The sequence below is a fragment of the Staurois parvus genome, unplaced genomic scaffold (assembly GCF_062004578.1).
Source record: "Staurois parvus isolate SC_StPar_1 unplaced genomic scaffold, SC_StPar_1.0 ptg000145l, whole genome shotgun sequence".
In the NCBI taxonomy this organism is placed as follows: domain Eukaryota; kingdom Metazoa; phylum Chordata; class Amphibia; order Anura; family Ranidae; genus Staurois; species Staurois parvus.
Window position 1 is genome coordinate 9,299,285 of NW_028317941.1, and position 72,089 is coordinate 9,371,373.

Genomic DNA, 72,089 nt, shown 5'->3' on the forward strand with positions numbered 1-72,089 from the left:
TTCTGGGACTGACCACATTGCTGAAGGAATTGCAGAAGTGTCTATACTCTGTATGTATCTTAAGGTGTGTATTTTAGGAAGGATCTTCTGCTAACTCTGCCAGAAAGAACCTGCACTCCATGCAGAAAATACACATATGCCCATGTAAGAGCTGATTCGCACATGTGCGGTGCGGATTAAAGCGCAGGTTTCACAGCTAATTGACACAGTAGTTGTTCAGCAGTTCAGGTCAGGTTTACATAAGGTTAAGGACAGGATTATCCTGTTCACACATATGGGGTTTAGAGACTGTTCCCATAGAAGTCAACAGCCTATTATCTGCACCTGAACCTGAAGGCACTGCTCAGAAATCGTACATCACTCTTTTTCAAACTGCACTGAATCTGCGCCGCCAGTGCACTGAACATAATTGAAAAGGCACCATACGTAGAAATGTTATTTCACATGCCATGCGGATTGGATGCGATTCAAACAGCATCCAATCCACATATATGTGAATCAGCACTCAAGCTTTAATATTGAAGAGGTAATTTGTGCTGGGGGGGATGTTTGCAATAGTCCTATGTGTTAATCACCCACCCGAGTCCTATACTCTGATTTGTTGCAGTTCACTATCACTCCTCCCCTGCTAAATGACAGTTATTCACTCTTGGAGGGGAACTTTTTTAACCACTTTAGGATTAACCCCCCTAAATGACCAGGACTCTTTTTGCTACAATACAACCAACCAATACAACCGCAATTCATTTTTTTCAGTAATGCCCTTGTTGAGGGTTAGGCCCAAAAAAAATGTAAATTTGAAAACCGTAATGAGTTTCCATGCGACTGGTCTGGCAAGGTTTGAATTTGGGTTGGCAACGATAAATTGTTGTGCATATAAATTGCTTTGATCCACAATCAACGCATACAGATATTCCGTGAAAAACAGCTCCAAAAATCAAGGAGGTATGTGAAAGACCAAGATGTACTAAACCGATGGTACTCACCAGTTCACCAAATGGTAGCGTGGCACTAGTACTGGCACTCTGCTGCGTAAGAGAGTCATCAAAATTTACCGGCAAGTGCTAACAGAGATCAGGCCTGATTCTGCGAACACTGTGGTTTTGTGTGCAATGTATCAAGTGACAGTGTCAGGGATCCCCTCGATCCCTGCCGCGATGGTCCCGGCGCAGGCGCACTGCTCCGCCCTGTACAGGGGCACTAGGTCTGGGCCGGCCGCGGCGTTCGAGTTCACGCATGCGCAGTAGAAGCCGCGGCCGCCCGCTGGGCACCAATGGCAGCGCAGGGCGGGATATTTAAAGGTCCCTGAGCTGTCATTTCGTTGCCTTCTGGTCTTACCTGCTTCCTGTGATTCTGTACCTGTGCCTTGTAAGTTTATTGACCCGGATTGTTCTTGACCTGCTGATTTCTCCTGCCCAGACCCTTGCTTGCCTGACCTCTCTCCCTGGATGCCCCTCATTAGATCTGACCTCCTGTTGCTGACCTGGCGTGTGACCCGACGATTCTCTGCCTGCTCCCTTGTACCTTACCGTCCTCTACGTTACCAACTTGGCCTGTCTGACTTCGCACTTGCTCAGCCATCCATCCATCCCATCGGGGTCACCCGACCTCCTCACATCTGGCTCTCCCTGGTTGGAGCCCCTGGCGAACACCCCTACCACTGACAGGTGTGCTCAGTAGTGGCGACCTGGTCTCGGGGTACTACAAGTCCATCCCCATCATCAGGGGCCCTGGTGAACAAGTACCCTGGGGCTTAGACTCCGCGCTCTGGGCACGCCTGACCAGTGGAGTGCTAGTGGTGCCGCTCGGCGGTCCCTCACAGACAGGGACCTACTGACACTGCACTTGCTGGGGGAGAAGGGGGGGGTACGCGTAGGGGTTAAACGCAGGTGCTGGCAGGTGCCGGGGCTGATCCCACTAAACTGCCTATAGTGCTGATCTGATCAAAGATATTGATCTGTTCAAACACTATTCTAGCAATGGAGGTTTATTGTATATGAGCGTGCTCCTGGCAATCAAGGGGTTAAATGTGATGACTGGTGTACTGACGGGCAATCTTACCCTATTTGGGAGGGGCGTGAAATCCATGGGAGCGCAAATCATGTATATATAATATATGTGATTTTGCGCACCCATGCCGCCCTGTAGCAGTATTTCTGTTATAGGGTGGTCAGGAAGCGGTTACAGAAGAGGTTTGTGTTACGGCACTGCGTCATTTTAACTGACAATTGCGCGGTCATGCAACACTGCACCCAAATTAAATTTACGTCCTTTTTTTCCCACAAATTGAGCTTTCTTTCGGTGGTATTTGATCGCCTATGCGTTTTTTATTTTTTGCGCTATAAAAAAAGGGCTGACAATTTTGAGAAAAAAAAACAATATTTTGGACTTTTTGCTATAAAACATGACCAGTAAAAAAATGTAAAAATCAAATTTTGTCATAAATATCGGCCAAAATGCATTCTGTGACATGTCTTTGCTAAAAAAAACCCAATACGTGTAAATTAATTGATTTACGTAAAAGTTATAGTGTTTACAGATGGCGGGAAAGATACTGGGATTTTTAAGCACTTGCCGCCCAGCCACTGTAGAAATACGGCGGCAGGGCGGCACTGGCAGGCAAAACCACGTTTTAAAACGTGTGCTTTGTAAACAAATAGGGGGCGCGCCGCCGCCCTATCTGTCCCGCCGATCACCGCCGCGGATGTCAGTCGCCGGGTCACAGCTGGTCGTTAGCGGCTGTTTCCCAGCGATCGGCGGTAAACAGTGACAGAGAGCACAGCTGCAGTAGCTGTGCTGTCTGTCACTTCCTTGTCAGCTCGAGGACGAGCTGATCGAGACAGAAGAGTTTCTCTCTCTCGATCAGCAGTGTCCTGTGCAGCACACACCCCTGCCCCCTAGTAAAACACTCCCCCTCACTCAGATAATCCTTCCGTGGAAAATAAAGTTAACCCCTTCCTCCCCAGTGCCATTAGTACAGTGTCAGTGTTTTTCTTTTTGCACTGATCACTGTATTAGTGTTTTTGGGGATGTCAGTGACCCCAAGTCAGTACCCCCCAATGTCAGAATGTCCACCGCAGTCCCGCAGTCCCGCCATAAGTCGTTGGTCGCTGCCATAAGTCACTGATCGCCGCCATAATTCACTGATCGCCGCCATTATTAGTATAAAAAAAACCCTAAAAATCCCAGTATCTTTCCCGCCATTTGTAAACGCTATAACTTTCACGTAAACCAATTAATTTACACGTATTGTTTTTTTTTTTAGCAAAGACATGTCGCAGAATGCATTTTGGCAGAAATTTATAACTAAATTTGATTTTTGCATTTTTTTTTTACTGGACATGTTTTATAGCAAAAAGTCCAAAATATTGTTTTTTTCCTCAAAATTGTCAGCCTTTTTTTTTATAGCGCAAAAAATAAAAACCGCACTGGTGATCAAATACCACCAAAAGAAAGCTCAATTTGTAGGGAAAAAAAAGGATGTAAATTTAATTTATGTACCGTATTGCATGACCGCGCAATTGTCCGTTAGTTGCAGTATTTATACCATAGTTTGTAGACGCTATAACTTCCATACAAAGCAATCAATATACACTCATTGGGATTTTTTTTTACCAAAAACATGTAGCAGAATACATTTTGGCCTAAATTTATAACCAACTTTGAGTTTACTATATATTTTTTATAGCTGAAAGTAAAAAATATTGTTTTTCTTCAAAATTTTTGGCCTTTTTTTGTTTATAGCGTGAAAAATAAAAAGCGCACAGATGATCAAATACCACCAAAAGAAAGCTCTATTTATGTGAAAAAAAGGACGTAAATTTCGTTTGGGTGCAGCATTGCATGACCGCGCAGTTATCAGTTGAATTAGTGCAGCGCCGAGTAGCAAAAAGAGGCCTGGTCATTAAGGGGGGTAAATCCTCTGGAGCTCAAGTGGTTAATTTTTTTATACTAATAATGGCGGCGATCAGCGACTTATGGCGGCAATCAGTGACTTATGGTGGCGATCAGCGACTTATGGCAGGACTGCGGGACTGAGGCAGACATTCTGACACTGGGGGGGAACTGACTTGGGGTCACCGACATCCCCAGAGACACCAATACAGTGATCAGTGCAAAAAAAAAACCACTGACACTGTACTAATGTCACTGGGGAGGAAGGGGTTAACTTTTTTATTCACTGAAAGGGTTAACTGTGTGAGGGGAGTGTTTTACTAGGGGGCGGGGGTGTGTACTGCACGGGAACACGCTGATCCGGAGAAATAAACTCTTCTCTCCGGATCAGCATGTCAGGAGCTCACAGGGAACTCACAGAAAGCAGAGGTGCAGTGTAAACACTGCAGCAGTGCTCTCTGTCAGTGATTGCCGCTAATCGCCGGGACACGGCCGGTAATGACCAGCCGTGACCCGGCGACTGACACCCACGGCCCCGCTCGGCAGTGAAGGTAGGGCGGGGGCGCGCCTCCCGCGCGCCCCCTACCTGTTTTGCAAAAGCACGTTTTTAAACGTGATTTTGCGCAGTCGTGCCGCCCTGCCACCGTATTTCTACAGTGGCTGGTCGGCAAGTTAATAAAAGAATTCTTCACAGGGTCTTTGTTTTCATTCACTTCATATTTTTTTTTGTGAATCAGTAATCCATTACTTTAGGAAGGAGGGCCATATATTTGGGGATGTCCTTATATGTACTGCTCCTTCAAGAAAAAAAGTCAGTGTGGGGTTCCCCTAAATATTCATAAAATGTCCTTGTCCAGACACGCAGCTTGGCCGGTCAGGAGAAAGAGACGGGGGCAGCGAGTGTGCACCCCCCTTCTGAAATGTACCAGGCCCTCAACATTAGGGGAATACCTTGCAAAAGGGCATGCAAAGCTTCCCCACCTTGCAAGGCACCTGTTGCCCATATTGATGGGAACAAAAGCCTCATCCCCACATGCTGTCCCACAAAAGGGATACGGGGGTCTGTGGGTGGGGAATATATTAGAATCTGGAAGCCCTCTTTAGAATAAGGGGGCCATATATATCTCCCCTGCCCCCCCCCCCTTCCCCACCATGCAAATTAGAGAACATAGTATCCCTTGTTACAAGAAAAAAATGTAAATAGTAAATAGGAAAAAAATAAAGAAAACAAATCTCACAATGTAAATCCAAAGTCAGTCATGTCATCCAGTGGTGTACTGTAGATCCAGCATCGATTATGGTGAGCATTCCCCCTCCCCCCCACACGCTGTGCCCAACAAAGTTAACCAGCTGCTACTCCTGATGCAAATAACAGTTCAACACTAAAGGTTCAAGCGGGCAAAATGGCTAAATCTGGTCACTTGATTCACCCGCTCATCAAACCATAGATTTTTATCTAAGCCCAAAGCTCATCCTTACATCCATCAGCATGCTTCTTGCATAGCATCACATTTGATTGTTTTGTTGCACTGCTCCTCCTTCCGCCAGTCTGAGCTCTGCCGTACAAGGACTGCAAGAGGCTGATACCAAATCCATATACTTACGCAACTTGTTTTAAAGTCAAATTTAGATACTTTCACCACTTGAATTTTAAAATAATACATTTTTAGATATAATAATGGATACAGAACTGCAATAACTTGTGTTTTTATGTCACTTCACAGCAGTGTTCCCTTTGGAAGACTGAAACACAGCACAAGGAGCCAGCCAGATTGTGCTCCAACAAGGTGCATACTGACTGAAGGAGAGAGCAAAGTGCAAGACAGATGATCTCATTAGTGTGCTGTTTTTCTTTCACTGTTCAGTCATAGACTGGAGGTGGGGACATAACCTCGGTTAGATGACTGCAATACAGAAAGATCAGGTCTCCTGTCCTGGTAGGCAAGGGCTTTGCTATATGGCAAGGATGTGTAAATGCCAGAACTGGATGGACAAAAATACAAACCCTTTAGCCAGTAAAACAGTTATCATATATGCATTTCACTGCACATTTAGAGGTTTACCTAGCATTCAGCTGTAAACACTAGCCATGTCTACTACAACACACCAGAAGCATACAAAGTGCTGTCAAGAGGGACACATAGTGTGTGTGTGTTTCTGTGTGTATGTAGCACCCTCCTAGATAGCTAGGGGGAGCTCTAGCTTCATTTGTTAGTTAGAAACTGAGTAGCAGTCTGGGTGTGATAGCCAGGTGGGTCAAATTTAGGTCAAAGCTGGGAGGCTCTGCAGACCAGCTGTCTAGGATTTCACCCTGCTCTAGAACTATGGAGAAAGATCTAGAAGCAGTGGGTGGAGGTGAGGAGTGGCTGGTCTGTACTCTTAGAGGCTCCTGGCCAATCCCCATCAGGAGGCTTGGCAAGGGGCCAGGACATCCTTTAGGAGTAACTGAGCCTGCTCAGCAGCAGGAGAGTTGGAGAAGAGTTTGGGAGGAAGATGTGAGGATGTGAAGCAGGAGAGTAGGAGCCTGGGAGGGGGCCCAGATAGGAGAGGGGCTCAAGCAAGAGGACCTTGGAAGGAGGAAAGCTTGGGACTTCAGTGACCCCTTGAGAGAGGACCACCCGTGAGGCAGAGAAGGAGCAGCCCAGCTAGAAGGCCTGGTAGCAGCCACCGACCCACTAGCAACACAGGAGACAGACTAAGTGAGTAAACTTGCACCCCCTGGGCCAGATAGGGGAAGGAGGACTCTGGTTGGAAACCAGATTAGCAACCACCCAGGTCTGTCTTATTCTAACTTGGCAGGCACTGGATCCCCTGCTCAGGGATTTCCCTCAGATAGCTTGATGAAAGGAGGATTCATCTGGGGTCTGGGGTCATACAACCGGAGATGCTGGCTAGCTCTCCAAAAGAGACTGCTGTAAAAATGTGTATATAGTTCCAGAAAGTTGTCCGTGGTTTCACAGTTCCATTGGGATTCCCATACACCCCCTGCCCTATCCAAGTTCAAGTCCCCTAATAAAACTTCAAAAAACAAGCTCAAGGAGTGGTTACTGTCTCTTATGCATGTCTGAGTGAAGGAAATGTGTGTTGCCTGGCTGTGCAGGGCTATAGGGGGACCTAAGTCTTTAGCCACTCCTAAGGGGGTTAGTGCTACACACAAACACACACACACACATATATTTTCGAGGTTTTTGTATTCCTGGAAGGGGCTCTGTAGTTAGGAGATTCCATAGTGTCTTGGGCGGGACGGAATCTCCAACCCAGTGTCCCGGGTTTTGGAACAGCAGGGTGTGTGCCCAGATGCACACAGGCCTTATAATGGAAGTTTAGGAATAACTCAGGGCTCCACCAAAGAGAGACAGAAGGTCTCCTACAAGAGTCAGAGAGGCTGCATGTATCATCAGGAGTATGATTGTCTGCAAGAGATGGTTAATGGCCTGAGGACTAGGCCAGAGGAGCTGTGTGTCTGAGAAGCTCTAAGCTGTGTGCCTGGAATAGCTGGTGGTCAGAGGGACAAGTACCTATAGCAGCAGTGCTGCTGATGAGTAGCCAGGTGGGCTAGCATTTTCATTTGGATTGTGTATATTTGCTGGAGAAGAACCCCTGCGCAGGAAACATTGTATTGTGGACTTTCCTTTTTTTCCTTTTAATAAAAGTGGGCTACCAAGCCCTGAAAAATTATTCCTAACTGGCGTGAACTTACTTGCAAAAGCATCTACCACTGAGCTAAACTTCCCCAAATATTACAATATATATACATACTGTATATCACAAAGTGTATACTAACTGCATGTGTTAAAGTTTCCCTTTACATTCACATCTTAGAATAAGGCCCAACTTGCCTTTCATCTTTGCAAAGTCCTTATAAAACTGCTCTCTTTATCCATTGTCTGTTTTATTTCATCTACTTTCATTTAAATTCCATTTTACCAGAAAGCGAGACCTTTGTACTAACTTCAATGAGGTATTATTTTACTTTGATTATGGAGCACCAGTATTGCAAGCACTATAGACTTAGTAAAAGGTAAAAATATTGCGTACCAATCTATGTAATGTCAAAGCCAATGTTCATAAAAGAAGAATACAAAAACATGTTTAAGGCTCTTAAAAAACAAAAAGACTATATTATGAGATTTTAACTTGAATTGCTCAACAGGTGGATTCTTTATTAAATTATTTTCTCATTTTGTGCCTTTTCTCTACTCTTTTGTTGACTGAGAAAATACATTTCACAAAAAATAGAAAGTTAACTTCAAAGCAGTGTACACTCATGGGCTCATGTGAAATACAAAAGGTGTAGCATCATGAAAGAAAACTTCTTTTATACAGTATGCATATAGGTAGCGCTACCCCCAAAGGAGTTGCTAGTATATTTGGGTCCTCTGCTCTTCAATTAGCCCAAAATGGAGCCCAACTCCTGCTGGCACTTCCTTGGCCGAGGGTTCTGCAGACCGTCACACAAGAAAATACACACACTGTGATAAAATACATTTCCAGATTGTAATGGTAGCAATAAAGAAAAATGGTAAGGCAATTTAATAGTTCAAAGAGGTTAAACAGTAGGAAAAAATGTATCAACACAAGAACAATACAGTACAAACAAAATACCGTTTAAAATGTCGTCACCTGTCCTGCAGTACTGAGGATATAAATTATAGCCCTCCAACTTGGAGATCGCTCCACCAAGTGCAACATATAAAGAAACAAGGAATTGGGATGGCTAACTCACTTGTAGGTCCTCAGCCAGGAGAGTCTAGGTTTAAGCCTGGAGAAATCTGTAAAGCCTACTGTACACCATTACTTCTACAAAAATAGTGCCTCAATATGAACAATCTGAAAAGTTGATTCTTTTTTCTGCCGACTTAGTTGGAGCCTTTAAGTTGGTGTGCAGTGAAAGGTGCAGTCCCTTTAAGATATGGAATAACAGGATGATTCCCTTTGAGAGGCAAAGTGGTTGGCACAGTTCACTTTAAAATGTAAAGTTGTTGGGAAGAGTCACTTTAAGATTTTGAATTGTGGGCAAGAGTCACTTTAGAAGTTGAGTTGTAGAAAATAGTCTCTTTAAGGGGGGAATAATAGGCGTGTTTCCCTTTAAAAGATGTATTTGAACTTAAGTGGCAAAAGCACCCTCTTTAAATTCTTTAAATGGCTTGAACAGAAATGGATATGGCTGCAAAGGCAAGGGAACAAAGCGTTAACCCAGTTCAGTAACCCGCTTGCAGTGACCATGGTGGCAAACAAAAATTTAAAGTTTAAAGCAATAAAGGAGTGGTGGTGTATTTGTCTCTGATAATGGGCAAATGTTGAAGAATGCTAAAAGCCCAGCTGGCAACAAGGGCTCAACCTGAGCAATAGTAAGCCATGTGTGGGTCAGTGACCCTTTCACCAGCCCTTCTGTGAAAACCAAGGAGAGCAAGAGTTGTTCTGCAATGAGGCCTCCTTTTACTGAAGATGCAGCGGTGGTGCATGCAGCTCACACTCCTGAAGTTGTCAGGTCATCTCAGGACAGCACTCTGCATTCAATGTTTGGCTAGGCAGTTTCTTCCTCAGCTTCTCAAGATACTCTGCACTTTCCTGACCAACCCAATCCGGTCCAGTACTGCAGTTTGGTACAAGCTCTCACATGCTCCTTTCACTGGCAAAGTCTTTCTCCAACTCCTCTCCATCTTCCCAGGCTTTTCTTTTTATTTGCTCCCACCCACGGATGATAGCTCCTGGTCTCCATAGTTTAGTTTCAGCTTTACTGTGAAAAAATATCTGCTTTCAGCATACAACTCCCTGCAGTCTCTTAGCACAAGTATTAAGGCTACAATGAACAGAAGTGCTAAACACTTCCATCTCGTGGTTAAATATAAATCTAGACTTCCGGTTCCGACGCCGTGTGAGGATGGAGTGATCTGTCGCTGCTCCCTGCCCCGCTGCCCTCTGCACATTGAAACCACGCCAGAGCTCCAGTTGCCCAGGCAGATTGTGTCCCTCCTGCCCTAGGGGATCCCGGCGGGATCCTGACTCAGGGACGGAGGTGACATCCAAGATGGCCGCCACTATACAGCAAGCACAGCATGTGGATGTTCCCTTTCCGCCATCTTTACAACGGGCGGAAGACAGTAATTTGGTACACTCCAGGATTGCTCAGGCAGTGGTGAATATACTCACTCCGCTGATCTCAGAGGCGGTTGACAAAACAAGGCATGGAACAGCTGAGGCAGGAGCTTCACAGTCAAAGTCATCTGGAGGAAGCAGAGAGACTGTAAGGGACCACCAGGCGGTACTACTAGCACTCCACTGGCCAGGCGTCCCCAGCGCACGGTATCTAAGCCCCAGGGTACGTGTTCACCAGAGCCCCTGATGGTGGGGATGGACTTGAAGTACCCCGAGACCAGGTCGTGGCTACTGAGCACGTCTGTCAGTGGTAGCGGTATTCGCCAGGGGCTCCCGCAGGGAAGAGCCTGATGTGAGGAGGTCGGGTGATCCCGTCGGGATGGATGGATGGATGGCTGAGCAAGTGCGGGGTCAAACGGGCCGGGTCGGTAACAGTGGGGACGGAGCAGTACAAGGCAGCGGGCAGAGAGTAGTCGGGTCACACGCCAGGTCAGCAACGGAAGGTCAGATCCAAACGGGGGCATTCAGGAGAGAGGTCAGGCAAAGCAAGGGTCTGGGCAGGAGAAGGCAACAAGGTCAGGTACAATCCGGGTCAATAACTTACTTAGAACAGGTTCGCAGATACAGGATACAAGGAAAGACCAGAAGGCACTGAATGACAGCTCAGGGCCGTTTAAATATCCCGCCCTGCGCTGCCATTGGTGCCACGCGCGCGCCCGCGGTCCCTACTGCGCATGCGCGAACTCCCTCGCCGCGGATGGCCAGGTCTCAGTGCCCGCATTCTGACACGGGGCAGTGCACTGCGCCTGCGCCGAGCCCGTCGCAGCGGGGATTCCTGACAGAGACATATTTTATCTGTAGAGAAGCAGCTGCTCCAGGTAAACACGGCCAATACTACACGGGGGGAGGGTACACCAATCTATTCTTGACAAAATAGAGGATTTAGAGAACAGATCTCGTAGGAATAACCTACATATTATGGGCCTGCCAGAAACCTATAAGCAATCCTCTTAATGGAGTTCTGCAGTCACCACATCCCTGAAGTTTTGGGCCTTTGCTATCCATGCATTGTGGAAAGAGCCCAATCGTGTGGGCTCACCGCAAGAGCTAGAACAACAGCTGAGGCCCAGACCGGCTATTGTCAGATACCTCAACTATGTGGATATAGTATAGGATTAACAACTTATTCTGAAAGTTTATCGCAAAGGTGGGAACTTTTCCATGTATAACCAGAAATTGCTATTATTCACTGTCGAAACTACGCAAGTATTTTACCCCAACCTGTTCACTTCTCTACCAGTATAATCTGCGATTCTCCCTGGCCTATCCTGTGGTGCTGCATCTACGTTCTCCTGAGGGTGACCAGCTGTCGTTCAATTCTTCTGAGGCAGCTAAACAATACACGGAATCTATGCTGGCTGGTGAACTGTCCTCCACTCATCTTATGGACAATACTATTGCGGATGCGCCCACTGTGGGAACATATACCACCACACACCAAAGCAGTTCACTGGAGCATCCTTCCAAATACGGGAGCTATGCTGCTGGTCCTAAGAAGATGGGTGATACCTGACGTGGTTTGACTGTGTCATTTAATCTCATGGAGGGTTTGCTCTCCCCCAGCCTATAATGTGCCTTATGCTACATTTTTCTCATGTTCACCCTGTTGTATGCGTTCATCCTGAAAGTTTCCTTCCTCTGTTTTACTATACTTTTCTCATCTAAGCACCCTATTGGGTCCATAATACGATATGATATACAATAATATTATGTTGCATTGGTATTGGGTTGTAGCACTGTCTTCTTTATTGTTACAGTACATTACCAGCTCTTAAGTTTAGAATCTCTAGCTTTAATACCGTGGAGCGGAGCGACCGTTCCGCATACTATGATCATCGGCGCTCTGCAAGTTTCGCTATCGTGAGTCTCTCATCAACACAGGGATCTGGAAACTAGACATTCTGACTGTGGTGTATTTCTCACATGGAAAAAAGTGAAGTCTATAGAAATTTTCTATTTTTGAGTTGTTGTTTCATTTTTTTATTTGTTTTTGTTTACTTTTTTTTACGTCTGCTCATTGTGATATCTTATCTGGTTCCAAGTTGTTCACTATACCATTTCAGATACATACCCTGAGAAAGGGGCCAGGGCTGCGACCCTCACTTCTTTACTTGGTGTATCTGTCTTTCTCCGGGGGCTTGTTGCCCACGGATATTGCACTCAGGTGAGTCTCCTCCTCCCTGCCCCCCATCCTCTTGCCTGGGAACGATACATCTGAATACCACATGATTCATCTGCCTGGTAACATGCGGGTTATATCTTGGAACGTTAAGCAACTTCATTCTCTGGGCAAACAGATGAAAATCCCACGACATTTAAAGAGTTGGAAGGCAGACATTTCCCTTTTACAAGAGACACACCTGTTAGAATCTGATCTTCACTGTCTCAAGAAATTATGGGTGGGGGAGGTTGTTGGCTCCTCGACTATGGGTCGCAGGGCAGGTGTGGCCATTTTCTTACATAAACGTTTGTCCTACTCTGTTCGCTTGATAGATAGTGACCAAGTGGGACATAAACTCACCATTCACCTGTCTATAACTTCCAATCATATAGCTATTACAAATATCTATGCTGTTAACTCTCCACATATTCCATTTTTCCAGGATCTTGCCTAGTGGGTAATGCATTCCCCTGAACCTCTCCATCTATTGGGTGGGGATTTTAATAGTTGCATTCTGCTGAGGATAAAACCTTGCGTCCCGCGGGACCCAACCCAATTTCCAGTTGCCCTTGAACTACCTCCTCGCATTTAGTGGATACTATCTCTCATTTACACATGGCAGATTTTTGGCACCTCTTTCATCTCACTGATAGGGAATTCACCTACTATTTACCACTGCATGACATAATGTCCTGTATTGACTAATCTGTTAATTTTCCCTTCACCCTGCTGTCTGACACTCCGAGATTTTAGAAATAGCTATCTCGGATCACAGTCCTATTGTAGTCACCCTTGATGATTTCCAACCCAGTGGTACTCCACCCCCCTGACGGTTCCCTTGTGGATAATGAGGATTTCAGCCATGCTCTCCTCAACGCTTGGAATGATTATGCCCTCACCAATGCGAAGCATGTCACTGACCCCAATTTATTTTGGAAAACAGCTAAGGCGGTCATGCGGTGTAAAATTATATCCTATGTTTCTCAGTATAAGAAGCATTCCTTGGATCAGTGCTACCAGTCTAGCACCACCCTTCAAACTGCCCAATTAGAGCTATGTCAAACTAGATCCCCGGAGGCGAGACGGAAATGGTAGGAGGCCAAGAGATGCTTTGAGTTGTGGGTGGATCAGAGGGAATGGATTAAGAGTTCTTATTGCTCCTTGCTAATCCACAAATATGGAAACAAACCTGGAAATCCTTTAGCCAATCTTTGTCACGGACCCAAGAAATATCCTCTTTATTAACGCATTTTTACCAATAGTTGTATTAGGAGGAACAGGTAGATATGGACAGAGCGGAGATGCTCTTGCAATCTATCCATCTGTCCCATCTCTCTCAGGGCCAATTAGATGCAATGAATGCCCCTATCTCCTCAGAAGAGATTTTGACCACTATTTCAAGTCTTTTCAACGGTAAGGCCCCTGGTCCAGATGGCTATTCGTCTGAACTGTATAAACTGTCCCGAGACTATGTACATCAAAATTTATTGCAAGTATACAACAATATATGGCAGGGGGGCCCCTACCTCCCTATGGGATCCACATTTATAAAGTTACTGGCCAAAAAAGGCAAAGACCCCACTCTCCCTGGATCGTACCTTCCTATTTCGCTTATCAACGTTGATGCTAAGATCTTATCCAAAATTATCGCCACACGCTTGGCAGGTATCCTCCCTGGCCTCTTACATCTGGCCCAAGCAGGGTTTGTCACGGATATATCAGCTGTCCTACATATCCAAAAAGTTATCATGGCTCTAGAACAGGCTAAGCTTCATCCTGATCAAGATATGGCCATCCTCTCCCTCAATGTGAAAAAAGCATTCAATAATATCAATCTTAAATGGCTATTCTTGGTGTTGAGGAAGTTTAGGTTTCTGGGCCTGATTGCAAATCTATTTCACTCCATGTATTCATCTCCCACAGCTCATTTGATTACTCAGAGTGTGGTTTCGGCCCCCATTCATTTAAAAAGGAAACACGTCAAGGCTGCCCCCTCTCCCCTCTGTTGCTTAATTTGGCCATTGAACTTCTTTCCAGGATACTCAATTCTCATCCTCTTCTATTGGGAATTAAAATTGGTAATGCCGCTGTGAAGGCTGCTTTGTTTGCAGATGACATCCTTATCTTTTCCTCGTCAGTATCCTCTGATCTTCCTGTTATTCAGGGTCTTTTCACTACCTGCCAGCTCTGCTCTGGTCTGCGCATTAACTTCACCAAAAGTGAAATTCTCGCACTTAATCTGTCTCGCTCACAGTCCTGGATGACATCTTCTTTGCTTCAGGTAGCTCCCCACCACATCACCTACTTGGGCTTCAAGATAGGGCAGGACCCAGCATCATTGTATCGTCACAACTTTCCCCCAATCTTTGAGAAAATCGCCCAAGAATTGGAGACTTGGACCTCCCTTCCCCTTTCACTCTTCAGGTAGATGTCATCTTTTTAAAATGGTGTCCTTTGCAAGACTTTTATATCCGCTGCAAACACTAACTTTATTGATTAAGAATAAAGATATTCAAATGCTGCACAAATCACTGCAAACATTTCTGTGGCATTCCAAATGCTCCCGCATTGCCCTCCGCAAACTATATCTGCCAAAATGTGACAGGAAATGGATCTACCCAATATTCGTCTATATAATCTGGCTTGTCTTCTTAGAAAAGGGCTTGATTGGCTGACACGTAAATCTATGTACTCCAATTACACGCTGGAAGTGGCTCTGACCTACCCCTTTAATTTGTCTGTGGTTCTACATGTGCCCCTTAAAACATTACCCTCTCAGTTAAAACTTAATTCTCTCATCCGAGATACAGTGATAGTGTGGCGGGAAATCCGCAAGTTGACTGTTGTTTCTCCTACCATTTCCAACCATCTTCCCATACTTGGAAATCCACAGTTCCCTCCAGGTATGGCCCATGAAGCCTTCGTTTCCTGGGCTTCCAAGGGTCTCCAGGATGCCGCCTCTTTATGGGATCCTAGATCTGGCACTCTTCGTTCCTTCATGGAGATCTCCCAACGGTTTTGCCTCCCTTCCCGCCATCTGTTTTACTATCAGCAATTGTCCAAATTTCCTTAGATCACAGCTTAAGGGAAGTAGGGTGGACCTCGCTCGCAATCAGTACTCTATCTAATCCTTGTATCCACAGCCTTTATGAAACAACTCATCAACGGTCTGTGACTATTTATGTAAAGGCTGGTCCAAGGACATCCCGAAGTTGAACGATTCTACTACAATTCTGGGGGGTTACAACACGGTACGTAAACTTATTCTAATGAACAGTGGAGAGAGAATCAATTTAAAATTATCCATAGCACATTCATACCAGCTTTGATGGACACCTCATCTCCGTCCTCAGCTGTTCTTGGTGTGGGGTCCCTAGGCCCACCCTCTTCCATAGGTTTTGGTTGTGTACACCTATTCAGACTTATTGGACCTGCATAATAAAATATATCTTCAGAATCACCAAATGAACGTTCCACATGACCCACTATTTTGTATATTTAGTGTCACTGTACCCATGGCCAGTTCTGCACACAGCACGGCTCAGACTAGGTCTTTATCCCCATGGATTCACTTGTGTCAATTATCTGCCAGGAGAGTGTTACTGAGGGCCTGGATTTCCCTGCACAGCCCAACTCTAGTGTCTGTTAAGAAAGACCTGAAATTGCTTCTTTACCTGGAAAAATTGGATACTCTGGTTCAGAATTTCGGTCCCACCAAACAATTTTTGACACGATGGAGGGCATTTATAGAACATTATTTTTCACAGCAGGAAATAAGACACCTTATGACCACTTTTCAGTTTACTGCTTGGAATGCTAAATCTGATCTGGCGAACAGTTTAAGTCAGCAGAAAATTTCTGACTCCATTCCTGTTGTGGGGAACGACACGCTCATACCGAGGGGATACTCACTACACCCATTTGATAAACAGGGAGAGAGAACGGGGTTTCAGACTTCCCTTCTCCCCCAAGAGCTGTATCAAGTCTCCTTGAGCTGGTTATACACGAACCTAAATGAATCGGTTATATCCTTGAGACTGTTGAGTTTACTTCTATTATGCTGAGCCTGCAATGTGCTAATTTGGGATTGATTTGAGGTTTCCTTTATATGATCTATATCAAGTCAGGATGGTGAACCCGTCTCTTTGAAAGTATGGTATGATGTGCAACTTTCTGTGAGAACTTGCTGATTTGTTTTTGTTTTTTTTGGGGACCTAAGACTGATTCTCCATTGATGTTCCATCTATCAGTATGTAAAACATGATTGTTGTATTGTACCTGACTTCTGCAGAGAATATGTTATGATTGTCTGCTTGTTTTCTGTCAGGATTTGTATTTTTCTTGACCTGTGAAAATGTGAAAATATGAATAAAGATAACTTAAAATATATATATATATCTGCATTCACAGTAACAATGCACAGTGCTACATACGTATGTCTTCTCTTTTAAATCCATTCTCCTGTCCATTGACACACTGATTTCTTACATTAATAAGCCTAAAGCTAGTCTACGTAGTGTCAGCAATTGAATGTTTGAGTTTACCTATCACATACAGCACAGTCTTCTGTAATGGATATAGATATAAATAGTAGATATAAATGAAAAGCTCATTTATTGAAATATAGAGGATGTTGGGGATGCTCTTTTGCAGTGTTTATAACTGAGTAGTTGCTACCCTGATTCTGAGTAGTGATGAGGATGGGGTTTGCTGTTACCATGAATTTAAGGCGAATCCTATGTGTTTAATATTCATGGTCCAAGCAAATGAATGTACAGATTTTTGCAAATTTGAGAGAATTGTTTTACCCATAATGCACTGCATTGCCTTTAAACTTTGCCCGGCAGGCGTAGGAGGGCAAATAACGGGGCTTTTTTAGAAGCCAGCTGTTCACATAAAAGAGGGGCACAGAGCAGCCATAGTGTCAGTGTATTGGAAGTTGCTGTAGGATCAGTTAGGGTCACTGTACTTTATATCGGATTGCTTTCTTTTTGGGCAATCAGCCTCCCCTTTAATTTTATTTTGAGGTTGATTTGAGCTCAGCAGTTACTATTAGCTGCTGTCCTGTGTGTAGCAAATATTTTTTGCTGCAAGGCTTCTTGTTAAAAAAAATGGGGCTTTGTTTTGTGGGGTAGTAGGTGGGGTTTTCACTAATTCTGGGGGTATATTGCTGATTATTTCAAGATGATAGAGTCTTTATTTTAGGTTTAACTGCTTTTTTTGCAGCAAACAATGGACTTTTGTTTCTGGAACCATTGTTTTGGGGTTTTCAATCATTTGGGGGTATGCTGTTCTTTATTGCATGTTGATAGGGACTTTTTTAGGTTAAACTTAAAAAAAAAAACAAAAAACTGGGCATTTGTTTCAGTGGAAATATTTTGGGGCTTTAATTTCTTTTGGGCTTTTTTTTTCATTGAAAGTGCCTTTTTGAAAGTTTGGAATGATCGTTGCACATTAACTTCATACTGACCATAAATTCTTGGAGGTGCCTGTTGTTCACAGCATGCTTGAAAAGTATTATTTGAAAGTAAAATACAAAGTGCATGAACAGAGTGTGCCAAAACCACTTCACATGATATAACTCACAATGCTCCCATCTATACCCATCAATAAATAAAAATGTAGGCATAGATCGATGAGGCTTATCTTGGCACTCTCTCATCCTAATATGCTGCTGGTGAATTTTACACTGCTGTATCATCTACAGTCTCTTAGTTTTGAGAGTTTGAGAAATTGGCCAGCAGCAGCCTATCATCAGAGATCTACAGGACGATTTCTATCTGCTAGTCAAAGCAGGCCAATTACTAATTAATGAAAAGTCATGTGTCGCTGCTAAATACTTCCTGTGAATTTTTTTTTTCAAACTCAAAATTAATTAGTTCAAGCTAATTGTAAAAGAAGAAAATACATTCCACAGCCAATAGATGCCAGTGAAGACTGTCACTGACTGTCTTTAAAAATCATACTCTTCTGTCATACCATGCACAGTGGAAAGACATCCCCCAAGCTTGTTGGGTAAAACATTTGTGTATTTTCAGTGTTGCCTTGTGAGCCACATGAAACACCCTCTAACCAATTTACGGTATTTAGAAATATTCTCTGAATTGGTATATGTCAGTTTCAGTGAACAAAAACAAACAAGGGCGCACTCCCATCGTGCATTAATGTGGTACACCACATATTTATTGAAAAATAGTAGAAATATACTCACAAACCAAAAAGGTTAAAAACAGAACAGGTAATCTGTAAGGGCAGTCCAATGGATTCAAACACCTATATAGGATAGGCTAACTGTCAAGGTCCTACCTTTCCTCAGACCTTGTGCTGCTCCATGTGCTGGCATCCATCTTAGGTGTCTGCAAAGCATTATGGGATCCTTTATGCTTTCAGCCCTCTGCGGCTCCTCCCCCAGGAGGTGGCGGCTTATCACATATAAGTCTGCTGTTTGTGGCTGTCCATTGCATTCGTGTCCTGTCTGTTGCACAACAGCAAGCACCTGTTTAGCTACTAATTGCTTTCCTGGATACCGACTCGGCTTTGGCTTAGACTCCTCCTGGCTTCTGATCCCGGATCTGGCGACCATTCTTCCTGGCTCCTGATCCTGGCTCTGGGGACGATTCTTCCTGGCTCCTGATCCCGCTCTGGCGACGATTCTTCCTGGCTCCTGATCCCGGCTCTGGGGACGATTCTTTCTGGCTCCTGATCCCGGCTCTGGCGACGATTCTTTCTGGCTCCTGATCCCGGCTCTGGCGACGATTCTTCCTGGCTCCTGATCCCGTCTCTGGTGACGATTCTTCCTGGCTCTTGACCCCGGCTTTGGCTACGATTTCCGCTGTTGGACTTGCATAGACTCTTGTCTTATTTTTATATTAATAAACCTACCTTTAATTGCACCTCCTTGTGTGTCTGGCTCCTCGCTCCCTGTTACTAACGCATTTCAGGAGACTAACCCCCTTCCTCGGAGCCCTGAGGAAAATAAATATACCACGTTAATATACCACAAAAATAAATGTACCACGTTAATGCACGATGGGAGTGCAGCCTTGTTTGTTTTTGTTCACCATTACCTAGATTTCCCGATCTATGAAGGGCTGCACCTCAACGTTTTGGCATTCATAATTTTATTTAGTCTGCATGAAGATTTGAGCACTGGTTTCATTTAGTTTTTTTGGATGCATATGTCAGTTTTTGTCCAAAAATGGCAAGAAATTAAAAACACACCCAGCCCCCTATAGACTTTAATAGGATTTGCTGCTAAGTTCGGGTTCACTAATTTTCATATAGGATTTTCTGAACCCTTAGAAAAAGACTGGACAGATTTGCCCATCCTTCACCTTGAGTTGTTCAACTTCCAGTCAAAATTAAGTGCCAAGGATGACTTTTATTTCCAGTCAAACCGATAAATCTTTGAGAAAAAAAGGTTTTATTTACATTAGTATTAATGGTTCCTTTTCAGACACCTGGCAAGAATTTTGATGATTTTGAATTTACTGTATTTCTGCATTTTATATCTCTTTAATGGTTGTAGTCACCTTAGTGCAATATACCATACATCTTCTATTTTCAGGATACTCATGCTAGTAACAGAATTGAGTATTTTTATTTTTATTTACAAGGTTTTTTTTTTTAGGAAGAAATAGGGAAAATACACATTCCTGTAAAAATATCCAACCTAACTGTAATTTGCGCAAACCCAGATATTTAACCCTTGTGACTAACCTGCTGAACTCTATGAAACATGAAAAAACTATGAAAGGCTGACAGCTTCTGCGCCTGGACAGTGCAATGAGCAGTGCAAAATGTTAGGGCAGTGTACACCTGGGGATGACTGTCCAGAACTTTAGAAGTCTGTGTTTCAGGCATAGGTCCCCGGGCCCATCTACTAATAGTGCTCAGGGCATCATCGAGGACTTTCCAGCTTCAGCAGCTGGCAGCATCCTATAGAGTTTAACAGGTTGCTGGTGGCAGGGCTAAATGGTGCATGTGTGCCTTACACTGGATCTTCAGTCTCTGGAGCTAAATGTTCAGTGTGTGTGGGGCATAAAGGACACTACACACACCACCAGTGTAAAAGGGGACTGGCGTCCAGCGTATGGGATCACATTTCTACTGACCACCAATGTGAGGGAACATTACATTTTTCAGTGTGAGTTTTTTTTCCTGGCCATCATTCTTATTTGTTTTACTTTATTATTAAATAATATGCAAACCCAACATTTCATATTCCTGATATGTGCTTGCTGTACCATGTACTTGTATGAAAAGCATCCTGTTCTCTTTGTATTGCTTCCTTTGTGTAAAATCCCTGGTGTTCCTACTAGTCCCGATTAAAAACTAACCTACATTAGGCATTGTCATCAGTTTTCTGGCTATGCTGGGAGCTAATCCAATGATCAGATTTGTGCTGACATGCTGAGATGGGAAAAGGGGTGGGCGGGAGGGGAAGCTGCCCTGGGCGCAATGGTTTACTGTAGGGAGAGGCACTTTCCTTCTGTTACAAGACTGACAAGAGTAGTGATAGGGGCAGTGTTTTTGACAAATGAGTGACTACTGGGCATAGAATCACCTAAGCTTGCACACCATGAATAGGGAAGGGGGGCACAGCTTGGCATCTTTGCCGTGGGCGCTGGATAACCTTGTCCGGGCACTGCTGACACACTCCCCCCATCCCCATCCCTTGCACAGCCATTCACTAGGAATATCAGTGTGCTGCTATTCCTCCTCCAGCTCCCTGAACTCCTTATGCAGCTGAAAATGAATGTGATCATTTCTAATAAAAAGGGGAAAATGTGTTTTTAATGTTTTTTTATATGTATACACAAAGGTTTTGCCTTTCATTTCTATCTTAATCTGTATTGGCTGTTTTTGAAGGTGAGGGTTTACATATACTTTAACACTGAAAATAATGTTGTCATATAAAACAACTCTGGGTGTCAAATATGCTGAATATGCCCAATCCTTCTTATTTAATTTATTGTTAAACTTATAATTTACTGTTCGCGTTAATGTCCCGAGAGCTATAGATATTAATCATAGGCAGTGGCTCCCCGAGACTTAAACATTATTTCAAGAGTTCCATAATGCAAAAAAAGAGTTGAAAAAAACTGCCGTAGGCCCCTTTCAGATGGGGCGGACCCATCAGCAGATCCACTTGCTCAGTGGGGAATCTCTCCGCTGATCCCCGCTGAGCAAGGTCCGTGTCCGCTCCGCTGCTGCAGAATGGACACAAACAGTTTGCTGTTTTCTATGAGGCAGTCAGATGACTATCATCTGATCCAATCTGTTGGACGGATGGTGAGCGGACTTTATGGACTTTGTATATTTTATCTGAAGGCCAGCGTGTGTCAGCGGAAACATGTACACTGACACTCGCCACTTCATAGAGAGCTATGGATGGTCCGATTGGGAAAAAAATGACAGGTGGAACCAATCAGACCATCAATGTGAAAGGGGCCTTACAGAAAAGACATGCATGAATGCAGCCACCCATCCCCACTTTGAAAATGCCAGACCATTAGTAAGTCAGCATTAGCACCTGAGGGTGTATGGAAAAGCTCCACCCAAATTGAAATATTTGTCTATCTAAGCTGTATTAAGATTAAAAAAAATAATTTATTTTTGTGGTATTAGCTGCTCCTTCACAATGACAGTAAAATCAAAAAGACTGCAGCTGAATTGCCTGTAGCACTTTAAAGGGGTTCAGTTCTGAACAGCTGTTAGAGGGATCTCTAATTCAAAGGTCTTGTTAGTGTTTTCTTGGAGATACAATAAATACACAAAGCTATAAAGCATGTTTTCTACTTTCTCCTTAGCTCCAACCCCCTCTCTCGTAGTCTCTGCCTCTAAATCTTGACAAGGCACAACCTGTTAAGGTATTCCTTGGACACACCTCAGTAAGATCTAAGCAAGTCAGCTCACTGTGACTCTGCAGCTGAATTAGATCCAGGTCTGTCAGGACTTTTTCCACTGACATACAGGTAGGACTCCTTTAACTAACAATTTATGTTATAGAACTGTGTAACCTTAAGCCTAGAATGAGGATTTCACCAACGGGAAACCCTTGCTTTAGTAGTCCTGCTCTTTGCTGTGTAACAGGTACAACGTATAACTTGCTCTCAGTTACTTTGCTGCTCCTTGTTCAGTTCCTTATCCTTTCACCTGATCTCAGCACTTTTAGTATTCACAACACTTGTTTTTAAATTGAATTTGTAATCCATAGCACTCTTACTTATACAAATAGAGCTTGTCATATTTGAAATCAACTACACTATTTTTTTGTGTCTGCCAAGAGCTGGTTCCAGACAATTTATGTAACAGTGAATTGAAATGTAGACAAAAACAAATTTGTATGAAATTTGATGGATCTATATAAAATATAGAATATATGTGTATATAGTATATTTTCCTTAAAGGAAAATAAGAGATTTGTAAGTAACATATAGAAAACAAAGGACAACAGGAGTGTAGAAGTGCAGCAAACAAAGCAAAAGAGAGCAGAAACATAATACATGACTATAGATGGTACATCTAGACTATAGACAGAACCAGAGCCTTCCCATTGTCTCCTTCATTGTCCTTCACAAAGAGTTTTTGCAGTGGTCATTTTTTCCCAGGCTGATTCTTATTAAGATGGAAACAATTTATGTGTACAAATGTGGTCAACTGAAAGGTTTTGTAATAGTGTGTTGTGCTTTGGGAGAGCTGTACTTACCTATTCATGTTTGGCTGAATATTAAAATGTAGTTCTGAATGCACTTTCTCTACCATCAAGGTAGATTATGGAAGTGTTGGCACATCAAAAATAACTATTCCTGTGTCTAAAAGACTTTAGGATCTCTTAACTAACTATGTAAAGAGGAAGGACATTACATTTCTGTGAATTAACGAAACAGTGTAATGCTTAAAAACAAATTTATAGACATTGGAATTCCCCACAAAATTATATTTTGTGCAGAACAATGCAGACTAGCCTGCTTAGCGTATTACCCACACACCACATAGGATGTATATACCACAAGGCAAACAAGGCATTTGCCTAGGGTAGCAATTGTCAGGGGGGCAGCACTGCCCCTCGGAAGAAAGGACACACGCAGCATGGGGACCTGGTGGGTTCCGAGAGAGACGGCAGGCTTCATGACGTTGTATGCACAGTCAGACTTTTGTTCCCAGAGATGTCCGGAGCAGTGAAGGTGAGTGTCTTCCTCTCTCCGCAGGCAATGGTGGCTGGTGTATGGGGGGGCAGTGGTAGTGGAAGGCTCTCTTGGGTGGGGGGCAGGGGTGTTGGTCAAAATTAGGCTCTCTGTGCGGGGGGGGGGCTCTGCTTTTTGTGTTGCCTAGGGCAGCACAAAAGCTAAATACACCACTGCATAGGATAAACAGAAACAGTAATGTTAAAATGATGCTTTAGGTTTAACACTTGAAACTATCATACAAACCACAAAACAAGGGATATATATATATATATATATATATATATATATATATATATAAAATAAAATATCTTTTTTTGTCAGGCAAATATAAAATAGCCTGCTTGGACTTGTTTTCTGCTTTTGAGTCAATAGGTGGAGCTTTAGGATCCTTTTCAAGTAATTATTTAGGCTTCTATGCAAATATGGAATCACAGGGGGATTTTCATTACAATGTGTGCTTGTTTATTGGAAATCATCTTTGGGAGAGTTGGAAGCAAATAATGAAATAGAATAGTATTCTGATTATATTTCCCGTTCTGTAGTGTTGCTGTTATCCCAAGTTCTTATGGTGAATATTTGTGCATGATAAACTTCCTGCAAGGCATGCGATCGAGAGAGAGAGCGTTTTAAACCTCCATATCATGTTGCACTGTGTTACTGTAAAGAGTCTATCCCTTTTGACAGAGAATTCAGTTTTGTTTTGTTTTTTTGGGGGGGGGGGTTGTAATTGTAGGAGCAAAAAACCCAATCTAACAGACAAGAGGAAGCTTTATGGGTCCATTCAAAACTTTGTGTGCACATATAAATGCATTTTCATGTACTGCGACACATTTTGTTAAAGAAGCTTATTTATTTTGAATGGTTTTTTAATACATCTCAATGTGTGGAAAAAAATACACATCCGAGTATTAAGTGAAAATTAACTGCTTTAATGTCTACCGTATATATTGGGAATTCCATGTAGAAGGAACATGCCTGTAAAAACACGGGTTTTAGTACACATTGCTGAAATCATTTTTGTGAGTCAAACAGAGGCCAAGGAGGCGCTCATATTATATTTAATAGTGAAGACTTTAAAATGCAGTTATAATTTTCGTAGGCTCATGAGCTCCTGAAATTAGCCAACACTTGGCCTACAGCTGGCCTGCATTCCAACCCAAACCAAATGTGATGCAAGTTACAATTTGGATTAACAGCAATGTTGTAGACACAGATTTTAATATGACCTTCTTGCTAATTATAACAGTGCATAAAAGATATATTTTACAGTACATCTATTGATTTCAGTTGCTTAATGTTAGACTGTTACCAGCTACCAAAGACCAACACAATGCTGGTTTCTAATAACCATTTATTGGGACAGAAAACTTGTATTATTATCTAAGCTATGAGCATACTGCCAGAAATATTGCTGGCATTTTGACCAGCATTTCCCCTGAAACTGGTATGCTTATAAAATATATTATAAGATATGTGTACACCTGTGTTATTATTCTATTTAAAAAAATACATACGTAAAGAAAGGACAGTTTCCTAAGAGTTTTTAGATATAGTCCTGTGCTAATTAATTAAATATACCTATCAAACAATATAATTAAATTTGAATAAAAATGTAAGGCCAACATACATATTTGTAGTATATAAAAAAGCATAACTACCGTACTACTAAAATAAACATTTTTTTGTATACAGAAATTTAGACAACCAACAGCATAGGTTTGTGAAAAAAGTCACCTAAACATGCCAGACAAGATACTTTAAACATTCCATCTTAGATATTTGAGAATGACTTACATAAACATGTTGCTTTTAAAATTACAATGATCCATATACATTTTTGACTGGGCCAGACTCTGCCTTTTAAATATGTATTTTGCACATTGCACAATTTAGTGGCTATTACAGCTATGCAAGATATCCAGTGGTATCATAAAATTGTGCTCTTCTTATATGCATCCCATAATTACACTACATGGGCAAGAGTTTGTGTACACAAATCTAAATTATTAAGTACAGATGAGACCAGTGAGGGTACTGGTAATGCTACAGCATAAAAGGACACCTTAGACAACTGCGCACTTACAACCTTGTAGTAACAGTCTGGGAAAGGCCTTTTCAGTTCCAGAAAGTCTGTGCCACTGTGTACAAATTCAGCTCCATAAAATCATGATTCAGCCCTTTATGGCAAAACGCATTGGAGCAGGTGGATGACAGGCAGGATGTTATGCCATGGACATGTGTTCCTTAAATTTTTTTTTTTTACATTTTGGCACGTCATTGTTGTATGACCTACTCATTCCTCCATAAAGATGTGGTTTAATCAGTTTTGTGTTGCAGAACTGGGCTGGCCAGCATACAACATTGACCTCAACTCTACCAAACACCTTTGAGACAAACTTGAACACTGATTGTCAGCTAGGTTATCTTGTGCAACATTTGTACTTTCTTAGGTGTGTATTGAGGTGTGTTTGAAAAAAGCTCATCTCATTTGAAAGCCTGTTTGAAACATTTAATGGTTAAAAGCATCAAATACATCGAAACGTGTTTTGGGGGAAAACAGCCTCCCCCAACTTCAGGGAAAATGTGCAAAGAAATCAATAAAAAGTAAACACACTGTAATTTTCTCTAGTATAAGACATAGCAATATGCAGTATGTCCATAAAATATACCTAACACCACTGGGTCCCTAAAATGGCAGGCAATCCAAATAATCTAAGGCCCAAGCATGATTCAATAACCTTATAAAATATAATATAATAAATAAAGTCTATCTATTGTAAAAACACAGAGGCCCTAGAACTATCTAAAGTTAAGTTATTTGAATTGGAAAAAAAGGAGGGGCGGAACTGACCTTGAACAGTAAACGCCAATGAAATCAGAAGAGGATGCTCCTGGGGACCTGTGTTAAGGCTTGATGAAGACTGTGGTAATAAAAGTTTGAATTGGAAAATTAAGATAAAGATAAATAAAATAAAAAAACAAAAGAAAACAAAAATTGCAGAATTAATTTGGGATTAGAAAAGGATAAATCAGCGAGGGGGTAGGTTGTTCATTGTAGCTAAAGAAAAAGCAGGTGAAAAGCAGAAATATAAACAACCACATCAAGTCAATGAGGAAACTCACAGACATAGGATAGTTGTGAAACTTGGTCTATTGCAGTTAGAACATGAACACGTGCCTATGGTCTCTTCAACTCTCCTTGTCTAACTGACTGACTTACCAAGCAGTCATCTTTGATCTACCAACATTAGTCAGGTGTTAGGCAATAATTACTGATCCGGATAATGCAGTTCATCTTACTATCTCATATCTGGGGCTTGCTAAAGTAGTACTAAAGGCTCTTTTTTTATTTCATAAACCTGTATGAATAAATTCAGCGCATAATAATATGTTTCCAAAAATGTCCTGAAACACCTTTATTTTCATATAATATCTGCAGCCTCAGGTTCTTGTATGCAACTTCTCTGAAGTTCCAGTCAGGTAGTGTGTACTTATTACTTCATTCATAGCCATCTGATCCCCCCCCCTTGGGACTGCATGTCTTATAATTCAAAGTGCAATTGTACATGCACAGAGATTACAAACTGTGTTCAATCAATTACACTTAGAAGGCATATCTTATGTGTCTAGGGTAGCTCCATACAACCTTGCAAGTCAAGGAGCCACCCAGAAAACAGGGCCAAACCTGTAGGTACCAGCTGATTCAGGAGGCAAATAAATGTTAGCACTTTGAGAAGCAAAATAATGTAAATGATCACATCAGCAGTATAAGTAGCAAAAAAAAGAGCTTTAATTTCAGGTGTACACCACTAGTAAAGTAATTTGGCCGAACCCCAGTGATCCATACAGCCCTTCCAGATAATAGGTATATTTTCTTTACAATACATTTGGTTCTGTGATGTTTTAACACAAGAGAACAAAGACGTAAGAAGAACCTAAGCTAACTTATTTACTTCTGAGTGGGAATGAAGGCTTCATTTTAGTCATAGATTTATGGCAAGACAGGACAAAATAGATGGTGCTTAAATTAGCATGGACATATGCAGAGGCTTCTAAACTGAAGTGATTCTAAAGGTTGTAATAATAATAAAAAAAAAACATGCTATGCTTGTGCAATGGTTGTGAATGGTTCAGAAAAGCCCCAATCCTCTTCTTTTTGGGTCCCCCGTCAACAGTCCTGGCTCCTCTTCCCTGCCAAGTGTCCCCAATATGAAGCTTCTTGCTATGGGAACCATTGAGCAGGCTCTCTTTTGAGCCATGCTCCTTTGAATGGACATTCACAGATTGTGGCTTGCCCCTCCCCGCTCTCTCATTGGCTCACTGACTGTAATTGACAGCAGCAGGAGCCAGTGGCTCCCATTGCTGTGTGGGCCAATGAGGAGAGAGAGACCTGGTAAAGCTGCAGCTCTCAAGCACATCACTGGATCGAGATGGGACTCAGGTAAGTATAATGTGGGGCTGAGGGGGGAGCTGCACCCAGAAGGTTTTTTACCTTAATGCATCGAATTCATTAAGGTAAAAACCTTCTGACTCTAGAACTCCTTTAAGCCTGAAAAAGAGGATATAGTGTGTATATATATATATATATATATATATATATATATATATATATATATATATAAAATTTACAATGTATAAATGAAAGCCCGAACTGAGGTCAAGCTGTCTCTAAACAGTATTCTTTACGCTATCACTTCACTGTTGCTACAAAATTTTATGATGATCTAAAAAAGTTGTGCTCATATGTTACATATCCCCATCTGTGGATGGAGATATGTAATATATCCACATCCACAGATGTCAACAGATGTCAACACACTAATTTCATTGAAAGTGTGTTTTTTTAAAATGGTGCTGAAATATTTTTGTTTCATTCCTTCTGTCAACCAGTTTCATGGGTTCAGTAAATTGTATATTAAAAGAAACCATATTATTATAAAAAGAGCTTTTGATGGTTAACCAGCACAAAACAATGATCCTGTTGAAGTTTGAATTCCAGCATTTATTTTACATTTAGAATCTCCAAACTTGCCTTTGGTCTCTCAATATCCCAAAGCGCCAAAATGGATTTCATTATCTGAGCTTTGGTGCATCAGATTGTGAGAGAATCATTAGCCTTAAGATAAACCGTTGGCAAAAAAAAAAAAGAAAAAGAAATATATATATATATATATATATACTGTATATACACTATATTGCCAAAAATATTGGGACGCCTGTATTTACACGCACATGAACTTTAATGCCATCCCAGTCTTAGTCTGCAGGGTTCAATATTGAGTTAGTCCACCCTTGGCAGCTAAAATAGCTTCAACTCTTCTGGGAAGCTGTCCACAAGATTTAGGAATGAGTCTATGGGAATGTTTGACCATTCTTCCAGAAGCGTATTTGTGAGGTCAGGCACTGTAGTCGGACGAAAAGGCCTGGCTCGCAGTCTCTGCTCTAATTCATCCCAAAGATGTTCTATGGAGTTGAGGTAATTCCAGTCACATTCCTACACCCCAAACTTGCTCATACATGTCTTTATGGACCTTGCTTTGTGCACCTGTGCTCAATCATGTTGGAACAGGAAGGGGCCATCCCCAAACTGTTTCCACAAAGTTGGGAACATGAAATTGTCAAAAATGTCTTGGTATGCTAATGCCTTAAGAGTTCCTCTCACTGCAACTAAGGGGCCAAGCCCAACCCCTGAACAACAACCCCACACTATAACCCCCTTCCACCAAACTTTACACTTGGCACAATGCAGTCAGGCAAGTACCCTTCTCCTGGCAACCACCAAACCTAGACACGGCCATCAGATTTCCAGATAGAGAAGCGCAATTAGTCACTCCAGCGAACACGTCTCCACTGCTCTAGGGTCCAATGGGTGCGTGGTTTACACCACTGCATCCGATGCTTTGCATTGCACTTGGTGATGTAAGTCTTGGTCAAAGCTGCTTAGCCATGGAAATCCATTCAATGAAGCTCTTTATGCACTGTTGTTGTGCTAATCTGAAGGCCAAGTGAAGTTTGGAGGTCTTTAACTATTCTGCAGACAGTTGGCGACTTCTGTGCACTGTACGCTTCAGCATGCGCTGACCCTGCCCTGTCATTTTACGTGGTCTACCACTTCATGGCTGAGTTGCTGTTGTTCCCAGTTGCTTCCACTTTGTTATAATATCACTAATAGTTGACTTTTGAATATTTAGTAGCAAGGAAATTTCATGAATTGACTTATTGCAAAGCTGGCACCCTATCACGGTATCATACTTGAATTCACTGAGCTCCTAAGAGTGACCCATTCTTTCACACGTTTGTAGAAGCAGTCTTCATGCCTAGGTGCTTGATTTTATACACCTGTGGCCACGGAGGTCATTGGAACACCTGAATCCAGTGATTTGGAGGGGTGCCACAATACTTTTGGCAAGATAGTGTGTGTATATATATATATATATATATATATATATATATCAAGGCTAAATGCTGCAGCAAAACGTAGCTTCAAGAATAAATTGTGTTAGGCTGTTGCTGCCAACACTTTCACTTCAGAAATGCAGTGAACTTCCTGCGGTCTATCAACTTCCTAGCAGTGAAGAATAGACCTATTGCCCAACCCTCATGCCACAAGTTGATACCAAGCTGCCTAGAAGCAGGCCCAGACATTGTCATATAGGGGTGGAGGCATGCCAAATTATAGTATATGCAAATAGCAGCTTTCAGTAACTGCTATTTGTATATTGTTATGGATAGAACTCTCATAGAAGACATGTACTTACTGCAATTTCCTTTTTTCATTTTAGTTATGCCACAGACTTATCTTGAACAATTTCAATTCTAGTTTGTAGATCATTCATTATTTCTCTGAGTAAAGTTTCTATAATATTACCAATAGTATTGTTTATTGTTGCTTATAACTAACACCGGTGAAAACACTTTTTTTTTAATTGTCTTGTCTTGTTCTAGACTGGGTATTGGAAAATGAACACATGCTAGGATTACAGTTAGGCTGGTGATACATGGCTTGGTGTATGGCAGTCCCAGCTTAACGGAAGCCAATTGATTGTTTGGGCAATGTCCGTCAAAGGAACATGTTGGAAAATTGTTGTCAATCAGTATCTGCAGCTGTCAGAATACAATGTTCTGGCAGAGGGAATTCCTTCATCCACCTTGTTTGTGTGGATGGAAGAATTTGTTTTCTTTCTTTTATTTAGCCCCCGGCTAAAAAAAAACAAAAAAAAACTGTATGGCCAACTTTAGTTCTTTTGTAAATTAATATTTGAAGCAAGAATGAACTATTCCTATAGTAAGATGGTGGAGGTCACATTTACATTTGAAGAATTTGCATTTAAGCAGGCTAGGCTGTTGACATTAAGTATAGGCTCCTGTATCAGCATACACTATATAGCAATTCATTCTCAACAATGATAGTTAAGTGCTGCATAGGCATAATTACACCAACATATGCATAGTGTCTCATTTACAATGATTCTTCACAAAGTCCATACACTGTGTGTAACTGTGCAATCTGTATCTGTATCTGTGCTGTGATCTTCTTAAAAGTGCTGAAAAACACACACACTGTGCTCTCCACCAGTGATACGCCTCACTCACCGACTTGTGTGGATTCTTAGATTAGACTCGAATGCGCTTAGTGGGAAAAATCCCAGTATGGCTGGTGCTTGTATTCCTCCTTGGTGTGGATATGCCCCTTATTGCAGAGATGATCGTGTATAGCGGTCATAAATTTAGGCACTCATGGGTAATAAAAAGAGTGGCCACATAGCATAATTCTGTTTATTTAAAACATTTCCAGATAAAAAAATATATATTGCGCTCACAGCAGAAACATTGATTTCGTCCAAACTATCTCAGCCAGCTCAGCTTCCCCATCTCTCCTCCTCAGAGCTCCTGCTCTGTGTTTACATAGGAGATTAAAAGGCTGCCAAGCCAATGCTGGGAGTAGGGAGCAAGGTGAACTGAACTACTGAGATAGCAGTTAGACCCCATTCAGATGGGGTGGACTCCATCCTGATCAGCAGGGGATTCACTCACAGATCCCCTGCTAATTGGAGCAGAGCGGGTGGATGACACATCTGTCTCAGCTCAGTTTATGCAGAGCAGACATGGACAGAGCCCACTTTGCTCCTGGCCACCTATGGGTGACCAGGAGTAAATGGACTCTACTGTAAATGGACTCTACTGTTCATTTACACTTGACTACCCTCTGATCCAGTCCTCCTAAAGGGAAGAGAAATGATCCCTTTCTTTTTTTTTCATTTAGATCAAACCCAGAGGTAGGATGGTGTAAAAGTACACAAGTCCATTTATACCAGCCTGCCCATAGGGGTAAATGAACCATCCAATCTGGTCCACCTGAAAAACTGACAGGCCAATCTGATCAGACACAACGTGTGAAAAGGGCCTTAAGCAAATAAAGTAGTAGCTTCCCAAAGATCTTCTATAGAGCTATATCCCTAGCATCTTCATCCTCAGGAGGTGACGCCATAGAAGTCTATAAGAAGCTGCTGCACATGCACAGCCAAGACTCAGAATAAGTTTGGGTCTGAATGTAAACAAACCATGCCCACCAGGTCAAGGTCAAGTATGCATCTGGGGAGTGAGCTGTAGGCTAATTTATGTTAGGAAAGAGAGGAGGAAAATGCACTTTGTTTTAGAATGAAACTTTAGCAGAAAAGCTTTTATTACCAAAGAAACGTTTTATGACTCTTCTGCAGAAAATGTTTCTTACCTGCCTCCTAACATGTTTCCTTAAATTGTATACTTAGCTGTGCTTGCGTGTACTCAGTTTAAAATATCCAAGGCCCACTTCACCACCTGTCCCCTGGATCCTGTCCCCTCACGACTGTTGCAGCCTCCATCCTGCTCTATCCTAAACTCTCTAACCCACATATACAACCTCTCACTCTCCATGGGCACCTTTCCCTCCTCACTCAAACATGCACTGGTTACCCCCATCCTCAAAAAACCCTCGCTGGACCCCACCTGTTTGATTAAATTAAGAACCATCTCCCTGCTCCTGTTTGCCTCCAAGCCTCTCAGGTGCCTTGTTCACAACCGTATGAACTGCTACCTCACCAACAACAACCTTCTTGATCCCCAACAGTCTGGCTTCCACCCACAACATTCCACAGAAACTGCCCTACTAAAACTCACTAATGACCTTCTAACTGCTAAAACCAACGGCCATTACTCCATACTCATACTCCTTGACCTTTCTGCTGCCTTTGACACAGTCGACCACCCGCTCCTCCTCAGTAAACTCCACTCCATCGGCCTCCGTGACTCTGCTCTCTCCTGGTTCTCCTCTTACCTTTCTCAGCGCACTTTCAGTGTCACATACAACTCCTCCTCCTCCGCTCCGATTCCTCTTTCTGTTGGGGTACCCCAAGGTTCTGTCCTTGGGCCCCTCCTTTTCTCTCTTTATACCTCCTCCCTGGGCCAACTGATAACCTCCCATGGCTTCCAATACCACCTCTATGCTGATGACACCCAGATCTATCTCTCCACTCCCCAGCTCACCCCCTCAACCTACTCATGTATCACAAATATACTAAGCGACATATCAGCATGGATGTCACATCACTACCTTAAACTCAATATTTCAAAAACTGAGCTTGTAATATTTCCTCCTCCCCGATCCCCCACTCATGACTTTACCATTAAGATCAACAGCACAACCATTGGTCTTTCCCCTCATGTCAGGGTGCTAGGCGTAATCCTAGACTCTGACCTCTCCTTTGGGCCAGACATCCACTCACTGGCTAAATCCTGCCGCCTCAACCTCTGGAACATTTTCAAAATCCGCCCCTTCCTGACCAATGACACCACAAAACAACTTATCCACGCCTTGGTTATATCCCTCCTCGATTACTGCAACTCCCTCCTCACTGGTCTACCGTTACACAGGCTATCCCCCTTCAGTCTATTATGAATGCTGCTGCTAGACTCATACACCTTACCAACCGATCAGCGACTGCTGCCCCTCTCTGCCAATCCCTTCACTGGCTTCCACTAACCCAACGTATAAAATTCAAAATACTAACCACAGCTTACAAAGCCATCCACAACACTGCCCCTAGCTACATCACCAACCTCATCCACAGATACCGCCCAAATTACCCACTCCGCTCCTCCCATGATATCCTCCTCTCTAGCTCCCTCATCACCTTCTCCCACGCTCGCCTCCAAGACTTCTCCAGAGCCTCTCCCATCCTCTGGAACTCCCTACCACAGCATGTCCGGTCAGCCCCCACCCTGTCTGCCTTTAGGTGATCTTTGAAAACTCACTTTTACAGGGAAGCCTACCCCACCTCCACCTAAGAACTGTACTTGAAACACCTCCGCCAGATCATCCCCCGCAGTTATCACCTTTTGTATCACCTCCTCCTTCCTTTCGATTGTAAGCTCCATGAGCAGGGCCCTCCTATTCCTTCTGTACTGAAATGTATTGTAATTGTACTGTCTCCCTTATATTGTAAAGCGCTGTGCAAACTGTTGGCGCTATATAAATCCTGTATAATAATAATAATAATCAGCATACATAGGTTATGAGATGAGTCCACTTCCATACACATGCGCACAACTCACATCCTCCTGTGCTAGCCAATCAAAATGAATTCCAAACTCGGAAGAAGACCAGGTCAGCAATAATGAGGCAGTTCTTGGATGTCACATTGTTTGATGGGAGGAGCGTTAGCTCCACTTTATAGTGCACTGAACCCTTAAGGACATCAATGCTTCTGTTGTGATCTTTGGGAATAAGTTTCTCCACTGTGTCTGCAGCTATATAGCTCAGTGAGGGCTTGTTTAAAGCTCAGTTGCAGTTTATTAAGTAAATATATTAAAATCCATAGACCTGGCCAGGGGTTCACTTTAATCCCTATTCACACGGTACATTTTAGGTGTGGTGTGTTGTATGCACATTGCTTGTTTTACATGGCTTACCATCCAACTCTAGAAACTACATCAAAGGTGCAGCAAGCAGCACTTTTTTTCTCAACAACCCCAGAAAATATGCAGATGCAAATAGGGCTTTTAAAGTCTTTGAAAATCTGCATTTTTTTTTGTTTAGCATCATTTATTCTAAGGATTTTTTTTCCCTTTGTAGTACAAGCTTATGTTTTAAGGAAAGTTGTTTGACGAGTTGGACGAGTGAAACTGCACACCCAGATTTCTGTCTGTGTTTCACATTTTTGCCTCTCAATGAGCAACCATTTAACAGCTCCACTCCTTCCCAAATGAAATGTTTCTGCACTTCACTGAGAATAGTGAGTAAGGATATTGCAATGTTAACAATGTCATTCTCCTGCAATGCAAGTAATCTGCTGCTTCATGAACCTTAACCATAGTAACTGGCATGCTGTAAACATATGTTCAAATATATGTGCTAATAGGGAAAAAGCAGATATGGACATATTGATCTCTATTCTAATATACTATACAAAATCAAATACTTTGGACAACACATCATACCTAGGGATGAATTTAGGGTTTGAACCGGATGTGGGTTTGAGGCAAACCCAGTCTGTTCTCAATTTGCAGACCAGCAGAACAAATGCACCCACCAGAATTGTGAATTTACATAGAAGTTATAGTTCAGCTTCTATGAATGGAGGGGGGGGGGTGTAGAAAGGGTGGGCATAGTTGGCACTCTTGATGAGTGCCTTTCACAGGTCCAGTACTGTATTAACCTCCATTGCACCAGAAAAATATAGTGGCAGGGTATGGAAGGGGCAGGGAACTTTGAATTTCCACTACTAAACAACAGTATAAGACACACGTCATATTAGGGCTCGGTTCACACTACTGCCATGTGATTTTGAGGCAATTTACAGTGTGATCATGTGGTGCAACTTTTATGTGACATTGATGTGACTTTGCATATTCTGTGGGGTCAAGTCACAGTATAAATCACATCAAAGTAATACAGGAACCTTTTCCAAAATTGCACCATTTTGATCGAATTGATTAGAATGGGCACCATTGAAAACAATGAGATTTCCCTTGTTATGCAATTCTGTGCAGCTCAAGTCACATCAGAAATTGCACTAGAGTGAACCTGGCCTAAATGTACTATTTTTACGAACCCTGAGGCTTTAAAGCCTAACATTCATGTAAACATTTCAGGCTTGAATGCAAATAGTGCAATAGAAAGGGTGATAAGCAAAGTGCAGTAACCCGTTACACCGAATGGGATTTAATTCCAAAGGAGTAGGATGATGTGATATGAATAATGATTGCTTTCTCTGGCTTCCTGCATTGTGCACACTGTATCAACTACGTTGCTATGCATAAATGCGTGAAAAGATTGTCTTGGAGATAAAAAGGCAAAAAACATCCATGGAGACATTTATTTCCTTACTCCAAAGTACATTTGCTCTTCTCACATGGCCAGTTATGGCTCAGCAAATTATAGATTCATAAACTTTAAAGGTAAACAAAAGTTATCAGACAAATTGATAATTTATTGTCTGACCTCATTTGCTTTATTTACACTGGCTGGGGTTCATTTTCAAATGCAGGAATAAAGTACAGATAAGTTCAAAATATACTTGCTTTGTCGCACCTAGTTCAGAGATAAAACACAACTGTTTGCCACATGAAGATAAACATTGTGCATGTAGCGTAAATGGTTTATTGCATGTACTATTAACACCCAGATTATTAGTAAAGACTTATAAAGTTGAACTTAAAGCTGAACTCCAGGTTAGCAGCTAAATACACAGAGGAAATACATATATAGCTGGTATATGTGCCAAAATACTTTCTGTCCATCCAGTCCTGAGATTCACACAGCTCTGGCACAAAGCACAGCCCTGCCTAGTGGGTCAAGAAACATGATTTTTCTTTGCGGCAGTTAAAGTGGACCTTCAGCCAGTAAAACAATGTATTTCCACCTGGCTCCTCTCTTTCCCTCTCCCACAAAAAATATAAATTCTGACCTTTTTGTGCTGTAGTGCAGAACTTCCTTCCAGCTCATCTAGGTGACGCAGTGCCCCCTGCTGCCTCCTGGAATGTCAACATCACACATTGCAAGAGGTAGTTCTACTGATGATTGCATTTGCGTTAAGGATAATCTGCACATGCACAGTGTGCCACAGGGCTTTGTGACCCAGCAGAGACTCGTGGCACATCTACACACATGCGGGGGGGGGTTTGTGCTCATGTGTGTAGACTCCGCAGGTATCCAGATTTCAGATACCAGCTGTATGTGTGCTCAGGTAGGAATTCCACACATAAGCAAATGTGCCCACGTACAGCACAACTGCACATTCACATGACCAGGGGCAGACTGACAACTCATGGGGCCCCCGGGCAATAGGGGATCATGGGGCCCCTGTGTCCTTGCCCAAACTCAAAAAAGCCTAAGAAAAAGGTACCAGGGGCATCTCATCAGGCCCTCTACTGACCCTGGGCCCTCGGGCAGTGCCCGAGTTTCCAAATGGTCAGTCCGCCCCTGCACATGACATTCAAAGATGACCAAACGCACCAGTGGGAGTGAGACAGAAATAACAAGGATTGAAGTTCCTCTTTAAGTAAAAGAGTAACTCCACTTTTGTTGAGATGTTGATTACAAAAAAAAAATCATTCCCCTCTGGGTGATCTATGTACATTGCAGGGATTTTAACAAACAATGTTGCAGATTCCTACCTTTTGTTATATTGAAGAGATAGCTGTTTGTTTGTCTGTGTCCATGTGCAACGTGAATGTGAATGAGAGTGACTTTATAATTAACAATCAGATGCTGTGCTTGCAGTGTTCTAATGAGGAAAGTGACAAGGTCTTGAATCCCTTTAGATGTGATTTCCCTTTGGGAGTATCTCACCAAAAATAAATATTTTGTTGCAGGGGATGCTCAAAATATGACTTGTACTTTAGTGCAGACTTCAGAGAAAATTGGTGAGCCAATCACACAAGCAGGAAAGCACACTCCTGGGTGGAAGGAGCTCCATATGCCACCTGTGTACAGAATATCTCCAAGTAGCCATATTACATTGCATTTTACAGAAAACTACATATTGAAAAGGAAAGGTCATTTTTAATAACATTCAATTACAGTATAGCTTGTTTAGCAGCTTTTTTATTTGCTATTTTTTTCCCAAGAAAGTGGAGTTACCTACCTACAAGTCTTCTCCCTCTCCTCCTAGCCTGAAACTGGAGAATTTAAAAAGAAGCAGCAGACTAACAAGCTCATTGCTCTCCTCCTACCGACACGTTTCTTGTTGCACTGAGCACTGCAGCACACTGGATTCGCCCCTTTTGCTGATTTTCCCTATCCCAGGGACTAAAACCAGGTCAAATTTAGGTACTTACACTGCTTGCATTTAAAATATATATATATATATATTTTTTTTTTATTTAAATAATATACTAATGAATACAGAGCTGTTTTAATTTAAACAATGCTGTGCTGAAAAGGACTGCATGCTGTATTTATATCTATAGTGTGGTGGTGTGAACTGGCATGATAGAGAACAGAGCTTTTTGCCTTATGTTAGGGCAAGGCCATCCAGCACAATCCCAATGCACCCGGTGTGACATTAAATTGTGACTACACTGAAAGAATTAACACATGTGGCTAGTTAAACTTGTTATTCAAATATCATGCCATTTAAATTCCTCTTATTGTGATGTCATGGCGAGAAAGAACACCCACATATCATGGCTCACCTTAAAGAGAATGGCATGCATCCACGTGTTAAGGGTGAATTTATGTGCATATAGCCAGCTTTGCACGTGCAGCTATACTTAAGTATGCAAAATATGTAAATAATCCCTGATGCCCAATCTAGAACTATTAGGTCACTAGAGCATAGTGGTAAGATTACCTGGGAGACATTTGGCAGAAGTTAGCAGGTCTAAGGTCTCTATATCCAAAATGCCCTCTACGCCTTTAAAAGCCAGCCTATCATTTTTTAAAGAGCAAATCCAGTCATTTTTTTCTGGTCTTAAATAGTGGGGGTGGTTTGAATCTGCCATTTTTTCTCTCTGATCAAGCAAACCCAATATTTCAGTTAAAACAATTTGATTGATTGACGGGAGTTACACTGCACCCTCACTCAAGTATTCTTTGTGTTACTTTTTATATATATTTTACAGTATTTCTTTTTTTAGAATTGGTCACAGTCAAAAATTACTCAATATCAGCCTTTTTCGACCTTCTGAACACAGAGGAACCCTTGAAATAACATCCCGATCTCAGGGAGCCCCTGCTGAAAATGACTATATCTTATGATACATTAGTGCAGGCATCATTAAATGGTGGACTGTGGTCCAGGCCAAGTCACTGCCCGATCTGGACCACTGTGGTCACGCCACCTAAACAGTCATTTTCTCCTCCCAGCCTCCACTACTGTAATTTTCATAGAGCGGGGAGCAGGAGGCCGCAAAGCACTGGATGGAGGGGAGTGGATGGGGAGCTGCCAGAGTTAACTTTTTGTATTAACAAGCTGGTGATTGGTTGCTTGGACTGCCTAGCAACCAATCATCTGCTAGTTAACTTGAAAAGTTGTGCTGCCTCCCACCCGCTGCCCATAACTGTGTGTTAGGCTGGCCATACATTATACAATTATCTGCAGATTTTCTGCCCAATTTCCTTTAGATTTACCTTCAACTATGTAGTGTAAGGGCCTGCCTAATTGGATACAAGAAAGTGTTGTTTAGGTTTGTCCTCCTATTATATGGTTTTTGGTAAATCTAAACCAAAAATCTGCAGATAATTGTATAATGTATGGCCAGCCTAAGTCTCTGTATCCTCTTAACTGTTTGCTCTCTGTGTCCAGGTATGCACTAATGGAAGTAGTCCAGCTTGTTGTTAGCTTTTAGTGGAGTGCAACGTGGAAAGGAGACTTAGTGCTCTCTGTTTAGTACAAGGTGAGATGTTGTATGTGTTGTGGTGATACTACAGAAGACAGAGGGCAGAGAATATGGCTGTTGGGGGGTGTTTAGGAAGATAGAGGACATGGCTGTGTGGAGAGGGGGTTGTGAAGGGGGCTAGAGGAAATGGCTGTGGGGGATGTTAAAGGGGGTAGAGGACATGGCTGTGGGGGGGATGGGAGGGGGGGTAGAGGACATGGCTGTGGGGGGATGTGAAGGGGGGTAGAGGACATGGCTGTGGAGGGGGGTGTTTAAGGGGATAGAGGACATGGCTGTGGGGGGATGTGAAGGGGGTTAGGGGACATGGCTGTGGGAGGGATTTGAAGGGGAGTAGAGGACATGGCTGTGGGGGGATGTGAAGGGGGCCAGGGGACATGGCTGTGGGAGGGATGTGAAGGGGGGTAGAGGACATGGCTGTGGGGGGATGTGAAGGGGGTTAGGGGACATGGCTGTGGGAGGGATGTGAAGGGGGGTAGAGGACATGACTGAGGGGGACTGTGAAGGGGGTAGAAGACATGGGGGGATATGAAGGGGGGTTCAGAATACTACTGTGAAAGGGGGCTATGGACACTCATGTGAAGGGGAAACTGTGATATGACGTGAAGGACTGTGATGTAAAGAGGGAATTGTGATATGCAGGGGGGACTGAGAACACTGATGAAAGAATGCTATATTTTGTAAGGGGTGTGTGATGTGAAGAATAATGTGATTCGGACCTCTGCTTGTAGAAATTTTTATTGATCGGACTGTCATGAATTGTAATTCAATACCCTTGCATTATTATGATGGTCAGTGGGAAGAATGCCCCTTACACTGGTGGACATTGGAAAGAATTACCCCCTTATAGAGATCTAAAAAAAGATCTATGATGTCAGTGGGAAATAATCTGAGAGGCAGAAATTGCTCATTGCTCAAGGAACCCCTAGCAACCTCTGGAGGATCCTTAGGCTTCTTCGGAATCCTGGTTGATAAACCCTCATCTAATTTATAGTCTTCAGAAAACACTGGGGCCTGTAATTACAGAATACTGTGTTTTAAAAAGTTCAAACAATAGAGAATTTGTTGCTACAATCTCCTAAAGCACAGGCTTATATTTACTTGAATAATAATATGTTTGACAGCTACCTTTGCGGATGACTATTAGGCAAGTTGTTACTAAGAAAAAAACTTAAAGTAAAACTGAAGTCAGCAATACTTACCGTAGTTCTGATGGTCTGATGACCACGAGGTCCCTTTCCAACACCTTCCAGACTTCTTCCAGGTGGCAGTCTTTGGCTATCTTGATTGGCTGGGGTGGAATGATGTAACTCCCGTGCATGCATTGGAGTTCAGTTGTCCCAGGACACAGGCACTGCAGCAAAATGTACACTGAGCAGAAAATTTACAGCTCAGTGTACATTTTAAGGAAGACTGGGAACAGGAAGGTAAGTTTATTTTATTGCATGTCTTTCCAATACATACACACTCCGCTCACAATATTTTATGTTAATCTTTACTTTAGCTTTTATTTTTGGATTGCAAAGAAAGTGTATTCAGAATGAGAAAGCTTTCTTAGTTCATGAACCCTCAGTCCTTTACCCTTTTCTCTCTTCCACGTTGGCATGACTCATGTTATTATGCCACTTGTTATACTTTATCTCTAACCTTTTTACAAAAGAAAAACATGTTTTCACTCCATTGCAGACTTATCTTCTGCACACATACATTCATATCCTACGGTAGATTTGTAGCAGTATGATCGATACAAATACCATTGCTGATTAGGAAACTCTCTTCATCCTTGAAGGCAGAGATATTTTCTATCTCAATGTTATACATAGTTGTCTGAGCTATTGCAGAGGATCATGGCACTGTAGCAAGGGCGGACTGACCATTTGGAAACTCGGGCACTGTCCGAGGGCCCGGGGTCAGTAGGGGGCCCCAAGAGATGCCCCTGGTACCTTTTTCATAGGCTTTTTTGAGTTTGGGCAAGGACACAGGGGCCCCATGATCCCCTATTGCCCGGGGGCCCCATGAGTTGTCACTCCGCCCCTGCACTGTAGTCAATTGATCAGTTCCTTCAGCCCTACAGTATAATGGTAGGCCCTTCTCTCCATACACACTGGGACTGGAGGAATATTCTGCAGGAGCCTGTGCATTTCACCTGCAGCTTTGCAGGGTCCAATGCAAACACTTAACCAATGCACTTTTTTTTTAAAGGTGGAATATGCTTTTAAAGTAGTTGTAAACCCTTACATATACCCAGTGAAGTGACTGGCCTCAGGTAATACACAGAGATGAAAAAAAATCCTACATAAGTTGTACCTGTTTAGCTGCAGCCATCTCTTATGTACAGCCTCCTAAAGCACACATTTTACACAGCATTACAAAGCAGGGGGTGATGATCTGACATCACATACACTGCATAGCTAGAACATACAGCTGTGTCATAAAAAAAGCATACAGAACTGAACTTATGAATTACCTGTGTTGTGCTGGAGGATATAAGCAGATGAAAAACAGATGTAAACGGAACAAAGCTAAACAGAAGATGGATAAACTGATGTATACTGAATCCGTTTTTTTTCTTAGCAAAAACAGATGAAGCAGGTGGACCATCGGTGTGAAAGGGGCCTTAGCCATTTGGGTGAAAGGTGTCAAGGGCAGTATGTTTAAACTTTTCTGACATATGCAAATAAAGGAAGCTCAGCACCTTGCTCTATTTATTTTGGAGTAACAGAAAATTGCCTCACATGTATTTCCTAAACTGTTCAACCAAAATCCACCTGGGTGATGCCTATCTAATGCAAATGTTTTTTGCTTCCACTGTGAAACTGTAACCTTTAGTTTACTGGCAAGGTGTGGTGTGTGGGTGGGGGTTTGCTATATGTTATATAGATGAGTTAAAAGAAAGGGTAACATCTTAACTATGCTGGAAAACACCTTCACTGACAACACTATTAGTTACTACACAACACATTAACAGGTTGATTCTTGTTTTGTTTATTACATATTTATACTATATGACATTTTATATATCATGTTAAAGCAGCCCTTTTCTTTGCCAAAGTTTCCTGAGACCATTGATATATATGAATTATTATTGTAAACAATTCAATGCTGCAAATTCATTGAACAAAAATTTTGCTCCAATTTGTAACCTAAGATCTGATTATTTTCTTATAAGTTACCACCATGTTGCTTCTCACACAGCATAGGGCTCCTTTCACACCAATGTGGTTTTTAGTGCTTTTTGCAGAAACACGCTACAGTCTTTTTTGAGCCGCTTCATTCTTAGAAAGGGTCAGGGACTTTTTTCAAAAGCAAAAAGCAGCGTTTTTGCTACAATAGAATTCAATGGAGAAGCTGTTGAAATGCACGGTAGTGAGTTTTTGACGTGTTTGCATTTTTATTCTGCCCAGCAATAAAACAAATCCACTTTAACAAAAAAAAAAAGAGCTGAACAAAATGCAAAATGAGGTAAAAACCCATTAAAAATGCATAAAAAAACAAACTGTGAAAAGCACTGCAAAACGCACAAAAAGCAAACTGCATAGGTATGAATGGAGCATAAAGGAGGGGAAACTGGATATCAGTCACAGCCTGCAAGTTAACAACATGTCAGCCTTTTCTGTGTGTCTATTGTCACTGCCAGGGCCATCTTTAGAGATCATGAGGCCATGTACACTCTGTGGGATCAATAATAGCAATGCTCCAAACATGTCTCATTCCCTGTACCTCCAGCACACATCAGGTGTATGCCCAGAAGCACATACACAGCTGAGCTGTGCCACTGGTCAAGTAGAAATTAACGGTGCCATGGTAGTTCATTGAGGACTACAAGCTGACAGCTGCTAAGGCTGTCGATACTTGTAGTCTCTCAATCACAGATGACTGCGAATAAGTGATGCGGCCGTGTGGGTGGAGCCCCCATGTTTTTTTTTTAATTTGACAGCTAGCAAGGGGGGAGAAGACCCACTTAGCTGTCAAGATTGAAAATAAGAGAGATATTCTCTTGGAAGAAAAAAGAGGACTATAGTCTTTTGGAATTGCACCTGTGGTCATTTAGATAAGGAGGACATTTATTTATATTTTTATGATTCTTTTTTCAATTTATTGATATAATTTGGGAAAGAAAAAGACTTTATAATTTTTGTTTAGCTTTCAAGGGTGAAAGTGAGTGTTTTTTCTGGGGCACATTTTAGTAATTTAGAATTAGAGTGTGCTAATTCAGCAATTTATCCCCTTATAGATAGCTAAAAAGATCAATGGTGTCAGTGGGAACTTAACTGAGAGGCAAAAATTTCTCATTGTTTAAAGGACACCTAAGAACCCCTGGAGGAACCCTAGTTGAGAAACTCTGCTCTAAACCAATCACATGGCATAACCCCAATATAATTTTACAAAAAAAAAAACAAGAAACCAATCTCATAAATCAGAGTTTTTGAGGCACCTTTGGCTCTGGAAAAAAATGAGAAAACAATGAGCTAAAATACCTGAATCAGGAAAATACTGCATTGTGGATGCATTACAAATAAGGCGTTTGGACAAACTTGTTAATAGAATATATTTGTATATTTAAACACCACTTCTATTAACACAAAAAAAGTTTGAGTTGAACTACAGTTTAAAAAAATCATAACGACTTTTATGCTATTTATTTCAAAGAAGAGTGCCTGTTTTTAATAGAAATTTTGCCTTGTGCTTTGTACATGTTTATTTAATATAATAAAAATGACTAATATTCTGTTTTTGTCTCTTCAGGGATCTAACTCACAATGGATTGGAAGACATTCCAGGGTCTCTTAAGTGGTGTGAACAAGTATTCAACAGCTTTTGGACGTATTTGGTTATCAGTTGTCTTTGTATTCCGAGTTCTTGTGTATGTGGTTGCAGCAGAGAAAGTATGGGGAGATGAGCAAAAAGATTTTGATTGTAATACCCGGCAACCAGGCTGCACTAATGTCTGCTACGACCATTACTTCCCTATATCTCATATTCGGCTTTGGGCTCTCCAGCTCATATTTGTGACATGTCCTTCTCTTCTGGTAATAATGCATGTTGCTTATAGAGAAGATCGAGAAAAAAAGAATCGCTTAAAAAATGGAGACAATTGTTCTAAGCTGTATTCAAATACTGGCAAGAAACACGGAGGTCTTTGGTGGACTTACCTTCTGAGTCTTTTTTTCAAAACTGGCATAGAAATTACTTTTTTATACATCTTGCATAAGATGTGGGACAGCTTTGACATGCCTCGGCTTGTGAAGTGTACTAATGTTGAACCCTGCCCCAACATCGTGGATTGTTACATCGCCAGACCAACCGAGAAGAAAGTTTTCACCTACTTCATGGTAGCTGCTTCTGCAATCTGCATTGTCCTCAGCATTTGTGAAATATTTTACCTGCTCTTTAAAAGGATTTTCAACTGTGCTAACAAGTACAAAAAGTCCAGCGATCACTCAGTAACCTACAGCAAAGCTTCTACTTGCCAGTGCCATATCCACTTAGAAAGCTCAGAGAAGAAGCCACTTAATAAGACAGTTGAATCATTAAGAGCTTCAGCACCAAATTTAACATCTTTGTAACCCTGTACCATTGATCCATATTACATTTACTTTATCACAGACCTTTGTTGTCCAGCATTACCCTTAAAAAGAAAGGTTTTTTTATTCAATTTGTAAGCCAGACTATGAACAATCTTTCTTTTGTACAACTATTTTGGAGAACGCACTGTGGAGAGCTGCTGGGTAAAACAAAGGAAAATGAGTCTTCTGTTTCTCCTATTAAAGCTACTAAAGCATACTAGCCATGCTTAATGTTTACAATACATAGCTTTTCCTATTATGGAAACCTCAAGAAGAGATGTATGGACACAAATCAGGATGGATTATAGTATAAATATGTAACTGGCTGCTCTTTGGATCAAAGGGTACCAGATACACACTACTTCATTTCATGGTTTTTATGAAAGGTGCCACTCAGAAGTCAAGAAAGGATTTCAAATATGAAAACTAAACACTGCCACAGTAGTATATGCTCATCTAAACTTGACTGTTGATATTTGCTCTATAAATGAGAGCCAAGGAGATCGAACAATAATGGCATTCTCCCTAACAATTATAGACTTGTACAGTATATGTCCTTGCAGTCTCTCATAATGTCAATATGATGGGTTACCTATGTTGATGATACTTTCTGTTTCTCCCAATTATGGCTGCAGTCTGAAAATCTTGGTAGACAGGTCAGCTCAATACAGAGCAAGACTCTTTTCTCTAAACAGGTCCCTCAAGTGGTGGGCAGAAACTGCTTGTCTACAGCAAAAATGGATTCAAACCACAAAGCCATGCTATCGGAAACGCTTTATTCAATAGGAACAAGTGCACACGTATTATGTTTGTTAAATGTTCTGTAATACTTTAATAAAGTCAAAGAGCAACTCAACTTAATGGACACTAATATCTTATCACAAACTGACATTGATAGGATTGCACAGGACTACACAACAAAGTTGTAATTTTATCTGAAATTCAAAGTCATCATAGTGTCGGAAGAGAAAGGATGCAAGCCCTATTAAAACAGCTTTCTTACTGTAACTTTTTTTAACAAGCAAGTGCTGGTCTTTGCTGCAAATATACCAGCACCAAAGTAACCATGACCTGAGAAAACAAGACTTTTTGCTGCTACTCACTGTCCAGAGTCATCTCTTACAGCAGTGACGTGTCTATAGACTATGCTCTACTCTCTCGCGTTAGCTTGTACCATTATCCACAACTGGAATAACAGGAGATGTTTTCAGTGATTGACAGGCTGCAGGGAGAATACCTACAAACCTATTTTAGCAATACTACTAAGATAATATGTAGAGCATTGCTTACAATATTTGTATTTAGTTTCTTCCTTAAAGTGGTTGTAAAGTCAAATTAGTTTTTTACCTTAATGCATTCTATGCATTAAAATAAAAAATCTTCCAGTTGGTGTTCTTCCCCCCCACCTCCCAAAATGATTACCTGAATCCTGTATCAATCTAACGCTGTGCCCGTCTGCGGTTCTCCTGTCCCCTCTCTGTTCTCATAACCTTGGCTGAGAGCAGTGGAAGCTGGCTCCTGTTGTTGTTAGTCAAACTTGAGGCGGGAGCAGGGGGACGCACACAGCCTGGCTCAGGATTGAGGCTGCACATGCACCCCCATAGGATGTGGCTTCCTATGGTGGCATGGAGAGAAGGGGAGGAGCCGAGAGCTCTGGAAGGTGACCCCAGAAAAGGAGGTTTGGGGCCGCTCTGTTCAATACCCTTGTATTAATTGAAAAAACTTTACAACCTTTTTAAAGTTTTCTTCATGTTTAGACTACCTTCTCTATTTTAAAAGACATTTTTTTTTTAATTATGAGGATTTCAACTGTTTGTATGAATATATTACTGTAAAGTTAAGATAATCATGTTGTCTCATTTAGAACATAATGCTATGTTAGCAAAATTTTGTATGCTACCTATTAAAACTAAACCATCGAGTGTAAAAGATAAGGTTATATCACATTGCAGAGTACTCTATAGCGAACACAAAAATCTGCTACTTTTTATCATTGTTATTGGGACTGGGCTAGCACGTTTTAGAAAAATGTTTGGGAATCTTGCAAGTTAAAAGATCAGACTACCTAAAAGCAATAGTTCATTAGGTAAGATGTATACACACTAGATGCATGTCTTAAAATGTGTTAACTCACGTTTGGTTTTACCTATGATTTACATACATTGTAGCTGCAAAGCACCTTCTTTCTTCAGTTGACTCTAATGAAATCAATTTACCACTCATTTTTGTAATTCCTAGAAATTTAGTCTGGTGATAAGGAATCTTGAAATGTGCTCTGCCCATGTAGATTAAAAAACACATCTGCTTTAATGCCCACTCTACAAAGGTAGCATAGAAACCTTTCCTTTACTTTCCTGCTGCTCAATTTAGCTGCTAGGAGAAAAGAATACACAGGTACTTCCGGGTATGGAGAAGCATGTAACCCTCACTCCTGTGCTGTCACATGGAGAAATACCACTTCAGCAACTCATAGTTTGTGTGTGATGAGGACTGGACAATGGAAAGGTGGGTATATGGTGCTGTGGAGGGGCGTGGGCAAAGCATAGGTTCACATTAAAAGTAAACCACCCCTTAGTTTCTTGCTCTTCCAAGGAGCCCATGAATGAGATCTCCCCACCATTGTTCCCACTTTTAAGCAGCCCTCCCCACACTGAGGGGAGTCACTATAGCAAATGAAGCAGTAAAGTTTCAAAACATCTACTGCATTTTCTGTTTTATTAAAAAAGATTAAATATGTAACATTCATCAAAATGCAAGTGCATTGCTTCTGAACTCTCCATAATATAAATACAGAACAGGATTAAAAGGCATGCAAAGATGGTTGTCTGTATTATGGGATTTTGTATATCAGAGAAGACCCTTCTGCTTTCTGTATCTTCTATTTATTATTTATACAAAATGTGTATATTTTATTAAAAATGCATTTTTTAAGTAAGTCATAATTGTCTGTTATTCTGAACAGTTTATTTGCATGAAAATATAACAATCGCTGATATGCAGAATATTGAACCTACAAGGACAGGGAAGGGCACAGTTTGAAAAATTCTTCTACTATAGGGAAGAGCATAACAATTACAGATATGGAGGTCCCATGTATACAAACATCTACTTAAAGGAAATACACATGCCATATAGGAAGAGATTTGCCTTCTAACAGCCTTAGACTAAATTCACAGGAAATTACAGGTCTGACTGTATAAGGAAGTATACAGTATATTCCATTAGTAAAATGATTATAGTGAGTCCTTGGCCATGTGGAAACATACTGTACACAGAAAATATGTAATTATAGAAATAAAATAAACCATTAATCTGGCTCTGCTATAACATTCAACTACAAGCATATTGTGTACATAAAAGATTCATATGTAGCTTAAACTAATCCTAGTATAGAATTATATTAGTCCAAAATAAATCTCTGTTGAAGAGAAGATTTCTAAAGTCTAAGGGTAAGAGTTAAAATGATACTGCCTCACTGGAACATAAATGTGCTGAATGAGGTCTGAACTGCACCAAAAAGTCATGAAATGAGGTTTGTACTATTATATAGCCACCAGAAACACAATAAGGCCTTGTGCACATGGGCGCATGAAAGTGTAAATAGGCCAATGTCCTCTATAATGCAGACTGCAGCCAGAGCTTGCATGAATGCACTATGATCTGATCTCTTTTCGTAATATGTGGTTACAGGGACCCAACACTAATCACAAACTGGAACACATTTCATACAGGCTTTTTTGCCAGCCCAATTACTTGACCAACTAGAGAGTGCCAAATCACACTTTTGCACTGTATTGCAGAATTATGCCCTATTGTGTTGGGGAGCTATTTAATTTGAATGGCATCTTATCACCCTAAGGTAGCTCAGCTCTGAGGCACGTGCTATCATGCATAGTAATGTGCTGTATCGGGAAAATTGCTGCATGTCCATTTTTATTGTCTGCTCTGGTGTGTTGGCTGCCCATACTTTTGAATGAGCTTCATAAATGCAATGTGTGTGCATTAACACATTGCTTCAGAAATGACAGATCTAAATAAACCTTAAGACTATACACCATATACCAGGGGCGGACTGACAACTCATGGGGCCCCCGGGCAATAGGGGATCATAGGGCCCCTGTGTCCTTGCCCAAACTCAAAAAAGCCTATGAAAAAGGTACCAGGGGCATCTCATGGGGCCCCTTACTGACCCCGCGCCCTCGGGCACTGCCCGAATTTCCAAATGGTCAGTCCGCCCCTGCCATATCCAATTTGATTATATAATCTCCTTTAGCCTTACCATAAGCTGTGAAGTGCAAGGTACTGTCTGATTTGGTTTTTCCTCATAACACATAGTTTTAGTGCATCTAATGGTGGCCATACACACTTGAATACAAATTATTAATTCCTTTTCTGATCAATCTCTTCCAAAAGGAATAATCGATCTAGAATGACCAACCCTTTCAATCAATATGCCACACACAGAAGAGTGGATTTCAATTGATAGTCAAGATATGATCATAACTTTCAATTGTACGTTTCCCCAATCTTTTTCCACCATGTAATCTCATAATCTGATTAATTGAAATATAATCATTTTATGTACAAAGTATTTGATGCCAATAAATGCAAAACCATCAATACATTTCTACCCCTACTGATTAGCTCAATTTGATTGAATCTTATCTAAATTGAGTCTAAATTGTTTAGAATGGAGGAGTTGGCTAGTAGATTGTGTACAGATTTGATTACTTTGATTGAATTGCATATCAGTCAGAGAAATAAAAATAAAAGCATATGTGGCCACCATAGAGGAGATTGCATCATCAGATTGTATATTGTATGACCATCTTAGGAGGGACCTACCAACCTTTTACAAATAATTTATCTTTGGCTGGAGGCACATGGAGGACCTAAAATAAGAGGCTCTGTCTCACTGCTATGTCATTTTGCAAGAGAAGTTGTTCCATATCATATGCTACATGTGGAATCTTCAGTCACTCAGCAACAGGTTTGATACTTTTGCATGAGGAAATTAGATAATGCCATATCCAGTGTACACTTGTCCATAGATCCTATAAAGCAGTGGTGTCAAACTCAATTTCATCTTAACGTCACATCAGCACTACGGTTGCCCTCAAAGGGCCAGCTGTATCTGTAATACTACATGTCCAAATGCCCCCCCCCCGCACTTAGATCAGATGTTAATAGCCCCCCCACCATCAAAGTCAAGAGTCCCCAACCCTCCTTTACATCACAGTGCACCCCCTTACCTTATGTTTCTGCCAGGAAAAAGCTGGGGTAGAGATGAGAAGCAGAAAGTGCAGAGTCTGGAGGAGGACCAGAAGAGGTCTGGAGTTAGCTGTTAACGTCTGCTGAATGCTGAGAGCAGGGGAGGCTGAGATGAGGGGGTGTTGCAGCTGCACAGAGAGGCACAGGATCTGGTGGAGGTGTTATGTCCCTTCTTCCATCAACTGCTGAGACAAAGTGGGGGCGAGGACAAGGGGGGTGCTGAAAATGCAGGAGTGGTACAAGGGCCACATGAAATGGCCTGGTGCGCCAGATTCAGCTCGTGGGCCTTGTGTTTGACACGTGCTATAGAGCATGATAGCATCAAGAGGAACACTTGGAAAATGCACAAGATATGCAAATAATTAGAAAACAAACAGCAGAGTACAGAGTATGTTTGAATTACCTATTACTAAACTGTGAGATTAAAAATGCTTCAACATTTTCAAACTGGGCGTGAACTTGCTTTTCAACTTTAGGGATAACATGTTACTACACTTCACTTATGCTAATCTCTGAGGTTATCATTAAATGTGGTTAAAGAAGAAATGTTTTGTTCTTGAAAAATTCCCACAGTGACTAAGTCATGAGTAAATGGGGGAACAGGTATGTAACATAATGCACACCTGATTTTACCACAATTCTGCACAAAGCAATAGAACATGTAAAATGTGAAAATGTCCTTCTTGACTTAGGTATTTGAAAGAAACCATCACCATATGCTGTGTTTTAAGTGTAGGCCTCTTTTGGGGGGGGGGGTCATGAGAAATGACCCACCCCAAACAGGACAGTGCACTAAGGCTGGCCATACATTATACAATTTTCTTGAGAATTTTGATTTAGATTTACCAAAACCCATATTATATGAGGTCAAACCTAAACAACACTTTCAATTGTATCCAATTAGGCAGGCTCTTGCACTACATAGTTGAAGGTAAATCTAAAGGAAATTGGGCAGAAATTGAACAGAAAACTGTATAATGTATGGCCAGCCTAAGCTTAATAAAAGAACCAGAACCTTCACTAAGTGGAAAAGTGGGTTGAATAATAAAGTTGCCAGTGCCTTTACCCAGGCATTCAATCTAATCAAAGCAGTTGGGAGCAACTGAACTACTGCAACCAGCATATAGTATTAACTAGTGCTGCACCGAAATGAAAATTCTGGTGCCGTAACCAAAAACTAAAATTCAAAATGCACTTGGCCGAAAACTGAAACCAAAACCAAAATACGCAGTTTTTAAAAATGTATAGTTTTTGGAAAAAAAATACACTGATTAAAAAAACAAAATATACCTCAATTTTTTTGTTACGGTGAATAAATAGATACTCAACATATCACGCTGTAAAATTGCGCACGCTTGTGGAATGGCGTGAAACTGCGGTACTTAAAAATCTCTATGGTTGATGCTTTAAAAATTTCTACAGGTTAGCAGTGTAAAGTTACCAAGGAGGTCTATTGCTAGAATTATTACTCTTGCTCTGATGTTCGTGGCAATACCTCTCGTGTGTGATTTGAACATCATTTACATATGTGGGCATGGCCTACATATGCGTTCACCACTACGTGTGAGCACAGGGGGATGGGGGCACTTTAAACTTTTTTTTTATTTATTTAATGTTTGAGGTTTTTTTGCACTGTCCCTTTAAAAAAAAAATTAATCACTTTTATTCTTATTACGATAAATGCATGCATCCCTTGTGATAGAAATAATTAGTGACAGGTCCTCTTTATAGAGAGATATGGAGTCAATAAGACCCCACATCTCTCTTCTACATTGTAAAACATTGGATCAAAAAAAAAAGCATTGATCTAGTGCTTTAAGAAAAAAAAAATGGCCGGAATGTGAAGTGAAATCACTCCAGTCCTCCAAGGACATAGAGATGAGTGGTTTCTCAGGTAAGGCTGAGAAGTAACGAGCGGCAGCCAGTGGCAGCAGCAGTGCGCGAGCGGCGGCGGCGACAATGGGCGGGTGGCGGTGAGGGGCGGGGTTTTTTCAGCACCTGTATGGGGCTTTTTTAATTTCGGCCAATGGCCAAAAGGAGTGTTTTTGGCTGAAACATTTTGGCCACAGAATTTTCGTTGCATCCCTAGTATTAACTATAAGTATTTAGATGTGTACCAGTATGGAAATAATACAAGCTTTATATAGGAAGAGATTAGTGATATTACATGCATCCAACGTTTATTCAATTTATTATTAGCAAATGGCGCAACAAGAATGCTGGTCATACTGTGCACATATACAAGGGTATACAAAGTTATTTATAAAGATACATCCAAATGAATGTTGCAGCTTTGTGTCGGAGACCTGAAGACATGATCAGCAGTGAAGTGGAGATCCTCCAACTGTTGACCAACCCACCTGGAACATAGATTTTCTCCAGCATAAACTGTGGTGGTGGAACTCAGACTCAGCCTATGCTGGTTATTGAGCCCTGAGCTAAATCTAGCTATAGAATCCAAGACTAAGAAGGGACAGGGTTAACTAAAGTAACATGAGCTACATACTACTGATATACTCATACAGCAAAGTGACCACTGCACACGCACACCCTATCTCAAACTTAATTCTCTGCTATAGGGCACGTAAGATAACATCAAGAACCCAGAAGCTCATGACAACAATAGTAAACTATTAAACTTATTACACCCCTGTCAGGTGCAACTTAGCATGCGACTTGCAAATTGTATACCAAGCCGCACCCTATTGTCTGCTATTAGAGCTGTCATATTGGTGTGGTTCTGACTTGGTCAGAGCCGCACTGGTTTCTAAAGTAGTGCATGCACTACCTTTGGTGCGATTTGCATAGACATCTGTGTCAGATGTTTTGCAAATCGCACCTCAAATCGGCAAGTCATCCGACTTTGAAATCGTGGGACTTCCCTGTAAGTCGAACAATTTCAAAATCGGCTTTGATGTGACCAGGGTGGTAATCTCTTTTGGCCTGGATTTAGCAGCAGCTTTTCCATGGACAGGGCATGAGGTATCAGATGCTTCACTTTCTTTTTCTGAGGTTTTCAACTCAACAGCCCAGTGACAGGAAGTGCACATACACTATATTGCCAAAAGTATGTGGACACCACTCCAAATCATTGGATTCAGGTGTTTCAATCACCTCCATGGCCACAGGTGTATAAAATCAAGCATCTAGGCATGCAGACTGCTTCTACAAACATTTGTGAAAGAATGGGTCGCTCTCAGGAGCTCAGTGAATTCAAGTGTGGTAACGTGATAAGTTGCCACCTGTGCAATAGGTCCATCCATAAAATGTCCTTCCTACTAAATATTCCACAGTCAACTGTTAGTGGTATTATAACAAAGTGGAAGCAACTGGGAACAACAGCAACTCAGCCATGAAGTGATAGGCCATGTAAAATGCGGGGTCAGTGCATGCTGAAGTGCACAGTGTGCAGAAGTCGCCAACTGTCTGCAGAGTCAATAGCTATGGACATCCAAGCTTCATGTGACCTTCAGATTAGCACAACAACAGTGCATAGAGAGCTTCATGGAATGGGTTTCCATGGCCAAGCAGCTTCATCCAAGCCATACATCACCAAGTGCTATGCAAAGTGTCAGATGCAGAGGTGTAAAGCAAGCCGCCACTGGACTCTAGAGCAGTGGAGACATGTTCTCTGGAGTGACAAATCACGCTTCTCTGGGAATCCAAAGGACGTGTCTGGGTGTGGCTGTTGCCAGGAGAATGGTACTTGTTTGACTGCATTGTGCCAAGTGTAAAGTTTGGTGGAGGGGGGATTATGGTGTGGAGTTGTTTTTCAGGGGATGGGCTTGGCCCCTTAGTTATAGTGAAGGGAACTCTTAAGGTGTCAGCATACAAGACATTTTGGACAATTGCATGCTCCCAACTTTGTGGGAACAGTTTGGGGATGGCCCCTTCCTGTTCCAACATGACTGCGCACCAGTGCACAAAGCAAGGTCCATAAAGACATGGATGGTGAGTTTGGGGTGGAGGAACTTGACTGCCCTGCACAGAGTTCTGATCTCAACCCCACAGAACACCTTTGGGATGAATTAGAACAGAGACTGTGAGATAGGCCTTCTTGTCCGACATCAGTGCCTGACCTCACAAATGTGCTTCTGGAAGAATGGTCAAACATTCCCATAGACACACTACTAGACCTTGTGGACAGCCTTCCCAGAAGAGTTGAAGTTGTTATAGCTGCAAAGGGTGGGCCAACTCAATATCGAATCCTATGGCCTAAGACTGGGATGCCATTAAAGTTCATGTGCGTGTAAATACAGGCGTCCCAATATTTTTGGCAATATAGTGTATATACAGTATATATATATATATTTCTTTTTCTTTTATTTTTTTGCCAACCGTTTATCTTAAGGCTAATGATTTCTCTCAAAATCTGATGCACCAAAGCGCAGATAATGAAATCCATTTTGGCGCTTTGGGATATTGAGAGACCAAAGGCAAGTTTGGAGATTCTAAATGTAAAATAAATGCTGGAATTCAAACTTCAACAGGATCATTGTTTTGTGCTGGTTAACCATCAAAAGCTGGGGTGCCATTAAAGTTCATGTGCGTGTAAAGGCAAGCGTCCCAATACTTTTGGCAATATAGTGTATATAATATATCAGCAGTCCAGGCATTTACAAATACAGACAGTAGAGGACAGCCCATCCCTACAGAAACTTAACACAGACAAAAAACCTGTATTAGGAGGAAGCTTTGCCTGCCACCCCAGTACTCTGGACCTCATTCAACCCACAAGAGGATTAGCAGATGGCAGTGGAGGAGGAGCAGTATAGAGTCCTGAACTATCAGAATAAAAAACTTTGGGGCTACAGTGTGCTTGCCATTCAGCTCAGAGGATTTTGAAAGGAAGCAGCTCTGCAGCTTTGTGGGCGATATCTCGCTGGATCAGGAACAGGTTTTTTAAAAGACTTGCAGGTGGTTGTAGGCATGACAACCTACAACTCATTTGGAACTGCATTTTTGGGGTTACATAACTACTACTCACCGACTGTTAAATGCACTCTGAAAAGTGATCTAACTTGGGTTGCTGTTCAGAGGGCAACACCACTGTTAAAGAGCCCTTATACTTTATTATAGTGATCTGTGCAAAAATATGCATTTTCTATTTAAAGCTGAACTACAGGCAAACAGCAAAATACACCATCAATACAAGCATATATTGGCTGTCTTATGTGCCAAAGGATTTATAATTCTGTCTAGTCATTTTTGTGATTTGCAGCTCTACAGTAAACCAGGGGGATAGCATAATTGTTCAATGCAGTGCCCCAGAAAGTCTCTTTGCGAAGGGAGGGTGAACTTGCAGGCAGATGGTGGACTCCATTCACATAGCAGTATATACCGCTTTAAGGAATGCAGTATAATACAGATTAACATTTGTTAAAAGGTTTTTTGGCATTCACAAAAAAACACTTCTAAAATACAGCATGCAGAATTTTTCTGAAATATGTGGTATTTATCTCATGAAACCACACGATATTTTATCTCATATGATATCCAGTGGGATGGATACAGTGGAGAAGGATTAGAACCCATGTCAGTTTTTATTGCTAATAAAGAGGTAAAATACTTTAAACTGTAGAACTATACCAACTCACTAAGCCAGTGCAGTCCCTGCAGCATATGTATTAATACAAAAGAAAAAAAGAGGGCTCCATTCACGAAGCAGTATCGACCACTTTAAGAAATGAAAAAAAAAAACACTCAGAGTTTTTCAAACAATTTTTGGGCATTCACAAAAAAACACAACTTAAATACTGCAAGCGGTATTTTATCGGAATATGTGGAGTTTATCAGTATATGTATTAATGCCAAAGAAAAAAGGTGACTAGAATACCAGTCAAAGGGAACCTGCCACAGGACACGTGTGTCAAAAACAACAAGTTACATTAAGTAAATACAAAATATCTTTCTAAATGTCAAATATTGAATGAAAATAGTATCAAAAATCACATGCATGTATAAACACAATGTTGTCTTTTTTTATTGGTGGAAGAAATGTATGTGTGTGATTTTTTATATTATTTTCAATCAATATTTGACATTTAGAAAGATATTTTGTATTAACGTAAAGTATAACTAAAGGAACAATGTAATTACCGTATTCATTGAATTGTTTATTTCCTTCTGTGAATTGACTTTAACCCTTTTCATGCGGTGTTTTGAGATAAATACTACAAAATGGAAGAGTGAATTGACAACTTCAGGATCGCATCCAATATTTAGGGAAAATGTATCCGGACACCTAAAAACTGCATGCGATCTTCTTTAGTGAATGGAGCCCAATGTCTAAAATGGCAGGCCATGCTACTACATACAATGCAAATTGCTTCAATGTGTCCAATGCAATTCTTAACAACGTCAATCCAAGAGATGGGGTGGGGGTTAAAGCTGATAGCTTGCATTGGGGCCCTGTTCTTCATTAACCCATCTCTGCCAGTGGGCAGCGGGGTGGGACAACAAGAGAGCAGGTCACTTTTCCCTTGGTGGCCAAAGCATTGCATTTAAAGCTACCATGTCACGGTTTTATCAACTAAAAAAATGCATCCCTGTGAATAAAAGTTTTATACGACAGCGTGAGGAAAGTGTAGCGGATAACCGGCAACTGCATTTACCGGTGATCTGCTGTGTCATTGGACACGGCTGATCACGTGGCAAAAGGCTGCTGTCATTGACCTTTTACCACATCACGTGATCAGCTGTGTCTGTAGGACACAGCCATCATGGAAATTGCCGGGGGCACGCGGGAGTGAGCGTTCTGGCAGGACATCATTTGGCACCCTCCCAGAACTGGACGACCGCGCTATAACCGTCATTCAGCTATAGCGCGGTTGGCAAGTGGTTAAACCCGAACGCATATTAATTACACAGAGTTCTGTGGCTGAATAAGGTGGTAACTAAACTCACTTCCCCTAGGTTCACATCTAAGCGGTTTTTGCAGCGTTTTGCGCTTTGCAGAAAAGCACTACAGTCCATTTAACATGATTTCCTATGGGACACATTCACATCTCCACATTTTCACCTGATGCATTTTTTTTTTTTTGGAAAGGGTTAAGGGACTTTTTTAATCAAGTGCCAAAATGACTTGTGAGTTAATATGGTGAAATTCAAAAGTGTTATATACAACCAAAAAAAATAAAAATAATTTTTATATATATGTACAAATAGGTTCGCTAGCACCCTACACCAACTCATAAATAGTGTTAATAACTCTATATATTCAAACAATAGTGCAGCGCTCCCTTGCTGAATAATTAGTGTACTAAAAAATATATAAATAAATTAGTGTACCAAAAATTATTTTTCAATTAATAAATCCTAAACTTGTGATTATGAATTCAAAGATAATCTATATAATTAACCTAAATATATGCAAGTATATTAATGACCAAAACAATATAATTATCTGATCCAATAAAACAAAAACAATATATCCCATCAACAAGTGTCCAAAATTATATTTAAATGAATAGTTCTCCAATATTAATATATGGATTTGTTCCAACACATAGGACGGCTTCAGGATATTTGTTCCTCTATTATGCGCCTACCTCCTTATTTGCCTACTTAATATAGGCTGAAATAGCTGTTTGTCCTATAGGGACAGATGCAAATACTGCTGCTCCTGAACTCCTTCCTAGATGGTTCCACACTGCAATTTACTAATTATCTACCTGATGTCTCTCCAGTGTGTAGTTTCTTATGGTGATATAAGGATGGATGGATGGATTTCCCCTTCTCACCTCCAGGGGTCTATTCCTCCTTGTATCCCCTCCAGGTCTCCACATAAATGATACCAAAAGAAAAGCAAAAGATAGTGCCTTATCAAAATGTGCAAAGAGAGTCAATACAAAAGGGATAACAGGCCCATGGTGTGACAGTCCTTGTATGTTTGATGAGTTCCAAATGGGCAGGGGTAAAGGTAGTCCAGTAGGCACTAAGGGCAAGCTGCGTAGGAGTGAAGCATAACTCTTTCAGCTCTCCAGACAGGACTTGTCTGTTCCCCAGACCGGAAATGTGTCAACGCGTTTCGCCCGATGGGAGGGGCGAAACGCGTTGACGCATTTTTGGTCCATACGCCATACATCTGATGTCACTTCTGGTGAGTGGAACGCACGCCGAACAGTGCGTTCCAGCGGCCATCTTGTGGGATTTATGCTGGTTCTCTGCTGTTCCTCTATTCCATCTGGCTACATTGGTGTGAGAATCCTGGATTATGTGGCTGTGAGCTGGTTCTTATCATCAGCCTGGTATTGGCTTAATAAATGTGCCCTTTACAAGCTGATAAAATGTGAGTTGCCTGGATTTTGTCTTTTGTCTCAATATTGATCTGGCAATATTACACTATAAGTTTTTTCTTTGGTGATACGGTGGAGCAAATTAGGAAGCTACGCTGAGGACCTGAAAGAAGATCTTAACCTGGTGGGGCAGTCTACCATAGAGCTGATGAAAAGAGGGTTTAGGATTCCCCAAAATCCTTAAAGGCTTTTCATTCACCAATATCTGGTGAGTGCATTTGATGTTGGTGTACACGGGTGATAGGTGGAAGTTTTCTTTGATCCTAAAATTATTTGGAATCCCCAGTCCTCATCACAAGTGGTCCTGTGGTGTTTTTCTTGAAGATTTTTGATAAAGATATTCACTAATGAACATGGGACATTTATGTTTTGTGATTTACTAATATTTGTAAGTAGGTCTATTTTGCGCTGTTTAATTTATAAATATCACTATGTGTTTTAAATCTGCCTACCAACAAGAAAAGAAAAAGAAAAATGCATCAAAAACACCGCAAAAATGCATGTGCAAAAACGCAAAACGCACTGCAGAAATGGCTCAAACTGCATAGATGTGAACCTAGCCTTTTGTGCATTTCTGCATTAAATTACCCTAAGAATCTGTGTAAATAAGTCTAGGTTCGCACCTATGCAGGTTGCGTTTCTGCATTGTGTTTTGCATTTTCGCACTTTTAAATGCAAAACACAATACATACTTTTCTGCAGCATTCCCGTTGAAGTCTATAGAACCAAGAAATGCAACATTTTGCAATCAAAAAAGTCTCTAACCGTTTCCAAAATGTACAGGTGAAAACGCAGAGATGTGAACGTGTCCTATAGGAAATCATGTTAAATGGACTGTACTGCATTTCTTCAAAATGCAAAACGCATCATGAAAACGCTTAGGTGTGAAGCTAGGGTTATATGTGTTCGGGTTAAAAGGGATAAGGTGGCATCCCTAATTAAACTCTTGATCTTCCTGCTCGTTTCTAGTCATTGACTTTAAGTGGCATTAAACCTAAAAAATGCAGCACACTTAAATACGCACAATTTTGGTTACATTTGAGCAGCGCAAAGATGTCAATGAGGACTTTTAGGCTAGGTTCACACCTATGCAGGTTACATTTAAGCCGTTTCTGCATTGCGTTCTGCTTTGCATTTTTGCACCTGCATTTGTGATTCATTTTGAGCTTTTTTTTAGTTTTTTTTTCTTGTTCTTGTTGCTAGGCAGATTTAAAATGCAAAACGTATCAAAAATGCAGCAAAAATGCCATACATGCTTTTTTGCAGCATTTCCATTTCCATTGCAAAACTGCAATTTTTTGCATTAAAAAAAGTCCCTGACCCTTTCCAAAAAACGCACCTGTTGAAAACGCGGAGATGTGAACATGTCCCATAGGAAATCATGTTAAATGGATTCTACTGTGTTTCTGAAAAACGCTGCAGAAAATGCTTAGATGTGAACCTAGGGTGCATGCCATGGGTATATGTGTATGTTTACCAGTGTGATGATTGATCATCCTGTAAAATATGCTGTAGATAAAAGATCATTTTACCAAACAAAAATAATAATAAAAGCAAATTGTGGCTGCTGCACGCATTGTTCATTTGATATTGATACTTTGACATACCCTGTGCTGCACATCTTGCCGTGAACATGTTAATAGTGGAAAAGGTCAAAGGCCCCAACAGGTGGTAATAATCCTGTTCATCACCATGATGTGAAGCTGTCAGATTAGTTCAGCTCAGATACCAGGTAAGGATATTTTTCTCTGAATAAATACAATAGACCGGGAAACTAAAATATTAATTTTGTCATTCAAAGTACTAAAAAAATCATGCTGTATCAACTTAGAATAGAGGTTGCTGGGAAACCATTCGTTCACATCCTGCAGACTTGCATGTAGAAGTTTTGTTACTGATTCCAGACATAGAGCTGTAACCTTTACCCCCGGTTCACATATATGCGGCTGTGATTTGCGCGGGCACGAGAGCCCATTCATTTGAATGGACTCCCGTGCCCTGTGACACACAGGGAAGAAGTCCCTGCACTTCTTTGGAAAACTCAGCCCGCGTGGGAACCTCGGTTCCCAGTACGGTTGCATTTTCCAGTGTGGGCGGTGTGCCATGAAAACTAATGGCACCCGCCCGCGAGTCCACATTTCTCTGTGCGGGTGGTGCGGCTGCACAGATTTTTGTGTGGATCCGCAGCAGCACCAGATGTGAACCTAGACTTAGGGCTCATATACACGGGGCGTTTGGAAAACTCTTCTGAACAATGGAAACTGACTGCTGGAAAACGTAGGTTAAAAAACATCAGTTTAGCCGCGTTTGCATACCGCATTTATGCGCAGAAGTGTTTTTAAAAGATAACCTCAGGAGACCTTCCCGAATGCACTGAAAAATAGTAAAAAATTAACGCTTTCAGGCATTTTGAGAGAAATAGAGCAGAAGCAGAAAGAGCAGTATGTGTTGAGATGACCTGTCTTTTCTGGTTGTATTCACTATGGATCCCATCATGAGCATAATGCACCACGTTCTACCATTTTTGCCTTCACGCGAAACCTGGAACTGACTGCGCTGGTGTACCGGGTCCATTTGAATATATGGAAAACACTTTGCATGCATTTCAGGTGATGAATAAAGGATCTGGACATGGAACAGTTAAAACACGCTTCTAAACGTGGTTAACCACGTTTACAAGCGATTGAAACACTGGTAAAATCTACTCCTGAATGCAACTTTGGTGCGTTAAAAAAAAACTCAACTGCCTGTAAACGACATAGTGTACGTGGACACATAGGAAAACATTAGGGTGAGTTCAGGGGCTGCTGAAAAAGACGCTGAACAGCTCTTGAACGTCAGTTTATCAGCTGCAGTGTACATAAGTCCTTATACCTAAACCCAATTCTTGTTTTTTTTCCTTATACAAGCTTTATCGAAACTTCTCAATTATTAAGTACAATCAACCAAAAATAGTCAGATGGAAGGAAGTCAGACCTAATCCAACAAGTATAAGTATAACATACATCATCAACTGTAGAGAGGTCAGCAGCAGGAAGCCTTCACATTCAGAGGAGCACCCCGCTGTGGGGAAGGTAGCATTATAATGATACTGTTAGCCAAAGAAGTTCACCAAGTTCCTGACCCACTTGGCTATGCTGCTCCCATATGTACAGGCATCAGTTTTTTATTTTTTTGCTGTCTGTACTAATTAGGGAGATGTCCATACACTTCTTATCCTGTAGACCTAGCAGGAAGTGAGTAGATTTATTTCTTTTGTGAAGGAAATCTCCTCTAAAGTCTTGTTCACACTTGAGGGTGCCTTTGTTGCCCTCTAAAAAGTGAACTGCAGTGGATTGCTTTTCAGGGATGGTTAAAAAGTGTCTGAGAGATAATATGTTGCCTGCTTACTGCATGCTTTAACCCTCAATCACTTGAATTGGTGGTGGTACTGCCCACCAAACCCAACATTGGGTATAATTTTTGCTGCACATGTCCAGCCCCATCTAGCCTCCATTGCAGCTCAGGAAGGGGGGGGGGGGGTGGAGAATACAGTCAAGAGGAGGTAAAACTGTGACTTAATCTCCTAATTTTTACCAGCTCCTGGCTGCTTGTGTGAACAAGCTTTAGACCAGGGGCATGATGAAAGAATAGAACAAATCTAATAAAGCTAGGCCTACCTTTTAGGCTCCATGCACACTGGGCGTTTTAATAACGCTGGTAAGGTTAGTTGTGTAAATTCAGATTAAAAACGTTAAAGATTTTAAAAGTTTTTCAGCGCTTTTTAGCGTTTTTCCTGTTTTTACGCGTTTGCGGGTTTTTTTAACCAAAAAAAGAAAGTATGCTGGTTTTCCGCATTTTTAAGCATTAGTCCGTTTGTACAGCTAAAAAACTCCTCTAGAAACCCACTAATTCTGGGTTTTTTTTCCAGTCAAAAAAATGCCCCTGCTAAAAAACGTTGATTACAGTCTGTGTGCATGGACACATAGGATAACATGCTGGGGAGTTTAATGGCTGTAGAAAAAAACTTCAAAAGCCAAAAACAGCCGCTGTAAAAACGTCTACGTTGCATGAGGACTTAGTTAGCTTCAGCTAGAAGCTCTGCATTCACTTTCATTCAAAATTTGTTTTCTGGGGAGTAATTGGTCACCCCAAAAAGTCTGATGAAGGAAGAACATCTGATACTGCAGGATGACTTTCTCTACTAGTTTCAGGCCTGGCTTTCTACTCTGAGTTCTGGCCAGTGTAAGTACTATATAGGGCAGTGTCCAGGGGGTAGTGTGCAGAGGTCATAAGTATGCTAGGGCAGTGTGCAGAGATCACTAGCATGCAGGACAGTGTAAGGAGGTGAGTAGTATGTAAGGCAGTGTGCAGAGGTCCATAGTAGGTAGGGCAGTGTACAGAGGTCAGAAGTATACAGGGCCGTGTACAGAGGTCAGTAGTGGGTAGGGTCAAGTACAGCAGTCAGAAGCATGCAGGGCAGTGTACAGGGGTCAGCTGCATGCAGGGCGGTGTACAGGGGTCAGCTGCATGCAGGGCGGTGTACAGGGGTCAGCTGCATGCAGCGCGGTGTACAGGGGTCAGCTGCATGCAGGGCGGTGTACAGGGGTCAGCTGCATGCAGGGCGGTGTACAGGGGTCAGCTGCATGCAGGGCGGTGTACAGGGGTCAGCTGCATGCAGGGCGGTGTACAGGGGTCAGCTGCATGCAGGGCGGTGTACAGGGGTCAGCTGCATGCAGGGCGGTGTACAGGGGTCAGCTGCATGTATGGCGGAGGACAGAGGTCATAAGCATGTAGGGCAGTGTAAAGAGGTCAGTTGTAGGTAGCGCAGTGTACAAAGGTCAACAGAATGTAGGGTAGCGTACAGAGGTCAGCAGGATGTAGGGCAGCGTACAGAGGTCAGCAGGATGTAGGGCAGCGTACAGAGGTCAGCAGGTTGTAGGGCAGCGTACAGAGGTCAGCAGGTTGTAGGGCAGCGTGCAGAGGTCAGCAGGTTGTAGGGCAGCGTACAGAGGTCAGCAGGTTGTAGGGCAGCGTACAGAGGTCAGCAGGTTGTAGGGCAGCGTACAGAGGTCAGCAGGTTGTAGGGCAGCGTACAGAGGTCAGCAGGTTGTAGGGCAGCGTACAGAGGTCAGCAGGTTGTAGGGCAGCGTACAGAGGTCAGCAGGTTGTAGGGCAGCGTACAGAGGTCAGCAGCAGGTAGGGCAGCGTATAGAGATCAGTAGTATGTAGGGTAGTCTATAGAGGTCAGTAGTATGTAGGGCAATGTTCAGAGATCATTAATAGGTAGGTCAGTGTACAGGGAAAAAGCAGGGCAGAGAACAGGGCAGTGTACTGGGGGGTCAGGAAGGCACAGTACAGGGTGCTCAGGAGAGCACGGTATTGAGGGGGGGGTCAGGAGGGCATAGTACAGGGTAAGTAGGTGAGCATGGTACTGGGGGGGTCAGGAGGACACAGCACAAGGGTGGTCAAAAGAGCACATTACTGAGAGCTCAGGAGGGCACTTGATGCAGAATTCAGCCTTGTCCACTGGCAGTCTCCCGTAGAATTTGACAGGCTGCAGGCAGCTTGGCTGGACACCGCACTTGTCTCTCCTGGACACAATAAAACACTGGGAGGGATGCACTGCAGCTAGACCGTCGAATGCACAGGGGGCCTAACAATCAAGCAGAATTCATCTGTCACTGTAAACTGACATCTAAATGTTGCTGTGGACAATAGGAGCATGTTTCCTCAGACAAGTCACTTTTCTTTTTAAATTGTTGTATGGTCAATATAGAGTAAGTGCAATACAGTTTACTAGAAACACACAAAAAAAGTTGTTAAGCCTGTTACTGCATTAAATAAAAGAAAAAAAATGTGGGTAGAGGCAGCACTTTATCGCTTAGGGCTGATGCTATACTTTATTCTTTAGCTGTGTGGATGAAAGGGTTGGCTTGGTTTTCAACAAATTCAATACTGTTTGTGAAATATGAGCGAGACTTTTTCCTGTAGACTCTTTTAGAAAGTTCTATTATTGTTATTTTTTGTTAGCTGAATACTGGTTAGTAAAGATAGAAGTACTGTAGTTGTAATACTAGTGAGTCCTTGAGCAAGATTAGTTTACATATACAGTATATCTTGGAAAAGAAAAAAGTTCCTTTTTTAGTGCAATTTAAAAGATGTGAAACAGTTATGCATTGCTGTGCATTAGGCCCCATTCACACCCAAATAAGGGAGAAAAAAAAATCAATGCATCTCTATGGTGGTGGCTCACATCTCCACTCCAAACGGCCTGAAGCCAAACACCTGATACTCAAAAAAGTTATGGATCTACTTTTGTAGCTCGATTCGGAGAGATGGGTGTGTTTTGAGCCCCATAGGATTGCATTGGTGCATGAAAAAACACACACAATGCATATCTTGTTGCACATTTTAAGCTGATGTGTCTACACAGCAACAATTGATGTCACAGATGATACTGTCCTCTATAGGACAATGCAAAAACACCTGAAGCATAAACGTTGTAAAAAAACGCAGTGCTCAGGTGTGATGCAGCCTTTAGGAGTGTCATTTTTATTAGATAAGCAGTGCACCTTAAAGTGAAACTAAAAACATATTGTTTAATTACATGGTACCTGCTGTTTTTGTATGTGGATGATGGCAATGTAATTATTTTAATTAACCACTAGCCTACACAGCACTTATACCACCTTACTGCCCAGGCCAATTTCCAGCTTTCAGCGCTATCACACTTTGAATGACAATTGCGCAGTCATGCAACACTGTACCCATATGAAATTATCATTTTTTTGAGAGAGCTTTCTTTTGGTGGTATTTAATCACCTCTGGGATTTTTATTTTTTTTCTTAAACCAAAAACCACTGAAAATTTTGGGGAAAAAAAATGTTTTTTCTTAGTTTTTGTTATACAATTTTGTAAATAAGTGATTTTTCTCCTTCACTGATGTGCGCTAATGAGGCTGCAGTAATGGGCACTGATAGGCTGTACTGATGGACACTGATAGGTGACACTGGGCACTGAAAGGCAGCACTGATACATGGCACTGACTGGCGGCACTGACTGGCGGCACTGACTGGCACTGATGGCTGACATTGAAAGGCAGCTCAGATGGGCACTGATATGTGGTATTGATGTGCACTGGTATGTACTGATATGTGGCACTGATGGGCACTGGCACATGGCACTGATGAGCACTGACTGCTGGCACTGATGGACACTGACAGGTGGCACATTTGGGGCCACACTGATCATCACGGCACACTGATCATCAGTGCCCTGATGATCAGTGTACATGTCCCCTCCACAGAAAGCCGATTACCGGCTCTCCTCTCCTCTCGAGTTGTCAGCGTGACAGCTCAAGAGGAGAGAAATGCAGATAACCGGCATTTCCGTGTTTACATGTGATCCACTGTGATTGGACACAGCTGATCACATGACCGAGCCAACATCTTCGGCTCTTTCCGCGATCCGCTGTGTCTGAGGGACACAGCGCACCAGCGATCGCCGCGCTCTCCCTGAGCCGCGTATGGACGATGAGAATGGAAAGACGTCATATGACGTCCTATCAAAACGAGAGAACCACCTTGCGCCCGTCATTGTACTATATGGCGGGCGGTGGTTAAAAAAAAAACGCATCTATATACCTTTTTTCCTTATCGATATACAGCTGTCACGTGACCCAGCTCTTTTCCAGCCTGTCTGCAATGAAACAGTGGCAGGAGGAGCTTCTATTCTTCTGCTGTTGGTCACATGTTCAAAATGAAAACAAATAGTCTTTAGGATACAAAGTAAAAATATCAATAAACTGTCATCACACATCTACATATATTTGAAATCAAATCTTTATTTTATTTTTGGCAATAATAACATGGTGCGGGCAGATTTCTGCCAGTCACAGGCTGTGTCGTGCCTCTCCAACCTATGTCTTAGAACACTACAGAGGTGAAGCCTCCATCAATCTGCATGTGATATCCCACAATCGTGTTTAACTAGCTAGTATGCATGGAGGAGGAGATGGAGGGAGTGGGTGGGCTGTAATTTACCACTGTGTATACACCCACATGCGTGACTCTATAGTCACATGGGCTACTCAGATGTGATAAGGAGTAAATGATCAGAATAGAAACTCACTGAAAACTGTGCATGCACTAGCTGCCAACACTGCTCTGCAAAATCTCCAAATGTATTGTGGACATAGACAAGAGGGGGAGCCAGAGAACAGCAGGATCAACCAGGTTATTTGCAGAATACAGAAAATGAATCCCATAGTGACTGAGTATGAACAGCATGTAATACAGCATTTATCGATGGCTTTTAGTTATGTGGGTTTATGTGGGTTATGTGGGTTTCACATTTAGGCTACATTCACACCTGACAGAGCACTTTAACGCATTTTATGCATTTTTCAAGCATTGATGCTTCAGGCGTTTTTGTTTTTAGCCAATGGAAAGCACCAGGGGGAGGAGACCAGTTCTTATAGGCTGAATATGTCAGAAAAACACATTTGATGTGCTCCCATTCAAGTCTGTGGGTCCAAATACAGCCAGATCTGCCCCAAAAGTAGCTCATGTAGTTTTCAGAGCTTGAGGCTTTCAGCTACAGGCACCTTGAGCACCCATATATGAACAGTCACCATTGCAAATAATACATGGGATTTTGGATGTTGAACATTTGGTGCTTGGGCTGCAAAACGCCCAGGTGTGAATGGGGCCCTAAAAACAGACCTGAACCTTTTTTTTTTTTTTTTTTTCCTTTTATTTGCTCTAACATGCCTTGTTCACTGATGTGCATTAAAGCACAGTGTAACACATAGCTCTAATATGCATTGTGATGCATTTCCCAAAAATCCACATGTACCTTTTTTTGGGGGGGGGGGGGTTTCTTTTTTTAGACGCAATAGTGCTTTGATTGCCCAAAATAGTGCCCTCAAAGATGAACTGCACAATCTGGTTGCTATGGGAAGCATGAGAGACTTTGTGATGGAAAGATGTTAGCTACACTGACCCTAAGACCCGGCTTGGGGGGCTGGCAGGAACCTATAGTTAGCACTATGTGGGAGGAAGTATTGTGGTACACTGTGGCGAAAAGTAAATGTGATTTCTCTAAGGCCTCATCCATATAGGAACTATGGCCCCTACAGCATAAATAAGCCATCTGTTTATGCAGCTGGAGTTGGTGGGAGCTAAGTCACTTTGTGGGGACACTGGAGAGGATGTATAGATCAACCCAACCTGCAGAGACTGTTGGGTGGAATTTTTCAACATAGTAGCATGTTTCAAAATAGGTGTGGTTTAGTCCGTGAGGTCCGTGAACCACGTTTTCTTTTTAGTCATTTGCACATTTTATTTTGTGATTTGTCTTGTTTATTACAACACCAACTCTCTATGGGCCAAGTCATGCAGAAGTTATTTGCAAATGAAATAAAGTTTTATTTTTCAAATGTATATATTTAATGCAACACTACCAAAGCAAATGAATAAAACATACAGGAAAAAAGGTTACATGCATATGGTTATTAAAAAAAAAAAAAAAATTAAAGGTAGCTAAGTATAAAACTAAACTTTCTTTTTCCCCAAAAAAAAATCTTTCAGAGCATCACCTGACAGATTGGTGCTCCTCCCTACAAACACAGGAAATACTCCCACTCTGGTCTTTAAATGGAAGCTTCTCCCCACAGGTTCTCATTTATCATGTTTCCTCTGGAGGTGCAGGAACACTAAGAACTTGCACTGTCTATTAGAGAGCTTTTTTCTTACAATTTTCCCAGATAGAATTTTCCTACAAACACACCCAGGTTTTGTTCTGAAGGTTTCATCAGTTTACCACTGCTCCTAGAACATAGTCATTCCGACATTTTTTCCCAATCTGCCTGGGGGAGAGTCTTCATACCCTGTACGTACGAAGATCAGTCTTGCATTATTTGGAGGTGACAAAAGGTTTTAGGAGCTCTGACAACTTTTTAATTTTGTATGCTGGAATAAAAAAGGGTCAAAAAGCCACCAAAGGAGCCATAGCCAGATGACTAAGGACTCGAGTCTGGACCCTCTGTTGGGAATTCATGCTGATTCCACAAGAGCTCTTATATCCACTTGGGCAGAGAGGACTGGTCCTACCCCAGAACAAATCTGCAAGGCAGCAAAGTGGTCAAGCTTATCCACCTTTGTTTGTCATTACAGACTAGATTTGTTATCAACTGAGAATCAAGCCTTTGGCAGGAAAGTTTTACAAGTAATATCCCACCTACAGTGGTAAGTTCTTGTTTATCCTCACAGTTGTTGTCCTGAAAGGTGTTTTGGGAAAATTCAAGTTAGACTTACCAGTAACTTGTTTTCCAGTAGTCTTTCAGGACAGCAACAATTGCCCACCCACATGCTGTTTATATGAGGTTGTGTTTATGTGTTCCAGTTGGACCAGAGGTACTCTAGTACAACAAAGGACCTGAGGGGAGAAGTCTCCATTTAAAGTTGAGTTGGAGTGTTTCCTGTGATTGGAGGGAGGAGCCACGATTTCTCAGTCCTGAAAGTCTACTGGAAAACAAGTTAAGAGTAAGTCTAATTTTAATTTTCTTCTTTTACACTTGCAGATTTGCTGGAGTTTAATTTGTTACAATTTGTTACAATGTACTGGTACATTCTACTTATAGGGGCCTATTTATAAAGCAGTAAATTTGACAATCAACAAACTTTCACTGTGCGTGAACCTTCCAGAGGCATGTGTTTTAAACAATAGTGATTGATTCACAGTTAGTGAATGTTTGGTCAAAATCGCATTCACTGCTTTACAATAATGCTCCTATTGTTGGAGGGTTCGGTCACATGGGAGCTGGTGACTACTGCTGTCAGTGAACCTAATAAAATGTGATTTGGTTTGCTATGCACAGTGTCCAGACTGGCCTCTTTAATTGCAAAAAAACAGATATTGGATTTAAAAACTGTAGGAAGAAGCTATACCAGAGCTGTTTATATAGTTGGTGAGGACATGACATCCTGTCAGCTAGGATGCAGCCTTTCAAAAAAAAAGTTCTGTCAATTGCAACAAAGCATAATGAAGAAGCCATGTCCAGGCACTATATCCTGACTGTAGCAATAATAGGCGTCAGATTAGTTAAAAAGATATTAAATCCCAATATGTAATATATTGCAGCTTACCAATCATTAGATGTGGCGGATGCATTTGTTTTCTTTTATTAGGCTCCTTTTCCCCCCTCTGTTTTCACCTAGTGATCCATGGCAGTAACACACTTGCTGTCAAAAGGGATCTTTCATATGGGCAGCAATAAAAACAAGCAAGTGAGCTGTGGCTATGCCCCCCAGCCAAATCCTAACAATAAAGCCAGAGAGGGCTGTACATATGCCTCGTCCACAATGCTTTGTGACACAGCCTGTCAAACTCACACTTCGAGGTCAATGAGGCTGATCTGCAACTGCAATCCAAATGCTTGGCTCCCATTTGCAATGCAGTTCTGCGATGTAAAATTGCTCCTGGGGCTGTTAAAATAAGTTACAAAAAAAATCAAGCTTACTGGCAGGATCACCAGGTGAAAAAAAAGAAAACTAAAGCAGCCACTGCATCAAAGAAATACGTTTTATATTTGAGTTTAATACCTCCTTAAACCCTGATGCTAGCTATTGCACAGAAAATTTTTCTAGAAATATCAACCACTTTTAACCAGATTTGATCACAAATGCAAATGGATCAAGGCAACCTACCACCTTTCCTAAAATTGTATAGAAACGATTTGTGTCAGGGGGAGTGGCTTGGTGCGTGAGCCTCATGGCAGCACACTGACAGAGCTCCGGGGAGCAGACCAATTCAGAGCCACTTAACGGGTACGCAGCGGGGCGATCATGGGCAAGATAGTCAAGCCCACATTGCACAGTCACCCACCCCACTCAAATTCCGTGTCTTCAGCCAGATCCCTGAACTTTTCCAAAGAAGAGGGACACAGAAGAGCGGTTCTGCAGGGGGCAAGATGGCGTCTGTACAACATGAGGAAGACCACAGTGAGGAGTCCCTGCCAGCTTCTGAGGACATGGTAAGCGAGAACACTCACCCTGATCCACCTCTCGCTTACTCTGAGATGACACAGATCACTGCAGATCTTAAAAGATCGTTCAACATCTATCACTGATCTGAAGGAAGACTTTCTTACTCTCTCTGAGCAAATGACAACACTTCAGAGAGATGGCACACAGAGCGATTTCTAGGCTAGAAAATGTATCTGAAACACATGCCACACTGTGAGGCTCCATATTGAGGATTTGGATAACAGAGGGAGATGGAAAACATAAGAGTAAGAGGCATTCCTGAAAAGGTGTCTGCGGAGCAAATTAAATCGGTATTACAATCCATCTTTAACAACCTACTAGAAAGACGTGCTGACACTGCTATTGATTTTGATAGAGCACATAGAGCTCTCAGACCAAGCGGAGTGGAAAATTCCACCCCAGGGACATTATCTGCTGTGTCACTAATTTTCCATTGAAAGAAGAGATCCTCTGCAAAACCAGACTGAATGACCTCATCAATTTTAATGGAGATGATATATCCCTTTTTCAGAACTTGTCCCCAATTACTCTGAAAAACAGAAGAGCACTATGCCCTCTGACCATCTTAAAAGATAAAGGAATCCCTTACAGATGGCGGTTTCTCTTTGCCTTACAAGCAACCCAAAATGTCAAACACTACATGTTAAGACTGTCTAACAAAATACGGGATTTCTGTGCCAACCTACAAATTCCATTCGTAGAGTTACCGGAATAGTACGAAGAACTCAAACTTCCTCCAGCCGCACCTCATATCCCGTCTACACCACCACAAACTCCAACTAAGACACCGCATAGGAAAACCAGACACCAAAAACAGAGCGGACCAGGATCAAGCTTTTCCTCTCTGAAATCTAAGCAGCTTAGAGTCAGAGAAGATTTGGATGATACTTGACTTTATTTGGTTAATTTTATATTTCATCACATCCATCTTTATCTTGACATCCTGTCCCAACCATAGGTAATCCATGATGGAGAGGACACAGCCAACTTAACGCATCTAGGGCAGTATTCTCTGCTGAATATATTCGCAGACTCCTTTTCTTTTCTTTTGATTATGTTCACCTTGGCTGTTATCTGCCCCATTTGATGCTGTTTATCTGGCTCACAGAAAGGGTTTTATAAATTGTTGGAAACAAGATGTTATTGTAGTCATACTTTGGCCTTATTGTGTTATTTTTTTATGTCTCTAGCATTCAGAAATTATTTAAGCTAAAGGTGTATGACAAACTGTTAATCACTTGAATGTGGTCTTTATGATAAATGTATAATGGTTATGGACTTCCAATGTTAACAGGGTAAGATTCATCTCTGCGGTGTTGCCCCGCTGTTACCTAAGACTTGCTAACCGATATTAGTGATTTTGGCTCTAAATACAAAACTCTCCATACTCGCATGTATGTTGTAGCTTGTTAAATTAGCTGCTTATACGGTAATTACTACCTCAGTCACATTCGTCTATTTCTTGAACGCAGACTTCATATACTCGACAGCTCCTCCCACTAATCCCGACATTTGGCAGAGTATCTTTCTGAGCTCCTTTACAGTATGGCATATAGTTCCCTTGTCCCTAAATTTCTTCCTTTTTTCTGACGTATCTTAAAGTTTAGTGATTGATCGATAATATTATTATACAGGATTTATAT

The 72,089-nt window shown here is 41.7% G+C and overlaps 1 protein-coding gene across 1 annotated transcript; it reads left to right on the plus strand.

The window, feature by feature from the left end:
- Positions 1-22,037: 22,037 nt before the first annotated feature.
- Positions 22,038-47,784, plus strand: GJB3 (gap junction protein beta 3). The gene is made up of 2 exons (XM_089673883.1): positions 22,038-22,191; positions 44,029-47,784. Exon 2 carries the CDS (start codon positions 44,043-44,045, stop codon positions 44,847-44,849), a length of 807 nt encoding a protein of 268 aa, XP_089530009.1. The 5' UTR covers positions 22,038-22,191; positions 44,029-44,042; the 3' UTR covers positions 44,850-47,784.
- The last annotated feature ends 24,305 nt before the right edge of the window (positions 47,785-72,089 follow it).

Bases quoted from the DNA above. Each gene is read 5' to 3' on its own strand.
- GJB3 (XM_089673883.1), top strand. From the start codon at position 44,043: ATGGATTGGAAGACATTCCAGGGTCTCTTAAGTGGTGTGAACAAGTAT.